This window comes from Bombina bombina, chromosome 2 (assembly GCF_027579735.1).
Source record: "Bombina bombina isolate aBomBom1 chromosome 2, aBomBom1.pri, whole genome shotgun sequence".
NCBI classification, from domain to species: Eukaryota; Metazoa; Chordata; class Amphibia; order Anura; family Bombinatoridae; genus Bombina; species Bombina bombina.
The window spans coordinates 1,216,637,932-1,216,710,020 of NC_069500.1; the positions used below are offsets into that span (position 1 = coordinate 1,216,637,932).

The following is a 72,089-nucleotide window of genomic DNA, read 5'->3' on the forward strand; positions in this document are numbered from 1 at the left end:
AGCATCAAACATATAATACTATCATCTATACACAAGTCAGTCTTGTAGGAAGGGAGGGGTAATCTTATTATAATAAAGGTTGCAAGGGAGGGGTACTCTTATTATAATAAAGGTTGCGTTGTAAAAACTATGTTAAATAAACAGACCTGTTTGGCAGATATGCTATTCTTTGCAGAGTAATTAAAGGAAATAATTATAAGGGGACACTGGACATATCTATGTTATACTTTACTCCATGCCCAGTTGATAGGCAATATTCTTATTTGTAGGGGACTATTTATGTTTACTGTATTAATGTTCTTGTTTACCATATATCATCTAGAGGAGGTTAACTGAAAGCCACCACATACCTGGGGGGTCCCCTATACCTTGTTATTTATTTCAATTAAGAGTCTGCAACCCTTGATTACTTTTATCTATCCATAGCTCATACTAGACTAACATATTGCATATATCTACCCCTTAGATTCCGAATCGTTATTAGTGGAGCACCATACTGACAGGGGATATAATGTGGGGAAGTTGTATGTCCTGCGTATTATACATATGATTATGATAATTCTCCCCAACTTTTTTCAGATCCTATAGCCCAGATCCATATCCAAAGAATATATATAGTTACAAAAATATAAATAATTTTTGTTTTGCTGTAAAACAGTTTCATATTCCCTCATACTTTCTCCCTGTGTGCACCAAGACTTAAGTGTGGCCCTTATAGTCAGTGAGGGTAGTTGTTTTATCTTTATAGTTAACCATAGCTGGTTCACATTCCAAGTTCTCACTGACCCTTAAATCACCAGTTGTGGAATTGTGTATTACAATTAGAGTGAGGTCCAAAAGAGCCCAGCGCTTGTGTTGTTACATTTCACTTGTTTATATAGTAAAATCAAAATAAGGTTCACCATATGAGACCCAAGAGTGGTCTCCTATTGTTCAGGAACACCTTCTGTAGATTTGTATTCTTCTTATAATTATGGGGTCCATAAGTGGCCCCATATTTCATTTAGAAGGTATGCTGTTTGCCGGGCAAGTGATATATTTACTTATTGTGGAAAAAAGAGAAAAATTGGCACTACTTTATTGTGGTGGGGGGAACACTATCTAGATAAAGCGTTTATTATATACGCTTAGGTGTGTTGGTGCTTGAGTATCAAAACAAACTTTATTAACAATTTCAACAATGAGGTTAACCAGGATACTGTTTATAGAACTATTCCCTCAATTGGAGAGTCAATGCATGTAAGAGTGAGAGAAATTAAAAATTAAACTTTATTATGACCTTTAAAATGGGCTACAATAAATTAAAAACAATTTCAGCAAAATAGCCTACCCTTAATAAACGATATAAAGTAAGGGGGAAACAGGAAGGAAATCCTGTATTTTAAAAAAGTCAGCGATAGCCTTTACTTTATTAGTACTGTTTATATATTAGTACCATTATATTATGTGGTTCAACCTCAATATATATATATAGATATGTAGAATAGGACTCTGCAAAGCTCAGTCCTTATTACTGATTCAATATATTATTTGGCCATAACCCGAGTGGGATTACAGAGCACTACTGATTACCGCTAAAGTGCACTAACTGAAATAGGATTCGGGACACGGAAACAACTACTATAATTTAAAGAAATGGTAGCATAAAAATTACAATATAGCGACTCATTGGTACATTAACTTTAAGCCTTATAAAATAGGCACATTGATTTAGTTGATACTTCAACTATACACACGCTCCAGTTCAAACTGTGGAGACATTTAGCCCAATTTTTATTTAACCCCTTAGTGACCAGAGCACTTTTCCATTTTCTGTCCGTTTGGGACCAAGGCTATTTTTACATTTTTGCGGTGTTTGTGTTTAGCTGTAATTTTCTTCTTACTCATTTACTGTACCCACACATATTATATACCGTTTTTCTCGCCATTAAATGGACTTTCTAAAAATACCATTATTTTCATCATATCTTATAATTTACTATAAAAAAAAATGATAAAATATGAGGAAAAATGGAAAAAAACACACTTTTTCTAACTTTGACCCCCAAAATCTGTTACATATCTAAAACCACCAAAAAACACCCATGCTAAATAGTTTCTAAATTTTGTCCTGAGTTTAGAAATACCCAATGTTTACATGTTCTTTGCTTTTTTTGCAAGTTATAGGGCCATAAATACAAGTAGCACTTTGCTATTTCCAAACCATTTTTTTCCAAAATTAGCGCTAGTTACATTAGAACACTGATATCTTTCAGGAATACCTGAATATCCCTTGACATTTATATATTTTTTTTTAGTAGACATCCCAAAGTACTGATCTAGGCCAATTTTGGTATATTTCATACCACCATTTCACCGCCAAATGCGATCAAATACAAAAAATTGTTCACTTTTTCACAAATTTTTTCACAAACTTTAGGTTTCTCACTGAAATTATTTACAAACAACTTGTGCAATTATGGCATAAATGGTTGTAAATTCTTCTCTGGGATCCCCTTTGTTCAGAAATAGCACACATATATGGCTTTGGCATTGCTTTTTGGTAATTAGAAGGCCGCTAAATGCCACTGCGCACCACAAGTGTATCATGCCCAGCAGTTAAGGGGTTAATTAGGGAGCTTTTAGGGAGCTTGTAGGGTTAATTTTAGCTTTAGTGTAGTGTAGTAGACAACCCCAAGTATTGATCTAGGCACATTTTGGTATATTTCATGCCACCATTTCACCGCCAAATGCGATCAAATTAAAAAAAACGTAAAATTTTTCACAATTTTAGGTTTCTCACTGAAATCATTTACAAACAGCTTGTGCAATTATGGCACAAATGGTTGTAAATGCTTGTCTGGGATCCCCTTTGTTCAGAAATAGCAGACATATATGACTTTGGCGTTGCTTTCTGGTAATTAGAAGGCCACTAAATCCTGTTGCGCCTCACACGTGTATTATGGCTAGCAGTGAAAGGGTTAATTAGGGAGTTTGTAGTGAGCTTGCAGGGTTAATTTTAGCTTTAGTGTAGAGATCAGCCTCCCATCTGACACATCCCACCCCCTGATCCCTCCCAAACAGCTCCCTTCCCTCCCCCACCCCACAATTGTCCCCGCCATCTTAAGTACTGGCAGAAAGTCTGCCAGTACTAAAATAAAAGGGTTTTAAAAAAAAAATGAAATTTTTTTTTAGCATATTTACATATGCTACTGTGTAGGATCCCCCCCTTAGCCCCCAACCTCCCTGATCCCCCCCAAAACCGCTCTCTAACCCTCCCCTCTGCCTTATTGGGGGCCATCTTGGGTACTGGCAGCTGTCTGCCAGTACCCAGTTTACAATAAAAAGTGCTTTTTTTTTCTTTGGTTTTTTTTTTCTGTAGTGTAGCTTCCCCCCCCCCCCACCCCCCACAGACAAACCCCCACCACCTTGCTGATTACTTTAATTTTCAATATTTTTTATCTTTTTATTTTCACATTTTCTGCAGTGTAGCGGTTCCCACCCGCTCCCTCCCCGTGCACGCGCCCGCCCCCACCCTCCCGTGCACGCGCGCGCGCCCGTGCGCGCCCCCAGCCACCCCCGCCCACGATCCCACCCCCCTTCACTTCCACAGGGCCATCGATGGCCGCAACCCGCCTCCCGGTCCGGCTCCCACCCACCAACAAAGGGAGCAACCGATCTCCGGTGCAGAGAGGGCCACAGAGTGGCTCTCTCTGCACCGGATTACTTAAAAAGGTTATTGCAGGATGCCTCCATATCGAGGCATCACTGCAATAACCGGAAAGCAGCTGGAAGCGAGCAGGATCGCTTCCAGCTGCTTTCCACACTGAGGACGTGCAGGGTACGTTCTCAGGCATTAACTGCCTTTTTTCTGAGGACGTACCCTGCACGTCCTCAGTCGTTAAGGGGTTAAACACTTAGCAGCACAACAGTACGTGACACAGTTAGATCTAGTCAGTTAACCAATTATTTTTGTACACAGTAGCTACTACTCAGTAGATACTCTGCGATGTTACTATGGTTTGCAAATAAACCGGTTGAGTCTCAAGGCATATTTTGAATAAAACTCTTGGAGCTTTATTATAAACAAGGTTCTTTTTCTCTTCACAAACAAGTAGATACATTCTTCTTTAAAAAACAGTATATTTTCATAAGATCAGCTGGAGCAGTACTGTCTTACGCGTTTCGGCTTGGTGTCAGCCTTACTCATAAGCATATGTTACTATGGTGACCTGCAATTGAGCACAGATATTTGACTTATACAGTCACATTGATAATAATAATACACAAACCTATAGTGTAATATTTGAATGACCACAAGCTCAAAGGGACACTAAACCCAAAAGTTTTCTTTCATGATTTAGATAGAGAATACAATTTTAAACATTCCAATTCACTTCTATTATCTAATTTGCTTCATTCTTTAGATATCCTTTGTTGAAGAAATAGCAATGCATATGGGTGAGCCAATCACACAAGGCATCTATGTGCAGACAAAAGAATACAGAAATACATGGCGCTAAAATCTAAAGGTTAACTATGCCTCTCTCTAACAGTCTCCCCAAGACTGTCACGAAACTAAACAAACTGTAGAAAAATTGAGAGGGCGCTATAAGCTAAGTCAACCACCACACCTAATCATTAATACTTATTAGCAATCTATATAGGAAAAAATTAATGAAAATCAAGAACAATGTAGATATATGTAAAACTTTACTACAAATTTTTAAAAAACAGAATATCAGGGACGTCTCCCTATAACATATTAAAACAGGGACATATTTTAAAAAGAAACATATATTAAAAAAAGAGACTGGAATACCACCCTAAAAAATGCTGAAAAATATAGGCTCAAATAAGTCGTTCACAACAAATTCCTGTGTAGGATAAAAGTCCAAGAAATCCGATCTAGAGTCAATATGTGGTACAATGTATACAATAATGTATCCAGCCAAGTGTTGGATAGAATGTCCCAAACAGTGGTTTAATGGGCTTCACAATATCTGGTTGTAGCTGTATTAGCAATCGCTGTATAAGATAAAAGTCAGATATTGCGTCAGAAAATGCTTTTAAGAACAATTTCCGTTTGTCAATAAGTATGATACAGCACTACATGACAGGAAATATTGCTGCCATCTAGGTCTCTTGCAAACGGATAATATTCATGCAAAACTGCTGTCATCGAGTGCTCCAGAAATGGGCCGGCTCCTAAACATACGTCCATGCTTTTAAACAAAAGATACCAAAAGAATGAAGTAAGATTGATAATAAAAATAAATTAGAAAGTTGTTTAAAATAGCATGCTCTGTCTGAATCATGAAATAAATACGTGGGGTTTCATAATCCCTTTAATAAGTAAAGCCTAAATTGTGAAGAAAGAAAAAAAGATTATATAATGGATTTTTTTATTTAAAGTAAACTAGTATGTCTGTGGAGTAGATGCTCATAATTATGTTTGTAACATATTTTGCCAGATTACAAGTGAAGCACTAATTAAAAGTAAGCTTTTTGCATTCGTCGGGTTAGCACTTATATTATGAGTTGAAAGTAAACTGTTTTTGCTCGCGTGCTAACCCGACAAGTGCAAAATGCCGAAGTTAGTATATTGCGTGCATGTTCATATATTCACTAATAGAAGTCAATGGAGAAAAAAGTGGGGGGGGGGACTAAAACATGAAAATATGAATATTTCACATTCCAAAGTTCTGCACATAGAATAATATGTTCTATTGATTCATAAATACATCTTTCTACATATATCTGATGGTATTTTGGTACAATATATCTCTTTATCTATATATATATATATATACATGATTATATATAGGTATAGTAGAAATATAATATATATATATTATATAATAGTATAATATATACTGTATATATATTTAATTGTGTGTATACATTTGTATTTATGTGTTTATGTGTATATATATATCTGTAAATACATATATACACATATAAATGCATAAATATATATAATTTTATATATATATATATATACATATACATCTTTAGACATGTGTATGTATCTCTATGTTAAAGCCCTTTGCTGCCTTTTTTCTTCTAACACCTGAGATCTCTTATCTTTGGGCCCTTATAACTTTTGTGTGCAATATTTGTTTTGAATATTTTTATTAGATGGTGTTATTATGAGTGTAACTGTACTTTGTAATGTCATTTTGATATGTTTTTTGACACATTTAGTTTTGCAAAACAGTTAACCAGAGTTCTGAGGATGCGGTAATCATTCTAGCTTAACTTCAGCTTCAACTCGTAATACAAGCTATACAATACAAGCTATAAGCCCAATTAGCGCAAACACCTGCAATAAATCCCTTATCGCTTGCACGAACGTTTGCGCAACAAATCATTACCTCATACTGCTAACTGTACTTTATGTGCTGTATTTTCACTGAATGATAAATTTCGATAACATATGTCTGTAGAGAACATAAAGTTGTCACAATGAAGGCTTTTAAATACATTTTGCTGAATAGATCCATATGAGTTATGGTGCCTTAATATTTTACACATCTAAACATTTTTAGATAAACTGTGCGCTGTAATTTTGTACAAACTGATGTTTTTTGCTTTTTGTTGCATATTCTGTCTGTAATGTAAATTAGACATTTTGTGCTCCTCTAAGTCAGGAGTCCATTGTTTGCTCAGTTGTCTGTTTTCATGTCCTCTCAGTCTTCTGTCCTGCATCCTTTGCTGCAGCTCGTCCCTCAGCTTCATGAAAGAAGGATGAAGAGATTCAGATCTGCCGTATGTAATTTAATTTTAATTTTACGCATTTTCACCATGTTGTTTCCCATTTTATATGTGTATTTATATACAGGGGGGAATGTTTGCTTAATAGTAAAGCAACAACAAGCAATCATTTACCTATAAGGAATACAAAGTTTTTTTGTTTTTTTTTTACACAATTCTTAAGACAGACACTATGGTCAGATTAATTTGTATAACTGGGAACTTAAAGGGACATTAAACACTTTGAGATGGTAATATAAAATGATAAATTGTATATAATAAAACAACTCTGCAATATACTTTCATTATTTATTTTGTCCTCTTTGCCTGTAATTCCATTCTGAAATTGTGAGCTTTTCAGTTCCTGTTAGAAATGAAAGTTCAGAACACTGTTAAATCCAGCACAACTATTGGCTGCACACTCTAATGACCTATGTATAACTGTCCCTAATTGGCCACAGTAGAGAAGGTAACACAAGTTACAACATGGCAGCTCCCAGTGTTTTATAGACACTAAAACTTTACACTTATTTTGTCACTTTTTAAACAACTAATGAAACTTTAAAAAATACATCTATATGTTAGTCATGGACTAATCTTTTCTTTGAATGCATCATTCTATCTAGCATGTATTTAGTGTTTAATGTCCCTTTAAACATTTGCAGAGATCCTTGTTTGCAGAAGCCAAATAAAATCAATAAACTGGGTGAATTTGTGCATAACCTTCCTCACCCTCAGGATTTAGCTATGTACCCTGAGTCTTTGAGAATTATGGTCAAATCCAAAAAGGGCTGAAAAAATTGATGAAATGATATGAAAAGACCAATAGGGATAGATTAGTTTATAGACAAAAAGAGAAAGGTTGTCACACAAGATAAAACAAGATAAGAGGGATAGTAAACACCAAAAAGGTTATTGTTTAAAAAGATGGATAATCCCTTTATTTACCATTCCCCAGTTTTGCATAGTCAACACTGTTATAGAAATATATTTTTTATCTCTGTAGTTACCTTGTATCTAAGCCTCTGCAGACTGCCTCCTTATCTCAGATCTTTTGACAGACTTGCATTTCAGGCAATTAGTGCTGACTCTTAAATAACTCCACGTTTGTGAGCAAAATGTTATTTATATGAAACACATTAACTAACGCCCTCTAGCTGTGAAAAACTGTCAAATGCATTCAGATAAGAGGCGGCATTCAAGGGCTTAGAAATTAGCTTATGAGCCTACCTAGGTCTGGCTTTGAACAAAGAATACCAAAAGAACAAAGCAAATTTGATTATAAAAGTAAATTAGAAAGTTGTTTAAAATGACATGCCCTATCTAAATCATGAAAGTTTCATTTGGACTTTTCTGTTGCTTTAAGTAATCAATGGGAAGGAATGCAGAGCATATAAAGTACCATTCCTACAAATATTATGTCATTAATAAGAGCTCTAATAAATCAATCCATAACAATACATCCTAGAAACTGCAGAACTTTGCACACATTTATACCTTAAAGGGACATAATACTTGTATGCTAAATCACTTGAAACTGATGCAGTATAACTGTAAAAAGCTGACAGGAAAATATCACCTGAGCATCTCTATGTAAAAAAGGAAGATATTTTACCTCACAGTTTCCTCAGCTCAGCAGAGTAAGTTCTGTGTAAAAAGTTATACTCAGCTGCAGGTAAAAATAAATTTAAAAATGAAGAAATGAACAGCAGCCAATCAGCATCAGCAGTGCTGAGGTCATGAACTCTTTTACTGTGATCTCATGAGATTTGACTTAACTCTCATGAGATTTCATTGTTACACTGAATAGGAAAATACCATGAGAGTGCACGAGGCTCATCCTTTCAGCTGTCCCGGGACAGACATACTAATATGCTGCTTAGATATCCTTTACAATGGGATGTGGCTACTGAGGAACTTTTGAGGTAAAATATCTTTCTTTTTTACATAGAGATGTTCAGGTGATATTTTCTAGTCAGCTTTTTACAGCGATGCTGCATCACTTTCAAGTGTTTAAACATTTGGGTATTATGGCCCTTTAAAGGGCAGTAAAGTAAAAATTAAACACTAATGATTCAGATAGAACATTTCATTTTAAATAGCTTTCCAATGTACTTGATATTCTTTATTTAAAGCATATGTACATATTCTCAGCAACAAAAATGCTGTGGCTGCACACATTTGTGTCTTGTTATTGGCTTATCAGATAGCTCCCAGCAGTGCATTACTTCTCCTTCAAATGATTCCAAGAGAATAAAGCACATTTAATAACAAAAGTAATTTGGAAAGTTGTATGCTCTATCTGAATCAAGAAAGAATAATTTTTGAGTTTCCTGTCGCTTTAAGACCAGTATGGATAGGAGAAGCCAGGAATAGTCAGGTGGGATATTTTATACAAAAGATGACACGTTGACCTAGGGATAAATATAACTCTTAAAGGGCAGCATCCTAAATTTCGAAACAAATAAAAGTTGTGTGTGCATTTTTTTTTAACTTTGTATAAATTTGTGTATACAGTGCAGACCGTGTGCTCTGTATAAATATGCATATAAAGACACCATGCAGTCACATATAAGTAAGCAGTGGGTTCCTGCATTGCTGACATTAGCTAATTCATTAGAATTGTTTTATTATTGAAGTAATGCTCACATTTAACTACTGTATGGTTAGTTCCTACACAAGGTTTAAACACACAATAGTCCTGCTCAGGAGTTACAATGCACTGCTGCTCCTGAGCGGGAAGTAACCAGTGAGCCAATCAGGATTGGTATAAGCATGTAGCCACCAATGATTGAACATATCCTGTTGGAAATGCACCTGGTATGCAATATTAACTAGGTGATTAAAGGGACATTCCGGTGAAAATTTAAATGCACATAGGTAGATGAATTACATCTTTGGATAGAAACATATTTCCAATATAAATATATTTGCAAAAATGCTTCTATTAAAAGTTATCTCTGTTTCAGTGTTAACATTTTTCTATGCACATGCATTTGAAGCATCACTAGATATTCTAAGTGTACCAGCATTTTAAGTGCTGCAGATGATCAGAGCATCAGTGGGGCTTGTTTCATGTCAGCAATTAACAAATTGAGTCATTATCAGATGGTACAAGCACCTTAGGCTCTCTGAGCAAGTGCTGTATTTAAAATGCTGGTGCACGGTACATACTTAGATACACATTTGATACAGCTAGCCTATAGCTTTTATTAGAAGCATTTTTGCTAATACATGTATATTACACAAATGTTTCTATTCAAATCTGAAATGTATCCATGTGTATTCCAATTTTAGCTGGAATGTCCCTTTAAGCTTTCTGTGGGGTTTAATCTAGTTACCAGCAAGCATTCATGTAATAATACAATACAGGGTTTTATCTTTACATTAGAATATCCTTTTATTGCATAATTAAAGGGACAATAAAGTCATAATTAGACGTTCATGATATAGACAGATCATACAATTTTTAACAACTTTCCAATTTATTTCTATTATTTAATTTGCTTCCTTCTTTTTCTTTTGTTATCCTTTGCTGAAAGGTTTATCTGGGAAAGCTCAGGAGCAGAAAAGAACCTAGGTTCTAGCTGCTGATTGGTGGCTGCATATATATACTGATTGTCATTGACTCACCCATGTGTTCAGTTAGAAACCAGTAGTGCATTGCTGCTCCTTCAACAAATGATACCAAGAGAATGAAGCAAATTTGATAAAAGAAGTAAACTGGAATATATTTAAAATTGTATGTTCGATCTAAATCATGAAAGAAAAATGTTGTGTTTTATGTCCCTTTAAGTGCCTTTAACACATTCATTATACTTGAGTATACATATGTACATTCCCAAAATAGACTGGGTTATAGATGGAGTTAAACTTTTCACATATAGATTTATCTATATCCAGTATATATATATATATATATATATATATATATATATATATATTTATTTCTTTTTTATTATTTTTTTATTATTATTATTATTATTATTATTTTAATTTGGCTAAAATTGTGTATAGTGTTTTAGACTGGCAATCACTGAAGCAAATAGGTTAACAAATTTTCAAGAAATCTAAGCTGTTTTTTAACATGAATCAGTTTGCCACACCTGCAGTATTTTCAGATATGCTTCCCCATAGCTGTAATTTTCCAAAATATTTTTTTATGTTAAAAATAGAAAGATGTTAAAGATGTTCCACCCTTGAAAATGTTAACCTTTTGCAGGTTAAATTGAGGTTGAAATAAGGAGCTATTGAATGGCTAGGGTTGCCAGGTGTCCAGTATTTAACCGTACAGTCAAGTATTTTAGCAGGCTGTCCAGTAAAATCTAAAAAAATTAATTAATTAATGTCCATTATTTTTAAAGTCCCCCTAAGTGTCCGCTAAATGTAAAGGACCTCTTATGCCTCTATTCATTATGGCCAAAAAAGAAGTAACACTGTTTTCTATTATTCCTCATAATAGAAAGAGGGAACAGATAAAACAGTAATTTATCTAATAAAAAGACAGGGACTACAGCACTCTTCAATAAAGTGTATTATGTGCATACAATCATCATAATAAATATTTATGTAGAAGATGCTCACATGATTCAGGAGTTGTGTTTGTTCCACTCCTGAATCATGTGAGCATCTCCTATATCATTATTTATTATGATGATTTCTATGCCAGGGGCATATTATTCCCTAGGCCAACAAGGCCGGTGCCTAGATCAGCAGATTTGGGAGGGGCAGCACATTTGCCCTATCCTCTCTCTAAAAGCCAGCACACAGTATAGTGAGCGATAAAGTGCAGGCTTTTACAGAGAAGACAAGGCATGTGCGCTGATTAAGGTCGCTCTTCACAGACAGTGCTCCTTTAAACCGTTGCTTCATTTAGAGTCGCCGGCATTTTTGCAGTGGAAGCGTTCTTGGTGAGAAACTTGCCCAGGGATAGGCTTACAAGGTGAGGCTGGAGGAGAAGACCTTCTGCTCATTTGCTGCCTCCCCTTGTCAGCTGTGGTGGTTCTGCAAGTGCAGTGCTTATTGCAGGTCTTAGTAACTAACAGACTGGATGCGTCTGTGCACTGTTTAGATCAGCTTGTGATGTCTAATCATAAACTCTCATTGCTAATGTATGTTAGCTAATAATAGCTTTCTCTGCATTCATGAACCCATGCAGTAAATAGTAAACGGACACTAATTACTTGAATGATGGTAATTACTGTATGTTGTTGCATGTGAAGGGCAGTGATTGTTACAAAGTGTATTCTTCTTGCCCTTTCTCCCTTCCTCCCTCAACTCCCTCCCTTCTTTCTCCCAACTCCCTCCCTTGCTCCTTTCTTTCACTCCTTTCTTTACCTCCCTTCTTTCCCTCCCCCCTTTTCTCCTCTCCCTCCCCACTTTTCTCTTCTCTCTCCCTGCCTTCCTTCTATCCTTTCCCTCCCTTTTCTCCCCTTATTTTCCCTTCTCTTCTCTCAGAGAGAAAATGGTATGAGATGCATGAAATTCAACCCACCTGTATGCAAGTGTTTTGCTAGCCTATTTCCTTTAGAATTGTTATGAAAAAAAAAAACATTTTGCACACTGACCCAAAAGAATTTTGAGTGCCTAGGGCAGCACAAAACCTAAATACGCCTCTGTTGAACGCACATAATACACTTTATTGAAAAGAGTGCTGTAGTCCCTGTCTTTTTATCAGATAAATTACTGTTTAAAAAAATCTGTTCTCTCTTTCTATTATGAGGAATAAAAGCTTTGAAGGGTATGCAGCATTACCTCATATAGATTAGAGTATTTGAATCTATATTTGAAGATCCATTTTAGTGCAGTCTGTGGTACCTATATTACTTTAGGCAATTAGCCTAAGACCTCCTTTTGTTATTTCCTTTTCTTTCTAGCTTACTGTTTTCTATTAGGTGTTACAAGCAGCCATGGGAGTGTTTAATCATTGCTTTGTGTGTGCTTCTGGCAGTTAAGGGGGTAAAATCACTACTACATACTTGTTACTGGCAACCAAGGGGATACAATGACTGTTCAGTTGTGAAATACTGTATATAGATGTGGGTTCAAGGGTGGGATGTAAGGGGGACATTGTGAAATATATAGATGTGGGTTCAAGGGTGGGGTGTAAGGGGGACATTGTGAAATATATAGATGTGGGTTCAAAGGTGGGGTGTAAGGGGGACATTGTGTGACCCCATCTACCACCCATGCCCAGTCACCTATAGGTTGTCCGGTGTCTTTATGGAGCACAGATGGCAAAACTAGCAGTGGCACTTGCACGTAGTATACGGGAAGGGGAGGGCTGATAGGGGAGAGTCCAGTTTAAGTTTTGTATTTGCTGTAAACAGTTTTTGTATGCTGAAATTATGCTTTTGTCTATCTTGAACATTGTATGGATAAGTAATCTTTTGTCTCTTGACTCCTAAAAAATAAAATTATCACTATAGTTTATCACTCAGAAGATAAAAATGACTAATAATATAATATAAGAACAAGCCTAATTTCTTACTTCACTGCAATTTCATACTTAAAAGGCATGAAAGTCAATATTAAACTGTGCTAATAGTTTAGGAAAAGAGAACATAAAATATTACGTTCTCTTGGTATGTTTTGTTGAAACGTATCACCTTTACATTATCACATACTGAGGTAGGCTTAGGAGCATGAATGTCCTGAGCACTATATGGTAACAGCTAGACTTGTGCAGCACCAAAAAATTTGGTTTGTCCGAATTTTTCGGAACTAATATTTGGGAAAATATTCTTATAGGCTGCCCTATTCGATATTTGTTTTGTTTTAAACAAAACAAATACTGAATATCTGTAGAACATTTACATTTGTTTTCGTTAAATGAATATAAATGTTCCTAAGCTACAGGTAAAAAAGTTCCCCTGTAGCTTTATGCGGGAGAGCCGCACTAACTTGCTCCTCTTCTTCACAGAGCCCCAGCTGCGCTAATAGGAGACTATGTGCGGCAGCTCCCATTTTGTGAAAACAAAACGAGTATCTTTTTTTTGTTACGAATTTGCACTTGTAACTAAACAAATGCACATCTCTAGTAACATCCCTTGCAACCAATACGTATAGTGCACAAGACGCGTGCATGTTCCTGAGCCTAGATATGAACTAAAGAAAAAAAGTCCAGGATACTAAGAGAAAGAGGTACATTTGGTAACAGAAGTATTTTTTTATATATGTGTTGTATCTGAATAATAGTTTAATTTCGACATCCATGTGCCTGTATTAGGAACTATTATATTAACCACTAGATGGCAGTCTATACATATAACAGGTCTCTTTTGTCATTGCTATTATTTTTATTAAAATTTGTAATGTGGCTAGAGATTCAGCAGTGCTGCTATACAGGGAGAACTTTCACTGAGACTACACAGGACTAGGATTCTAATACTATTCACTTGCAGCTTACAGTGTGCGTGCCCACCTATATAACCAATACATGGAGATCATAGCTGCATATTTAATGAGAAGATCCTCTTTAAACAATAAAGAATGAATAGGCAGGTATGAATTGTAACATAAACACCACCTATCCAACTCATTTAGATGTTTTACCTGCAGATTATTATTATTACTACTACAAGTCAAATGTGTTAAGTGCATAGATAAAGTTCTGCTCAGGAGCTTCAGCCAGTGAGCCAATTGGCAGCAGCAGTCACACAACTCCACTAATCACCAGTTGTGTTTTAGTGGGGCTTTACCTATGTGTTTAACCTCTTTGAGGGGTTAAACAACTAGAGTTCCATGGTCAGTAGGGCAAGAAATGACATGCTATAAAGAACTGTAGCATGTCATTTGTCCACTGCAATATTCCTATAAAATAGTCACTGGATGAGTGTATACTGATATGAAGCAGAGGCGTTATCTTGTATTATGGTTGTAAAACTGTTCATTAAGTGGTCACATGCTGAAAGAAAATTAGGTCTCAATGACAACAAGCAGACATGTTTTACTATTTCAGAAATTCTAAGTAAAATAAAGAAGCGGATTTGACCTTATAAAGAGACATATTGGAATATAGCTCTTTTTAACTGAATTCTATTATTGATAGGTTTGTGTCACTTTAAGCTAATTGTATGGTGGAGATCTTATCCTATATGACTCTTGCCATAATCTTAAATGTATAGTGCACTGTTGTGATAACTCAACCATGTGCTGTTTGTGTTGTTATAAAGTATCAGTTATTTATATCTGAAGTAGATTTTATTTCCACTGATAAAGTAACAGGGAAACCAGTTGCTAGATAGGACCTCTAAACTAATTATGTAAGCACTGCCTTAAAATGACTAGACATTCATGCTTCAGATGGAGCAGGCAATTTTAAACAACTTTCCAGTATACTTCTAAAATCTAATTTGCTTTATTCTCTTGGTATCCATTGTTGAAAAGCATAGCTAGGTACGGGAGCAGTAATGCACTACTGAGAGCTAGCTGATGATTGGTGGCTAAAAGTATATACCTCTCAGTAATGCATTGCTGCTTCTGCGACAAAAGATACCAAGAGAATGAAGTTGATAATGGAAGTAAACTATGAAATAAAAAAATGTGGATTTTTTATCTCCCTTTATAGAGACATAAAACTCAATCTGTTATTCCCCATAAAGGCCTTAATAAATAAAAAAAAAAACTGCAAAAAAGCAGTTATGAGGGGTTAAAGTTGGCGGGTATGGACCCGGTGTTAGAAAAAAAATGGCAGTGAAAAGTGCTTTACATAGCGGGCAATGAGAACGTTTTGTTTCCCTGTAAATATGTCTGTATATGAATATATATTTATGTGTTAATATGCGTATTATATACACATATTAAAGGGACGTGAAACCCAAAAATGTTCTTTCATGATTCGGATAGAGAATACAATTTTAAACAACTTTCCAATTTACATCTATTATTTAATTTGCTTCCTTCTCTTGTTATCCTTTGTTGAAAGGTGTATCTAGGCAAACTCAAGAGCAGCAGATAACCTAGGTTCTAGCTGTTGATTGGTAGCTGAATATATATATATATTGATTGTGATTGGCTCACCCATGAGTTCAATTAGAAACCAATAGTGCATGTCTGCTCCTTCAACAAATGATACCAAGAGAATGAAACAAATTAGATAATAGAAGTAAATTAGAAAGTTGTTTTAAATTGTATCCTCTATCTGAATAGTGAAAGAAAAAATGTGGGTTTCATGTTCCTTTAATACATAAATATATATGTATATATTTATATATATTTATAATAATCTGCTGCCCATCGCTGCAAGATTTACCCCCTTCACTGTGCTAGCTCTCATGCTGTGTCTCATGTGAGCGCAAAGCTTCCGTGCAGTACAGTACTGTAATCAGAAAGATAATATTTGTTGTTTTAAATAAACATAGACACAGGCAGAGAAGACTGTGACTTACAGGCAGGGAAAATAGAAAGTTTAGATAATTTAATTTAAAAAAAATATTAATTAAAAAGTTTAGAATAAGTTTGGATTTTGGAATTCCAGATTTGGAGATTTGTACCTGGATCTGAAGTATTTAGCACACAAGCATCTGAAATACAGATATTAGTGCTAAAATCATACTTTAACTTGTATTATGAGCACAAAAATAACAGCACAATTGGTCGTGCTTGAGTGAAGTTAAAGCACAATAACAGTTATATTTTTGGTCTCCTCTTGTAATCTGGGCTTTGATTTGTATGCAGATATTTCACATTGCAGTGATTAATATTTGATGCATGTATAAAATTATTATTTTCATTTCCCTTTATGGAAGTTTGTGAATAGCATCATAGGATATAGGAGAAACATTTGCTAACTTTGCTACTAATCTTTCATAATTTATTTAAAGTTACAGTAAACTAAAATAATATAATTCTGTGTAGTTAGGAGAACAATATCCTCTAGTGATAGTTAACCTTGGCACTCCTGATGTTTCATAACTACATTTGCCATGATGTTTAACTAGACCGCAGAGTGCCTAAGCATCAAGGGAAATGTAGTTTCAAAACATCTGGGGCACGAAAGTTAGTCATCAATGCTCTAGTCCATCCATAAGAAACAAAAAAGTGCAATTCAATGGAAAATGTCATTTTTCACAGTATATGTAAAGAGTAGGAAAATTTGTCCCAGTTTACTTTGTTGTGCAAATCTGTGAAGAAGGGGGGAATGAGAGAAAAACTGATTTTTTTTCCAAATAAAATAAATTAACGGCAAAAATATTTTCTTATAGGGACAGTCTACTCCAGAATTGTTATTGTTTAAAAAATAGATAATCCCTTTATTACAACTTTTCCCCATTTTTGCGTAACTAATATATTATATTAATATACTTTTTACCTCTGTGATTATCTTGTATTTAAGCCTCTGCAGACTGCCTTCTTATTTCAGTTCTTTTGACTGACTTGAATTTTATCCAATAAGTGCCCTCTCATTATAACTCCACGGCCGTGAGCACAATGTTATCTATGTGAAACACATGAACTAACAACCTCTGGCTGTGAAAAACTGTCAAATGCATTCAGAAAAGAGGCAGACTTCAAGGACTTGGAAATTAGCATATGAGCCTACCTAGGTTTAGCTTTCAACTAAGAATACCAAGAGAGAATAAAGCAAATTTTATGATAAAAGTAAATTGGAAAGATGTTTAAAATGACATGCCCTTTTTGAATCATGAAACTTTAATTTCAACTAGAATGTCCCTTTAAATAAAAAGCCACCTATAATTTCTAACTATATTAACTGTTATCAGTCTTTTTAGATTTATTTTTTAATGCTACAGTTTATGGCATCATCAATCATCTCCCCATATGCAAGTAACTGCAGCGTGGGACAACTGCATTGCAACCCACTGGCATCCAAGGGTTCAAGCTTTGATTTTCAAATTGCTCTTTATCTTATATTTCCTGTAGGCGAGAGAACGTTTTTTTATTCCATCTTCTATCATGATGTTAGCATTTAAATGTCATGGTTCAATATAATGACTTAAACATGTTGCAGCACATGGCTAGCACGTCTCTTTAAGTAATTTATTTTGGGCAGCAGTCAAAGAGATGTGGAAGTCTAAATTAAAATTATTGATTCAGACAGAGTGTACAATTAAAAAAAAAACTTTCAAAACTACTTCTATTTTTTATATTTGCATCATTTTCTTGGTACCCTTTGTTGAAGAGCATAACTAGGTAGGTTCAGGAGCAGCAATGCACATATATGCTTCTTGTCATTAGCTCACCAGCTGTTTACAGCTAAATCCCATTACGCCATTGCTGTGCCTGAGCCTACTCTTCAACAAAGTGAATTTGTTTAAAATGACACACTCTATATGAATCATGAAAGGATAATTTTGACTATATTGTCCCTTTAAAGGACCATTACATTTGACATTTCAACAATGCATAAAATGTTTCATTATTGCAAGAGAAAAATTATTGCAATATACATATTATTTATTTTGCAGCCATTTGCTGTAAAATACATCTAAAAAGTTTGTTTGTTTGACTTTTTCCCAGGGAGGCTTTGGTTAATTTATGTGAGCTTTTGTTTACTTTTTCCCTCGTTCCCTAAGCTTCTATGGTGACACATATGGTCACATGCTTTTAAAAGGTGGAATATCAGTTTTTCATCAACAGTCATTATAGGAAAATCATTCTTTGTAATAGTAACTAAGTTGAATAGGTGCTAAACACCTTAAGGAAATACAAGAGGCCAGGCTACCGCAGTCTGCTCACGTGCAAACAGAGTTTGTTCTATATCTGAATATTAGTTTGTGATTGGTTAGCAGGGGTTCTTTTGTTCTGGGGCACAGGGAAATCAGTGAAAAGAATAAACATAAAACAATACACTAATCTGACAAAATAATGCTGCATTTTTCATTGCAAAATTATTCTTCAATATGAAGGTTCATAATCATGTAGTAATTTGTGTTTAAAGTGCCTTTAAGGTCTGCTAAAGTCAAAAACACATGTTGTTGCTCAAAACTACAATGCCCTGCATGTAAAAATGCCAATGTTAAAAGTGATATTAGAATGAACAACAGCCCCCATTTCCCTTGGTCTGCATGGACCCATTTTGACTTACAGCATTTATATGTACTGTATATGATTTTAATCTTACAATTTAGAGTTATATAAGAGATAATGATATATAATTTGTATAAACAAACAGCTAAGCCTGTATAAATCTATTCTTAAATTAATAAAACAAATAAATGTAGGAACAATGTGATATATACTAACCATACTTTTTTGCTTATTTTTTTAGGAAGGAGGAGCACATGGTTACTTTATGTTCAGGGTATGTAATTAAAATATTGTAACATATTTCTTTAAAATGTGCAAATAAGTCACAATTTCTAAATTCAAATATTGTCATATACATTGGTTGTTTAAGGTGAATTCATTTTAGGATCTTATAACATTGACATGTCAAACCTGAAAACAGAGACAGCAAAAATATGAAATTTGAATCATATAAAACTGTAATTTCCATATCTTGGCCTATATCCCAGACAATACTTACCTAGTGAATGATACCCCTCCCTTGAAGGAGCATGGACAGAAACTTCCACACACCCTTACTCATAAATTGAACACTTGACTAACTATGCCCATTTCTAGATTGCCCACCATAGGATTGAAAGAATAGGGATGGGACCTTGGTAAGTATTGGAAAACAAAGAGGTGTGCTGAGTGTTAGCCCCCAAAAAAGCCAACTCATAAATACTACCTTCCCAAGGAGTAGTAAGAAAGTACAATAGATATCTACAGCTGGAGATAAGTTTAAAGGGATACTAACCCACATTTTTTTTTGTTTCATTATTCAGATAGAGCATACAATTTTAATTAACTTTTCAATTTACTCCTATTATCAATTTTTCTTCGTTCTCTTTGTATCTTTATTTGATAAAGCAAGAATCTTAGCTTAGGGACCAGCCCATTTTTGGTTCAGCACCCTAAATATCGCTTGCTGATTGGTGGCTACATTTAGCCACCAATCAGCAAGTGCTACCCAGGTCTGAACTAAAAATGGGCCAGCTCCTAAGATTTAAATTCCTGCTTTTCAGATAAAGATACAAAGAGAACAAAGAAACATTGTTAATAGGAGTAAATTAGAAAGTTGCTTAAAATTGTATGCTCTATCTGAATCATGAAAGAAAAAAAAATGGGTTTGGTTATACTGTATACCAGTGCATGGTGATATTCTTTTTTAACACACTCTGGAATTAAGAACAACTTTTGAAAGGGACACTGAACCCAAAATATTTCTTTTGTAATTCAGAAAGAGCATGCAATTTTAAGCAACTTTCTAATTTACTCCTATTATCAATTTTTCTTCGTTCTCTTGCTATCTTTATTTGAAAAAGAAGGCATCTAAGCTTTTTTGGGTTCAGAACTCTGGACAGCACTTTTTTATTGGTGGATGAATTTATCCACCAATCAGCAAGGACAACCCAGGTTGTTCACCAAAAATGGGCCGGCATCTAAACTTACATTCTTGCATTTCAAATAAAGATACCAAGAGAATGAAGAAGATTTTATAATAGGAGTAAATTAGAAAGTTGCTTACAATGTCATGCTCAATCTGAATCACAAAAGAAAATTTTTGGTTACAGTGTCCCTTTAAGAAGAACTTTTAAAAAGCTGCAGCATATAATTTAAAGGGAGACATCCCAGGACTTTTTAGAGTTATATTGTGTATATGTATTAATACATTTTATATGTACACTATTATGTTTTATTGTTAATACTTTTGATATTATTTGTTTTTTTTACACAGTTTTTGGTAATAACCTGGTAATAACATACGGCTAGATTACGAGTTTTGCGGTAAGAGCTGCTCGGTACTAATACCAGCGCTCACCTCCCTACAGCACTGGTATTACAGGTTTAAAAAAAAAAACGGCATTAGAAGGCAATATTGCAGCGTAAAGCAAAATTGAGCTCCATACCGCACTCCAATACCAGCACTGCGGTGAGCTGGTTTTACGTGCTTGTGCACGATTTCCCCATAGACATCAATGGGGAGAGCCGGCTGAAAAAAAGCCTGACACCTGCAATAAAGGAGTGTAAAGCTCCGTAACACAGCCCCATTGATTCCTATGGGGAAGCTAAATTTATGTTTACACCTAACACCCTAACATAAACCCTGAGTCTAAACGCCCCTAATCTGCTGCCCCCGACATCGCTGACACCTACATTACACCTATTAACCCCTAATCTGCCGCCCCCAATGTCGCCGCCACCTACCTACACTTATTAACCCCTAAGCTGCCGCCCCCAACGTCGCCGCCACTATACTAACGGTATTAACCACTAAACCTAACCCTAACACCCACTAACTTTAATGTACTTAAAATGAATCTAAATAAAACCTACTATTAATAACGAAATAATTCCTATTTAAAACTAAATACTTACCTGTAAAATAAACCCTAAAATAGCTACAATATAACTAATAGTTACATTGTAGCCATCTTAGGTTTTATTTTTATTTTACAGGCAAGTTTGTATTTATTTTAACTAGGTAGACTAGTTACTAAATAGTTATTAACTATTTACTAGCTACCTAGTTAAAATAAATACAAATTTACCTGTAAAATAAAACCTAACCTGAGTTACACTAACACCTAACCTTACACTACAATTAAATCAATTACATTTATTAAATACAATTAACTAAATTACAAAAAAACAAACACTAAATTACACAAAATAAAAAACAAATGATCAAATATTTAAACTAATTACACCTAATCTAATAGCCCTATCAAAATAAAAAAGCCCCCCAAAATAAAAAAAACCCTAGGTTTTAAAAGGGCCTTTTGCGGGGCATTGCCCCAAAGAAATCAGCTCTTTTACCTGTAAAATAAAATACAAACAACCCCCCCAAAAAAAACAAAAAAAAAACCCCTAAGCTCCCCATTGCCCTGAAAAGGGCATTTGGATGGGCATTGCCCTTAAAAGGGCATTTAGCTCTTTTTCCTTGCCCAAAAACCCTAATCTAAAAATAAAACCCACCCAATAAACCCTTAAAAAAACTAACACTAACCCCTGAAGATCCACTTACAGTTTTTGAAGACCTGACATCCATCCTCAACGAAGCGGCAGAAGTCTTCATTCAAGTGGCAAGAAGTCCTCAACTATGCCGGAGAAGTCTTCATCCAAGTGTCAAGAAGTGGTCCTCCAGACGGCTCCATCTTCAAGACATCCGGCGCGGAGCATCCTCTTCTGACGACGGCGACTGAAGAATGAAGGTTCCTTTAAGTGACGTCATCCAAGATGGTGTCCCTTGAATTCCGATTGGCTGATAGAATTCTATCAGCCAATCGGAATTAAAAGTGAAAAAATCCTATTGGCTGATGCAATCAGCCAATAGGATTGAGTTTCAATCCTATTGGCTTATCCAATCAGCCAATAGGATTGAGCTCGCTTTCTATTGGCTGTTCCAATCAGCCAATCGAGGGTGGCAGATTAGGGGTTAATAAGTATAATGTAGGTGTCGGGGCGGCAGATTAGGGGTTAATAATATTTAACTAGTGTTTGCGATGCAGGAGTGTGGCGGTTTAGGGGTTAATATGTTTATTATAGTGGCGGCGATGTCCGGAGCGGCAGATTGGGGTTAATATTTTTGTTTTAGGGTTTGCGGGGGGGGGGGGCTCGGTTTAGGGGTTAATAGGTAGTTTATGCGTGTTAGTGTACTTTGTAGCACTTTAGTTATGAGTTTTATGTTACAGCGTTGTAGCGTAAAACTCATAACTACTGACTTTCCGTTTATGGTACGGATCTTGACGGTATTGGCTGTATCGCTCACTTTTTAGCCTCCCAGGCAAACTTGTAATACCAGCGCAAAGGAAGTCCCATTGAAAAAGGATTTTTGAAAGCTGCGGTAGTTACATTGCGTTACGACCAAAAAAGTGTGCGGTGCAGCTAAACCTGCAAAACTCGTAATATCAGCGGTAGTGAAAAAGAGCCTTAACGCTGCTTTTTCACTCATACCGCAAAACTCGTAATCTAGCCTAGCCGATAGCATTTTATGTATTCACATTGCTATTTATGAACAGATTAGTCCCTAACTCTCTGTAGCACCCTCCTGCTGTAATTACCTTGGTAAGTATTGTCTAGGATTTAACCAGATATAGAAATTACAGTTTTTAAGATTACAATTTCTAATCATCCTAGCCTTCCAGCTGGAACCTGTCTTATAATCAGGAATCTGGGAGTTGATATGTCTCCTTGCTGTGGCATTAGTGTGTGCAAACAATATCCAGTGCATGTTCCTTAGTCAACCCTCCTGGTCTGATCTACCTGGCTTCTGTTTGTGTACTGCCTCCCCTGGCCTATGCCCTGGCCTCTACCCATCCTGTATGTCGCCTTGGCAATCATCTGCTTGTGTGTTTGTAGAACTGACTGCCTTTAGCTGTGTTTTACAGGTCTCTAATTTTAGATCCTGCTTCCTATCATCCCATTATTAAAGTACAGTAACAATTTTTGATTTTGTGTAAAAAAGTGCTCCCTGAGTGACTAAAAAAAAAACAAATCCTTCATCCTACAAATGCTGCAAATGAAATTCATACAATTAGCAGCATTTTGAAAACCTAGGTTACAAATGTAGCATTTTGACAAATGTTTAGTGTCCCTTTTAACAGTACTAAAACAGTTAACAGCAGCACCCCAAATAAAATACTTACTTAAAGTGATGGTAAATCTGAGCATTTAAAAAACGCTAGGATTTACCATCACTAAAAATAAACTGGACTTTAAGTTATGAGTTTCAATAAAAAAGGGTGCTAAACTCACCATTTCTTTGCCGCGGCTCCTCGCTAAAGCCAGTGCCTCCGGCTGCCCATGGCACAGCACTCTTCTCTCAATGAGGTAATGTTTCCACCTCTAAACCAATAGCGGTGCAAGTCATCTGACAGTGTTCTGCATGCTAGCACGGCTATTGGTTTAGAGGTGGAAACATCACCTTATTGGTAAAGAGGGCTGTGCTATGGGCGTCCGGAAGCACTTAGTTTAGCAAGGAGCCAAGGCACAGAAAGGGTGAGTTTAGCACCCTTTTTTAGAAACTCATCACGTAAAGTCCAGTTTATTTTTAGTGATGGTAAATCATAACATTATTTAAACGCTCAGATTTACCATCACTTTCATTATTCCAAATTCCAAATATAGAAAAACAAAATGACTAAGATATTTGGACAATATGAATAAGATATTAGGAGTTTCTAAAGAAAAAAAATATTTTTTTCTATGATTACTGACTGCGCTTACACAGTCAATAATAATAGAAAGATTTATTTTTTTCTGTCGATGCTTCATGGTTGTATGGGCTAAGGACTGTCTGACTTATCGCAAGCGAATTTTGTGATTGTAACTCAGATATTTGGAGTTTTGCATTAAAAAGTGTTTTATTGAAGTTATTGTTGTTGCCTGTTTGTGTTTGATATATTATGAGGTTATGTGCAGTAACCTAGGGAGTGTGCTCCTGAAGCAAAATGAGTGTCTGATCTTAACTGTTATTATACCTTTAAGGGGACATGAAATCAATTTTTTTTCTTTCATGATTCAGTTAGAGCATGCAATTTTAAACAACTTTCCAATTTACTTCTGTTATCTAATCTGCTTTGTTCTCTTGGCATTCTTTGGTAAAAAACATACCTAGATAGGCTCAGGAGCCGCAATGAACTACTGGGAGCTTGCTGCTGATTGGCAGCTACAGATTGTTATGTGCTGGGGAGGTTCAAATAAAGTTGCAATCACACAAATCAGTAATCAGCTTATAAATATTTCACAACACAATGACTATACAAGATATTGACCAGGTATGGCACTACAGAGATATCTTCTGCCAGAAATACAGACCAGACAAATCCCAGAATTTTAGAAATGATCCTAGGAGCAGTAGCCAAATTAAATGGAAAGTAGCACCTCAAATAAAATACTTACTTAAAGTGATGGCAAATCTGAGCATTTAAAAAAACGCTAGGATTTACCATCACTAAAAATAAACTGGACTTTACTTGATGAGTTTCAATAAAAAAGGGTGCTAAACTCAACCTTTCTTTGCCACGGCTTCTCGCTAAAGCCAGTGCCTCCGGCTGCCCACGGCACAGCACTCCACTCTCGATGAGGTAATATTTCCATCTCTAAACCAATGAACTACTGGGAGCTTGCTGCTAATTGGCAGCTGCAGATTGTTATGTGCTGGGGAGGTGCAAATAAACTTATTGCAATCACACAAAGCAGTAATCAGTTTATAAATATTTCACAACACAATGACTACACAAGATATTGACCAGGTATGGCACTACAGAGATACATTCTGCCAGAAATACCGACCAGACAAATCCCAGAATTTTAGAAATGATCCTTGGAACAGTAGCCAAATTAAATGGAAAGTCAACAAACGGAACTGATGAAGGTCCTTGTGAAAAGAAATATGAAGGTAGGTATCCTCAAAATTATTGTGGACATAAACTACCCCTAGTGAACAGGGAAGGATATTGTATACACTTTGAAGGCAGGAACTCTGAGGGATCTGCTTTTAAATCCAGAATTGGCATGAAAGGTGCCTCTTTCTTTGGAACAAAAACTTTGGCCTTGTTCTAGAAATAGAACTGGAATTATGACTCCCATGAGTTCTAGATCCTGAACACAATACAGAAAAGCTGAGCCTTCACTTTATCTGAAACCCATCCTGTGCCCCTAAGAAACTGTGCTCAGAACCCAAAGATCCTGTAGAGTTTGAAATCAGGCCTATTGAAAAAGGCTTAATCTGCCCCTACCAGAAAATAATTTGGATCGGGCCATACCTACATTGTGAATTAGGCATGAAAAAAGACCTTTTGGACTGTTTAGACTTTTTTCAGGAAGGATTCATTTTGCAGGAATATCTGGAAAATACTTCATTCTGATTATAGGAGGAAGATTGCTGGTTCATTGATTGACGAAAGAAATTAAACAATTGGAAGATGTAGTTTTTTCCCTTTAGACTGCTTATCTTAAGGAAAAAAAGCTCCTTTACCTCCAGAAACAGTAGAAATTATAGTGTCTAAATTAGGTCCAAATAAAATCTTCCTTTAAATGGAAGAGATAGACTACTAAAGGTAGATACCATGTCAGCTGAAAAAGAGAGAAAAAACACAAGGCAGACAGAGCCATGTTTTTGGTATTGAATATTATGATGTCAAAACCAGCATCACATTTAAAGGCATTTGCAGAACAATGTTCTAACATGTTCTAACCTAGACTGAAAATCTACGGAGTTGTCAGAAAACTTCTCAGATAAAAGTCACACCAAAAGTGTTGAAACTGGTGCTATACAAGCAATACTAATTGCTGATATGAAAAAATATCATGCTTGAATAAAGACCCTTCTAAGGATAAACTCAGATTTTGCTGTCCATAGAGACTTTAAAAGAATGTAATATCCTCTAGAGGAATAGTCAACCTTCTAGCAAAAGTAGAAATTGCATCAATTACTTTTGGAATGTATTCCAAATTCCCACACTTTGGGAAAAAAAAGACCAAACCAGGCCATTCCTTAGAATAATTTTAAGTTACAGCATCAGGAACTGAAAAAAAAACCTTTTGGGTATTAACAAACGGGTGGAGAATCAAGGACAACTGATTAGTTTATGTGTATTCTATGACCCCTAGGTACTATATTATACCTCATTAAAAAGACTACTAATATGTTTAACCTTAAACAAAAAGGAGGGAAATTTTGTTTCCTGATCCAAAACACACCCTCACCCTTAGGCCCCTAATTATCAAAGTCTGGCAGACCAGATCCGACAGTGCGGATCAGGTCCACCAGACCTCGCTGAATACGGAGAGCAATACGCTCTCCGTATTCAGCATTGCACCAGCAGCTCACAAGAGCTGCTGGTGCAACGCCGCCCCCTGCAGACTGCAGATTGGCCGCCAGCAGGGAGGTGTAAATCGTACTCGATCAGGTTGATTTCCGGCGATGTCTGTCCGCCTGCTCAGAGCAGGCGGACAGGTTATGAAGCAGCGGTCTTTGTGACCGCTGCTTCATAACTGCTGTTTCTGGCGAGTCTGAAGACTCGCCAGAAACACGGGCCGTCAAGCTCCTTTCGGAGCTTGATAGATAGGCCCCTTAGAAGACAAGTCTGAGGAATTAGAATCTGAGTCTAAAGCAACTGTTTAGTATATCTGATCCTCTGAGAATAATGAAGGACAGATAGGAGCTACTTATATGAGACCCCTTTTATTCTTACTTGTAGGGGGCAAAATCTGTCGAACTCCCTTGAAAAGAACAAACAAGAGGACAGAGGCCTTTAGAAGCAAACACTAGACGGCTGGTTAAAATGCATAAGGAGATCCATATATGAATTACATAGTTAAGAAAGTGGTTAAAATACACTTAAAGGGATAGTATACACCAATTTTCATATAACTGCATGTAATAGACACTACTATAAAGAATAATATGCACAGATACTGATATAAAAAAACAATATAAAACCGTTTAAGAACTTACTTAGAAGCTCCCAGTTTAGCACTGTTAAGGTTAGCTGGACCACCCACTTAAAGTGGTTCTATAGAAAAAACAGCAGACACTCCCCCCTCCCCTTTCCTCTGCATAGGAAAAGACTCTTTAAACAAACAGGAGCAAGCTGTAGTAGGTATACATCAGTATACTTCTAAAACGTTGGGCTTGGTTAGGAGTCTGAAAATCAGCACAATGTTATTTAAAAATAAGCAAAACTATACTTTAAAAAAAAAAAAACCTGTATAGGCTATATAAATAGATCATATACAAAACATTTATGCAAAGAAAAATCTAGTGTATAATATCCCTTTATGATCTATCCACTAAAGGCTCTGCAGATAAATTAATAGGGACATATGCAGACTGCTCCGAAGAAAAAACATAGGAGACAATTATAGACAGTTATTACCACACAAAGCACAGTATTACAATAATACATTAAAGGGATACTAAACCCAATTTGTTTTTCTATCATGATTCATATAGAGCGTGCAATTTTAAGCAACTTTCTAATTTACTCCCATTATCATTTTTTCTTCATTCTCTTGTTATCTTTATTTAAAAAAGCAGGAATATAAGCTTAGCAGCCGTCCCATTTTTGGTTCAGAACCCTGGATAGCATTTGCTGATTGGTAGCTACATGTAGCCACCAATCAGCAAGCACAACCCAGGTGCTGAACTAAAAATGGGCCAGCTCCAAAGCTTACATTCCTGCTTTTCAAATAAATATACCAGGGGAATGAAGAAAAATTGATAATAGGAGTAAATTAGAAAGTTGTTTAAAATTGCATGCTCAATTTGAATTATGAAAGGAAAAAAATTGTGTTTAGTATCCCTTTAATCAGACCACAGAAAATATTTTCTGCTAGAGACTTTAGACCAGGGGTGCCCACACTTTTTTGTGTTGGGATCTACTTTTCAAATGACCAGCTCAACAAGATCTACCCACTAAAAAGCTCCTAAGCTTACATTCCTGCTTTTTTCAAATAAAGACTTGTCTGTGTACAAATATAATAACCCAACCAACTAGCAGTAGGCTTTGTTTGTTGCTAGTTTTTCACTAATTCAAGCAACATAAAACACACATCCCTATTTCGTCTATAGTAGATACACATTGAAAGGTGCTCATAACATAGAGATGGCGTTTGTAAACAGTAAAACAAAGTGAGCTACTAATCCACTGCTAATATAAGGCTCATATATCAAATTCAACTATGGCATTTAATATCAGTTTAGTATTTTAATAGCGATACTACTTATATAGGTACTACGTCACAGGACATGTAGTGTATGTGGTTTATAGAGGTTTATTTTAGCTTTGCATGAGACAAGTACGTGTATATGGGCATATGTATATCTCTGTATGACCTTATATGATCGCCTTGGCTGCAGGCAGCCTATATATATATATGTGTTGCTATACCCTACCATGACTCTTTGCACAAGCTGTTCCAGTAAACGCTTTAATTTTGCTGGTATAAAGTATTAGTTTGGTATTATAACTAAGCTGAACAATATAGGTGAGCCAAAATATATTATTAGGACTAGAGATCAGAACCAAGTATTAGCTTTGGTCAGCAAAACATTCTAAATAGTAACAAAACTGGTACATAACGGGGCGGAGCTAACTGCCAAACCAAGCAGACGATCCTTTCAAGAGCTCTGCACTTTTAAGCCTTAAATAACCGCTTTATTCACAGCCTTTTCAACTGTTATCATCTTTACTGCCTAGGATATCCTAATATAAGACAAGTGATGCCTATTTTCCGGGTCTTCTGACCCCCATAACTCAATTTCAATTATCCCCACGGACCACTTGCCTGCGGCCTTCCATCTGCCGCACCAAGCTTCAGCTCGAGCTTGCACGTCTTCCCCAGGCTCCGGAGGGTCGGGGCTCCGCTTACCTGAGGATAGGTTGCAGCCTGACCGCACTACCTGGTGCTCCTTGGGGGTGATTGAAGTGGCGCGAACGGCCGCCATATTGGATCCCTTGCCAGTTCTGGATTTCGGCTGGATTTCGGCTGTCTTGCAGCTTCACAGTGAAGTACCTGTCTGTTGCAGTTGGGCGCCTGAGAGCTAAACCTTTTCAACACTCCCCGCTGGGATCCATTGTCCCTCACAGCTGACAGGAGACTCGGCTGAGGTCTGGGCCTGGACTATACTGTGGGCCTGCAAATTACTTCTGGGTAAGACTTGCAGTTCCTCTATCACATACAGTCCCCAGAGTCTCAGCATATCGCCCAAAGCTTACATACACTAACTGTTTAGGATCAGAGGGCACTTCTACCAAGCCCCATTGCTGGCTACCTATTACCCTCTGTAATATCCAGACTCATTTGCTGCTCCTGGGCTGGCCTGGGCATCAATATAATATCTGTGTGGGTGCAAGGGTCTTGACTTATTCCTTTTTGAGCCTCTAACAGAGTGATCTCCCACTATACTCCCCTAACAGGGGTTAACAATTGCCAGTGTTTACCTACCGAGCCTTCAGAAGCCATAACTGCAGGTTTTTGGTGCTGCTACACTCATTTGTCCTGCACTGTATGCAATATATGCCCTGCCCTCAGGCTGAGGAATCTCCACTAGGCCACCTTGGGGGAGCGATTTGGGCCTATTCACGTGGCATCTCTGGCCCTTCTGTGTGCTTAGGTATAAATAGACAAATCAGGACTTGAGGTGCTGCAGCTTGTCAGGTAGACCCTATCTGATTATTGCCTGGACAATATAACTTGGAAGCTTAATATTACTTGTTCAGGCTCATTATTAACTACCTATCTAAAACAGAGACTCACAATTTAGCCCTGTATCAAGCTGACTAACCGGCATACTCTCCATTTGCTGTATAGGTACCTGTTAGTGCTAAGTTGCAACATATGTACTAGGTTTTGCCATATTTACACTTTCTATTTGTAAAATGTCATATTGTGATTTTTTATAAGCCCTTTTTACACTAACACCTGTCTCCCCCTCCCATCCCTATTAATCTGCCAAACCTGCAGAAAGGTGCGAGAAAGTAGTTTTGTAAGTGTACCACCTGTGTGACCACCCCTCACCTTTCCGCTCCTGCCCAGCCTGTCTGGGTAGGTCACTTCCCACTTCCCTCTCCCTTCCTTCGGGTCGTATCCCTATGTTCCCTAAGGTGAGGGTTAGGTTCTAGGACATTAGTATGATTGTAATTATACTGTTCATCCTTTGGTGCACATTACCCCAGGCACAGTATTGTTCTTGGTTTCTCTGTCTCGTGCTATCCTGCCTCCACATTGGTCATATAATCTAATTGGCCTTCCTAGGCATTCAGAGAGGTGATCTTCTCCTCCCTAATGTGGTAGGCAGGAAGCCGATATGGCTGGGGCGGTTGACCTACTTTAGCAGTATATGTATGTTGGAGCTTAGCTTCTGTTTTAATTAATGGCTTAGTCTGTACCCTAATGCTTAACTGAATATTACATAGGTAACTAGGGGCCCTTATTTGCTTAATGTGAAAGAGTATATCATTGTTGCTTGACAAGGTGTAACTGTGTTGTTAAGAGCGAAAATGCCACACACTGCCAGGAGGCAATCCAAGAGTCAAAGCAAAGTTAAGAAGACAGTCCTAGATCATTTTTCCCTTCCAACTCCTAGGGAGGCGTCTCAGTCGGCCTCCAGCCACGCTGACCAGGACTCTCAGGATGGCAACTCTCAATCCAGTGTCAACTCCTGTGTGGCCTCCCCTAAATACATCACGGAGACAACTATGCAAAAGATGCTGGCTGCCCAAACTCTTTCAATCACCCATGAGATTCATCGTAGCTCGACTGAGCTGCGTAAAGATATCTCAGAGATAGGAGAGCGGGTGGATGCCTTAGAACACAAACAAGACGACTTAACCACCGACCATACTAACCTCTTGGCATATTCTGAATCATTGGCTGATGAGATCACACAGCTGGAATACAAATTAGCCGATTTGGAAGACAGATCTCGACGCAGCAATATTCGCTTTCGAGGTATCCCGGAGGCTGTATTACCCCCCGACTTACAGGATTTCCTCTCAGAGCTATTTAAGGAACTCCTGGGAACATTTGCTATGACTCCCAACACCCTGGAGCGCTGCCACAGAGCCCTTACACCCAGATCGGTCTCATCCGACAAGCCTAGGGACGTCATTGTATGTTTCCACAGCTACAGTCTCAAGGACCAGATCCTACAGGCGGCTTATCGCAGGCCTTCCTTGTCTGGGAAGTTTAAAGATATCCAGCTGCTACAGGATTTGTCTCAACACACTGTTCAACAAAGGAGATTGTTCTCCCCAATCACTGAGGTCCTAAGACGTGAAAACATAAAATACAGGTGGGGCTTCCCAACCAAAATTCTCATCACAAAGGACAACCAGTCACACACCGTGGCTAACCTTAACCAAGGTTTCATGCTATTGGAGTCCTGGGGCCTGCGCCCGCCTATGGGCAACCCCCAACCATCCTCCCAGGCAAGGCTCAGAGCCTCAGCCCCTGAATGGCAGGTCAAAGAGCAGAGGCCTAAATGGCAAAAACATCTAACTCCTCCACGGGAAAAAGCCCCCTGAGTGGCCACGCCTATAGACTTTGCTATTCATCCAACTTGATCTTCAGAAGCTAGATGAGTATATTTATCTTTTAATATATGTTATTTTAGTTGCTGACAATTCTTTGTTGATCAGAATTTGCTCTATACAATTGTTTCATGGTAACAGAAGTTGAGTTCTTTTTCGATATGATTATTACTTAAATACTGTTAATTCTTTTAGTTAACTGTTCAATAATGTTATTTACATTATTAGGTCATACCGCCCCGGTCTTTTCCTTAGACTTTGGAGCCTCCCCCCCCCCCTACATAGCCCATATGTCGGGCCTATCTTGGTGGACTATTTCCACCACAACAATTTTCCATGTACCAAGTAAGACTTACATAATGTCTCATTTGTACCTAACCTTTTTCTTCCCCTCCCTCCCTACCCCCTTCTTCAGGCTCTTATCTCACTGGTATACTTTATATCATTTTAATGGCTGACAGAGACACCATAAAGTTCCTTACACATAATGTGAGAGGATTAAATTCACCTGGCAAACGAAGTGTATTCCTTAGATCACTCACATATTTGAACCCTGATGTTGTCTTTCTCCAGGAGATGCACTGGAAGGATGGCGACACTCCCACACTCTTTTCTAAACATTACACTACTATGGTCTCTGCTCCCTACACTACTAAAGCCAGAGGAGTTGCTATCCTTATCCATAAGCACCTGGCGTGCGAAATTACTTTTCAAGAAATAGATCCCCAAGCCAGATACATTATTCTAAAATGTAAACTTAATCAACACATGTATACGCTAGTCTCAGTCTACTTTCCTAATTCAGGTCAATGTAAATATCTACGCAAAATTCTAAAGACAGTTGATAAATACAAGCAAGGCAGAGTTATCATAATGGAGACTTTAACCTTGTAGGGGATCCCCTCATAGATAGAAAATCCAATAAACCAAATCCTAAAGACCATAGATTAGATACTTTATCACATAAATTTAGGTCCCTCATGCTCACATTCGGATACTATGACACTTGGCGTGCTTTTCACACTCTAGATAGAGACTATACACATTTTTCTACCCCACATTTAACCTACACTAAATTAGACTACATCTTTAGCCAATCTCAGACCTTAGACCACGTTAAGGACACTAATATTCACACATGCCCATGGTCAGACCACGACCAGTTGTCACTTTCACTACATAACTGTTTTGTCTCATCACACCCCCCAGCGTGGTCTATGCCACATACCATCTTATCTGATATCCCTTTCCGTCAGGAATTGGGGAAGGACTTAAAGGAATTAATCGCTTTAAATGACACTCAGGAAGTTGCTGATGATACTTTGTGGGAGGCTATCAAAGCCTTAATCAGAGACTTACTTATAAGAAAGCAGGCTATTCTCTCTCACAAGCCTTTAGCAAGCTTATTGAATTAGAGAAACTTAACCGACATTCCCCTTCCCTGGCACAGTCTGCTGACATAAAGGACTTAAAAGCCCACACCTACCTTAGAATTAAAACGAACGCAACAACAATTATTAAAAGTGAAACAATTATTTTATTACAAAGGGAATAAGGCAGACACTATGCTAGCAAATAAGATCAGACATAGGTAAAGTATTTCCCGCATACAAATTCTAAAACATAACGGTCAATCCTCCACCTTGCCCAGCCAAATAGGGTCTATGTTTGTCTCTTATTACGAAGCACTATATAACATCCAGACCTCAGAATCCCCTGCTCCTACTCCATTACTCAATATCCAGCAAGTCTTAAAAAAACTCAAACTCCCTACCTTAACAGTTGATCAACGGGGCTCCCTTAAAGCCCCAATATCTTTACACGAAATTAAACGGTTAATCAGCTCTCTCAAGCCGCTTAAAGCTCCCGGCCCAGATGGCTTTCCTGCATTATTCTACAAAACCTACAGAAAGGAGCTTACCCCTATACTCCACCGCTTTTTCCAGTATTCTGGTTCGCAGGGCTCCTTTAAAAAGGAGTTCCTCGAAGCCACTATCATCACTATTCCAAAACCTGGTAAGGACCCCTCTTTATGCCCCAGTTATCGACCTATTTCCCTTTTAAACACCAACATTAAAACATACTCTAAGATTCTAGCAAATCGAATGTCGATTCTGCTACCTGACTTAATTAATGAAGACCAAGTAGGCTTTATTCATAATCGTGAAGGCCCCGACAACACTAGATGCCTACTCAACATAGTAATGGAAGCTACTAGGCTAGAGAAACCCTTCTCGGTGGTCTCTTTAGACGCCGAGAAGGCTTTCGACCGGGTTTGTTGGGAGTATCTGTGGGAGGTTCTAGATGTCTTTAAATTCCCAATGGAAACCCAATCCCACATACGGGCCCTGTATTCGTGCCCCACGGCTAGGGTTAGGGGTATGGGATTCTGCTCTGACTCTTTCTCCTTATCCAATGGCACAAGGCAGGGGTGCCCCTTGTCTCCCTTACTTTTTGCCCTCGCCATTGAACCTCTAGCTGAGCTCACGCGTCGAGACCCCTCTATACTAGGGATCACTCTACATGGAACTACCCACAAAATTGCTCTTTTTGCTGACGACATCACAATATTTACATCTGCCCCTAAAACCACTATCCCAGCCCTTTTATCTTTACTGAAACTATTTGGTGACATGTCATATTATAAGCTCAACCCTACAAAGACTGAGTAATATTCTAGGGGCTTCCTGACAGACTACACCCAGGCCCTAATGCAAACGTATGATTTTAATTGGGAGCATGACAACATTAAACATTTAGGAATTTTCATTTCACCTGACAAAGTGCAACTAATTTGTGACAAGTACATTCCCCTCCTGACTGAACTAAGATCCTTAGTGACTAAATGGGACTATAAGTCTATCTCTTGGCTAGGTAGGATCACAGCCCTCAAGATGTCATTCTTACCAAAACTAACTTACCTTTTCAGGTGTCTGCCTATTAGACTCCCGCGATGTATGCTGCTGCAATTCCAAAGTGGCTTCACCAAATATATCTGGCAAGGGAAACCAGCCAGAGTGGCCCATAAATTACTCCAATATCCAAAATCTTTCGGAGGTATTGCTTCCCCATCTGTCATACGCTATCATGAAGCAGCTATATGCTTACACATATCTCGCATTGGGGAAACAAGAATCTGACGAGAAGATGGAGCGCCCTTGAGCAGGCATCTCTGCCCAATCATATTCACCTACGTGACTTAATTTGGATCCCCCCCATTTTAGACGCAATCTCAATATTGAGAATAGTATAATAAGAGAATGCTTATATTCTTGGGATAAATTGAGACACTACTTGAGGGATAGCCCCTCATCCCTCGCCCATTCATTCCATCACTGGTCTCCTTCTAGGTCTTCCCGACTCGCACCCTAATGCATGGTCTAACTTGGGTCTTTCCCAGGTTTCTGACTTATTGACATCCCACTCTCCAGGTGCCTACCTATCCTTGACCCAAATTGCCGGTTCACAGGTTGCTTCTCCCAAGTTATGCTTTGAAAACACTCGGTTTAAGAGTATATTAAGATCCTGGGGGTCTACCTCATCATCTCCCCGCCCATTGACCATATGGTAAATTATGTGGAAAAAAGGTGGAAAAATCTGAAAACCATTGTCCCATTTCTACCTGCTTATGGAGGGGGCAACCCCAGATGATAAGGCCTCTCATATAAAGACATGGGAATACATCTTACACTTATGCTTTCCTCAGCTCCTTTGGACCAGGGCCTTTGATCTCATGGCAAAAGCCATACACTGCACAACCCTCTTTGAATCATATTACAAATTGCTCTCTCACTGGTACTTCACACCCATGAGACTTTTTAGACTTAACTTAATTCCCACTTCCCAGTGTTGGAGACTTTGTGGACAATCAGGTGATTCCCTACACATATGGTGGGACTGCCCCAAACTCAAACCTCTGTGGAACATCGTGTACACCCTATTAGCCAGATTAAGTATTCATGTCCCGAAGTCCCCAGAAACAGCCCTATTACATGTAGGTTTGCATTCCCTCCCCAAGTACCAGAGCTACATGTGTGTATACCTCTTCTCAGCCACCAGACTTGCGATCACTAGAGCCTGGAAACAGCAGAGTCCCCCGTCCTGGGTTTCTGTCCTGGATATCATGGCTTATATCAATTCCATGGAAAAAAATGTGTTCTTTATCCTAGATAAGATTGACCTTTTTGAGTCGATCTGGGAAGACTGGACCAATTTATTTAGGCCTAATTGGAACCCTAGGGCAGGCCTGTAGACAGATCCTCCAAGCCCATTCAACCCGAATATTATTCATACATAAGAGCCTTTCTTTCTCTCCCTCCCTTCTCCCCCCCCTTTCTCTCCTCTCTCCTTCCATCTCCTTTTGCATTCTCTGACAATATGCTTAACATCCTCCTTATTTTCAGTTCACTTGCGATCCTCACTGTATCAACCTGTACATAGAGAATGCTATCAGAGACAATTTCTGTATTATGTACTATGAATCTTTCATGGGAGCTTATTTGTAGTTTCAATTTCATTCCTAATAAAGCTTTGAAAATAAAAAAAATAAAAAAACTGGTACATAACAACCTCAAATAATACTATTTTTTGGATCTTCATTCCAAATATTATCATCTCTCCATCTAGTAGTATAAACTATAAAACAACGCTTATATCAATATTAAACATCATAATAGGGAATCCTATTACATAGGAAACAAATGTCCACCCTCTGTCAGCTAAGAAAACAGGGTAAAACTCAATTTTGAGGGGTGACTATTTAATGTCCAGTCTGATAGATCAAGCAAAGACCGTAGTATGAAAAGTTCCATGGTGTGTGAGGTTGGGAGTCCCTGTTCAAAAGACCAACAAACAAATGGTGGGGATCAAGAAAGTCTGAACATAAATTCTATTAATAACGCTAAACACAAATATGTCCATAATATATAGGTATGGTAAATAACACAGACCGCAGGGTTAGTAGTATTATAAAAACTGTCCATATAAATATGGTGTTACGAAGGTGTCTATCCGATCCCGGTCTTGTACCAACTGAAACCGGACTTCATCTGTAGTACACTACCTTGCTCCAGACCCATAGAAATGGAACCTGTGGGTTCCCTATCAGGGATTGCCTTTCTTACATGGCCGTAGTGTAGCTCATCTAGTCGGCTGTAATGGGTGAGGTTCGTTTTTACCTCTCCAAAGAGCATCTCTGTGTCCATCTTCTGCCACAAGCGCCAATGAACTACCTTATGTGGTTGTGGAATCCTCAAATTAACCCCTCTATCCTGCAGATGCAGATCCCACCTCCCATTGCAGGTCACAACAGAGGCTTCCTCCTCCATTGTCTTGTCCGCTATTGTGAGCAAGGACAGACCTCTCTTCTTCCTTTCTTCAAACATGGACAAGGTTCCAGGCTTCTCAAAGCCATTGTCCGCATTCTTCCATACGTCCACTATGCATGCCTCGAGACGTGGTAGCACAATAGAAAAAATGTGCTCCAATCTGTCCAGCAGCGCTGCTTGAAAACATTGCATTGTTAGGTAGACCTGTAGCTGAATGGCTTTAGTCGCTATGTCCGGACCCAAAAGAGTAGGATCAGGCAAAAGTTAGTTATAGACTAGCTGTCCTCTCAGAAGATGGCCGCTCCTCATCTCACGCAGTACAAATTGCCATAGAGATTCTAAGTTTTCTTGTCGCTCTCCTTCACCACATGGTATTTTCAAACACTTTGGGCTGGTCGGGATATGTTTTTAGTATTAGGCACCCATTTCTGACTATTTTAAGCAGGTTTGAGAAGTGGAGTAAAGGATTTTTATATTGTGTTATCAGAGCTACAGTACTATGCGACCTCTCAGTATCAGAGCTTGCTCCGCCCCCTTTCCAATTTACTTTTATCATCCAATTTGCTTTGTTCTCTTGGTATTCTTGTTTTAAGCCCTTTAAGGCCACCTCTTATCTGAATGCATTTGACAGTTTTTCACAGCTAGGGGGCGTTAGTTCATGTATGCCATATAGATAATATTGAGCTCACGACCGTGGAGTTACTTATGAGAGGGCACTGATTGGCTAAAATGCTAGTCTGTTAAAAGAACTGAAATAAGGGGACAGTCTGTAGAGACTTAGATACAAAGTAATCAGAGAGGTAAAAAAATATATTAATATAATTGTGTTGGTTATGCAAAACTGGGGAATGGGTAATAAATGAATTATCTATCTTTATAAAAAATAAAAATTCTGGAGTAGGTACATGTGTCAGAAGGTAATGTGTATAGTTCTATGGCCAAAGATCAATAGGTGTATATATGTCTGTAATCCTATATACAGTATATATATATATATATATATATATATATACTGTGTATATATATATATATATATATATATATTAATACACAGTATATATAAGGGCACAATGTGGAGAGCAGTAATTATACACTTGCAATCATAAATAATTCCACAGCAAAACGTAACAGAAATGTACGCTCTCACTCTGCTTTTCTTATGCTCTTAAAGCGATTCACGTGCTCCAGACTCTGCTGGTGAGTATTAATCGCTTTAGCTAGGATCTCAGAGGCTTTCACTCCGTATTTAAATATAGGACTACGATCGATAAAGAGCAGGAATGCAGAGAAGCTAGTACTGTTATAAGTCCCAAGCCGGTAAGGCTTCCTCCAAGTAATTTATAGCTAATAGTCTTATCTGGAGCACTCACGACACACTCAACACAACACAATAGGGAACCGCAGACAAACATGTGAGGCACTAGGGAACTACTCGGAATACTCAACTCTCAGACCTCTTCGTGGGGACATACAAAGCTATGCTGCCTGCGATTGGATATCCAAATCTGGATCACATCCAGTCTCACACCCACTGCCATGAGAAGCCAACTCCGCACCGGTCCCACACTGCGTCTCTCTCACTCCCGGGAAGGTGAAGTCATCAATGCAGCAACTTGGGGCTAATGCAGCCAGCACACGCTGTAGCTGAAAAAAATGTTTCTTTCATGATTCAGATAGAACATACAATGTTAAACAACTTTCCAGTTTACTTCTGTTATAAAGTTTTCTTCGTTTTCATGTTATTCTTTGTTGAAAATCAGGAAAGTAAGTTCAGGAGTGTGCATGTGTCTACAGCACTAGATGGCAGCAGTTTTGAAACAATGTTATATATTAGCAAGAGCACTAGATGGCAGCACGTAAAAGGGTGTTCCGGCAACATGGCTGTAATCATAGCCATATCCCAGTCCCAAAGCACATAACTTTCGAGTGATTAGTTTATAAAGTAACAATGTTACTGTTATAATATAAAAACATTACAAAACAACTTAATAAAAACAACAACAAGAAACACCCTCTATAAAATTGTCCACCCTACATATGCATAAAAGAAAGCTTAAAGAAAAGGAACCTTAAAACAAAAAATGAGACAACCTCATCAGCTCATAGCACTAAACACATTCCATATAAGACACTTCACATAAGCAATTGCATCTTTCTAAACCACGCATGCTGATTAGTGGTTTAGGTGAAACTTCTCAACCATGCCTTGAGAATACACCTGAACCTCCCAGGAACATCCACATTCAGGCCCTTATTCTTAGTGACACAGCATATTCCCCCCCAAAAAACACGTGATTATTTAAGTTACATGAACATTTAAAAAAACAACAACCTTTTTCTAAACATGTTTCCAAACGATATTATTATTAGGCAATTTAACAAAACTATAACACTGGTCATCAGCTAAAAAAGGTGAAATGAGCCTCAATGAATTGCAAACATGATCTCGCCTTAATGATGAGGCACCTCGGCAGCCCAACAAGTATGCGTATATCAAGCATATTGTTTTTTCATGTTCAACCCAGACTCACAACATAAGTTTTTGTTAGCATGACCTTAATGTTATACTGTTGTCTGATGCTGCTCATCTCTCCTATACTTGTGGTAGGCACAAGATTAACTGCTTGTCCCATTAGTACTCAAGGCATCTCTTTCTTTCCCTATATATTCATTTCTTTACAAATAATACTATCTGACACCCAGAAAGGCAATGGTGCACGGAGTTACACTTCTGTTACTTGTTATCGGTATTCAATGTGTTTAATAATTACTATGAATGTGTCAATCATCAGTGGTTTAACCTCTCCATTTCCCTGTGTTTTACAGGGAGTTAAAAAACTGCATGTGTGGGTTTCTGGCATATGAAGGATTAAATTACTGCTTTTCATATAATTTGGTCAATCAGACGTATTAGGTTAAATTACTCCTGCATGTGTGCTTTGGGCAAACAGAGGGTTAAATCATTGTTCTATTTTACTGTAAACCATTGTTACTAGTATATCTCACGTGCACACCCAAAAGCTTTGGACTGGCTCCTAGAGTTTGAACAAATTTGCTGAGCCCTGTACATAGTTTATTTAAGTATGTATCAATATTTTAATATTAAAGTGTATAGCCCAGAGGAATCTGTTTTCACTCTATATATAACTGATATTAACACTACATTTAGAAAATGTCTTGTTTCTTTTCAGCCACGTAATGGAAGAAGATCTTCAGGATACCCATAAAAAGGTATGCATGTCTGCTTTACTTTATTTTTTATAACTTTGTACTTTTTATATATAAGGTATTATGTCAATGTTTCATATCCATACATTGATAAATTTTGCAAGTATTAATCTGCATACTGTGCTACTCTGCTGTGCAGGGGTTCACTCCTCTCTGCTTAGAAGCTTGTATTTTCTCTGACAGCTATGTTGTGTACATTGTACAGTAATGTACGTAAATTGCACATTTCAGGATGATTGACAGCCCCTGCTATCGGCCACCAGTGATCAAGGGTCGGCATTGCACAATCATTCTTGTGCAATAATAAATGCCAACAGCATATGTGAATCAGGTCCGTTCGACATATAGGGGCCTATTTAAGAAGGTACTAGTGGACATGATCCGATATTGTGGATCATGTCCGCTGCATATCGATAAATGCCGACAGCATACGCTGTCTGCATTTATCATTGCACCAGCAGTTCTTGTGAACTGCTGGTGCAATGCCGCCCCCTGCAGATTTGCGGGGGTGTCAATCAACCCGATCGTATTTGATCGGGTTGATTTCCAGCGATGTCTGTACGCTGCCTCATAACAGGCGGACAGGTTATGGAGCAGCAGTCTTGAAGGCTCGCCAGAAACACGGGGCATCAAGCTCCGTTCGGCCCAATAGTAAATAATATTTAATTCGGCCCCATAGTAAATCATAGTAGCACTGTTGATGAGGTTAGGCTGAAACACCCAGTGAAAGGTGGTGGTAAAGCAAGAAGAGCAGACACTCCACCACTCCCTCTGTCCTGTATATGAAAAGACCCATTAGACAAACAGGCGCAAGCTTGAATCTATAGACATCAGTATACATCTAAACGGTTGGGGCTTGGTTAGAAGTCTTAAAATCAGCAGAATGTTATTTAAAAATAAGAAAAACTATACATTGTTACAAAAACACTACCAGATGGGCTCATCTACAAAACAAGTATGCAAAGATAAATCTAGTGTACTATGTCCCTTTAATTTTGAAAGCAACAGAAAGTGCATGTTTGTGAAATACTAGTCAGTGGGATTGGCCCTCACTGGCTGATAGGGCAAAACTTCATCTGTGGACAGTGACAAACCCCAACAGGCATAAAACCAAAGAGTGTTTTATTTTCTCAGCACAGAAATATGACTTTAATTAAAAAGTCAACCCTTTGCTGCTGAACTATTTCACACCCCTGTATTAGAGCCTATTTTATCTGTTTTATACTCATTGCATTTACACAAATATTTTACCTTTTTTCTGTGAGGTACCCATACAAATCATGCCTTGTTTTTTTCAGAAGACTAAGCACTTTTTAAAACAAAATAATTTTAGTTTGTAAAAATGTCATAATATTGAACACTACAGGATGAAAAGCAAAACAAAAAAATAAATTTTCTGTCATTTTCTATGGCATACATGGTAGATAGCAGCACAGGAGTCATTATTTCTTACATATTTCAAACATACATGTTATTGTCCCACAGTTAAAGTGATGTTAAATCCTAGCGTTTCTGAAACGTTAAGATTTAGCATTTGAACAAATAAAGGAGACTTTCAGTCATGAAGTATAAAATACTTCATGCTGAAAACTCCTTTATTTGTTTGCAGCGTTCCCCGCACTGAGCTGCTAAGGCAACCCATGGCAGAACGCTATTTAGCTCAGAGGTGACAATTCCACCTCTTAGCCAATAGCCCTACAGGAAATCCAGCTTCGCACCAACTTTATACTTCATGGGGTCAATTTATGTAGGTGCGAGCGGACATGATCCAATATAGTGCATACGCTGTTGGCATTTATCATTGTACCAGCAGCTCTTGTGAATTGCTGGTGCAATACCGCCCCCTGCAGATTCGCGGCCAATCGGCCGTTAGCAGGGGGTTTCAATAAATCCGATCGTATTTGATCAGGGCTGATTGCTGTTCGCCACCTCAGAGGTGGCGGACGAGTTAAGGAGCAGCGGTCTTAGGACCACTGCTTCTTAACTTCCGCTTCAGGTCCGCCTGTGTGGGAAGCAGCATCTGCTGCTTCATAAATCGACCCAAAAGACTGAAAGTCCCCTTTATTTGTTCCAATGGTAAATCCTAGCGTTTCTTAAATGCCCAGGATAAAAGCAAGACTTTAGATATGGTATCACAGCTTATATACTATTGCCAGTGTTCCAAATAATCTCCTCTGTGCAGTTGAGAAAGCGTGTAATTGAATGCTTGAAATCAGTGCAATTCAATATTCACTAAAATATAACATGGCACTATTAAGTTCCAAAAACACACCCTTTCTTACGTGTTTCGGGCTAATGTTTGCTTCTAGGGGATCAGTATTACTTAGCTGATCATATTTGAATTGTGAGACTTCATTCTTTCAAATAAGGGGTCTTGTCTTATGTCCTATTCAAAATCACCAGAATCTACAAAATAAGACCAATGCTGTAAGGTATTTTTTTATTGTTATGACAAAATCAGCTGACTGCAGGATGGAAACAGAACTACTTATTTAAAAGAGAAAGATTGTTGCTCTCAAATAAGAGATCTCATGTTTGACTATGTATTGTGGGAGCAAATATAGGAGATGTTGGTTGATCAATGGATAGCCACCTGGGCATGTGACCCCCCCCCCCCTTGAAAAGTGTATCACCTCTTATTTCTATAAAGGGGTCACTTGCCTCTTGTAGTGATTATTATGGGGTGCTAAGGGACCCTCTAAAGCCCTCATACAAATAAAGTAGCCGCAACAGGACAACTCTATATAAATACATTATGCTTTATTGAAAGACATTAAAAAATATGCCATGGGGAAAGCTAATCTTAAACATTTTGCCCATCCACATAGAGGTTAAAAATAGAACCCTTTTAAAGTCCTGAGCACAATTAAAGTAACCAACTCATTCTCATGTCTCTCTCATCCTCACCCATTAGTCTCTCATGCTCGTCCTTTTCTCCTACAAATATTTCCCCCCCATTTATCATTTCTACTTCATCATTTTGCTAAGGCCTCTTTTACCTTATATTACCTCCTCTTGTTTCTCCATTTACACCACTTTTATTCTTTATTCCTGTCCTCACTGACCATTTCTCCAACGTGAAATGTTTTCCTTCCCATTATGTAAAAATGAATTCAGCCAGCAGAAGGCACTCCTTCAAAACAATTATCCTGGATTTAGATGAGGCAGGGAACAAATCACCTTTACAGAGAAAATGTCTTATATGCTGAAAATGTCTTGCATGGTATAATGACTATTCAATACATTTTCAGGTGTGGCACCAGATAACTTATATTTAGTAACTATATAAGTCATATGTGTAAATAAATGTAGTTTGCTGAATTTAATGTGCACTTTACTATTTTAGGTTAGCTGAAATCGCCAAGAAGAAATGCTGAGACACAGAAGAAATTGGATATTGTCTTCTTATCCTGTGTATAATTCTTTAAAGTTTAATATAGAATGTAAAGGTTACTATCCTTATTTACTTGGCAAAAGGTTCCAATATAATAAAAGCATAATAAAATGATTATGTTTTCCAGTGTTATATTGTTAATTGTTGTGTGTACTTAAAATAAAACTGCAGATTAAAAATTGTGCTTTCAGATTTGTCACCATGAAAATATTGCTTACATGTTTATTTTGTCTTGTAAATAAATACAATTTGCAGTGTTGTTTTTCAGACATTGGCCCGAGTTCGAACCCATCAGACTTTCTGTGCAAAATCATTGTATATAATTATGTGTGATTTTATTTGCTATTTAACCCATTATAAATCTATTAGATGGAACCATGGCTTGAATTACTAAAACTGCTCAATTTGCATAAAACTAATAAAACATTATAAGATACAAACTTTTCAAAGGTGTTTTATCTTATCTTTCACAGACCTTTACAAAAGCAAAGGATATGCAGCTAACATATTAACTCATTTTGTAATTTACATTTATTTAAATAAACACACACTTCATTGCAACAAAAATGAATATTCCAGGCTATACAAGTTTCAAAGTTTCATTTGATTTATATTTTATGTTTAATAAACCAATGTGTGAGCTGAGTATACTTAAGTAATTACATTTTCTAATGGATTGGAATTGCCTTGAATATCGAAACCACCAAATAGGCACAGCTCTTTAACAGACTAGAACAGACACACATAAGAGTTTAATGTATGTAAATGTATTGAACGTGGAACATATTTGGGTTACACTTCTAAGCCATCGTAAAAACATTAGGGGCTACCTGATTTACGTAAACATGAAATGCTGGTTAACCCCTTCACGCTGTTAGGCATTTCCATGCCGTTAGAACGGCATAGACAGCCTTACTGTTATGGCGTGTTACTTCTCCCCCATTGCTTCCTGCAATACAATACAATATAAGGCACCGGACAAAATTATACAAACAAATACAGGGGGAATTGAGGGCCCTGTTCCATTGGGAACTTACAATATAGATGGGTAGGAGGTAGGGAGAGAGAAACAGGAGGTGGGGACTGCAAAGGTGATAATGATGTTAGTGTGGAGTTAGAAGAGGGCAACTATTAGGCAAGTGGAATTCATGTGTGATAGGCTTCCCTTAACAAAAAGGTCTTAAGGGAGCGTTTAAAGGAGGGGCAGTTAGGGGAAAGTCTGACAGCTTGAGGAAGTGTGTTCCAGAGGGTTGGTGCCTCACAAGAGAAGTCTTGTAGTCTAGCATGGGAGGAGGTGATGGTAGAAGATGCAAGGAGCAGGTCATTGTTGGATCTTAGGGGGCGGGCTGGAGTATATTTGTTGATGAATGAGGACAGGTAGGGGGGGCTGTGTTGGTAAGGGCTTTGTAGGTCAGGATGAGAATGGGGAGGTGGATTAGTCTAGCAGAGGCATTTAGGATGGATTGAAGGGGGGAGAGGCGGGAGAGAGGAAGGCCAGTTAGTAGGTTATTACAGTAGTCAAGTCGGGAAATTACTAGGGATTAGCTGTTTAGTAGTTTCAGCACACAGAAACAGGTGAATTTTGGAGATATTGCGTAGGAGGTTGCGACAGGATGAAGAGAGCAATTGGATGTGGGGTTCTTCATGACCAAATCAGCACTCAAGAGCGGTGATGATCAGTCACTGCAACAATGTAACAACCAATGTGTGGCATCATCGGCTGTTACTACTGTATCAGCTTCCTCTCTTCCCTCACTGCGATCTGAAGGAGAGAGGAAGACAGATCAGTGCTACAGTGTGTCTAGAAAAAATAATATATACATATATAAAATTAACCTTTTAAATGCGGATCGTTACTGTGATTAGCCTGCTTATTACAGTAGTACTGTTTTGTAGTTTTGGGGTGTTATTTGTTTTTTGGGGGGTTATTTGCAGTTTAACTATTTCCTTCAATTTTAAGTTGTTAACCCTTTCCTGCTTCAGGAAATTGGGGGGGGGGGGGTGAAGTGGGAATTTATTGAGTGATTTACTGTTCCTGCTTACTAAAAAAAAAACTATTTACGTCATTATTGCACAAGACTCAAGGAGTGAAACCCTTTCTGACTAAATTGGCTACCCCCAAATTTAACCGCCCCTGAAATATCCCAATTAACAGCAACTCCTGGCATCACAACCAACATTACAGTTTGTGAATATAGTTGCTTGAACAAATTTATATGCCAGCCAGTATCTGTCACAAAATCCACAGTCTCAGTATGTCAGAAAAAAATACCTAGCACCCCATTGACCTATCTAAGATTAAAAAGTTTTGAACACTGACTTTGTTAATAGGCATAGTGGAAAAAACCCAGCATCTGTTCATACTGGAACCAGAAACCCATCCTGGCTACCCCACTTTTCCCAGGGATTATGAAGAGGGTAACATACAAACAGCTACTGAGGTTTCTTCATTTTAACGATAATGACCAGTGCCCCCCCAGAAATTAACCCTTGCATGACAGGCTATATAAAATAAGACCCCTAATAAAGCACCTTTCTGAAACATTTTCAGAAAATACACCCCTATCCAGGACATTTGTATAGATGAATCCCTCATTAAATTTAAGAGGAGATTGCTTTTCAAGCAAAATATTCCATCCAAGCAGTCAAGCTATGGAATACAATTTTATAAACTGTGGGTATACCTGTGCATTTCATTTTTATGAGGGAAAAGACAGCCACCTAGATCCACCTACCCGTCCAGATATAATTGTCACAAATGACAAAATTGTCCCACTACTCTTGTTGAACAAAGGGTACCATTTATGGATGGACAATTATTATACCAGCATAGAGCTGTTTAAAAATGTTTATGTTGAAACCCTGGTCTGTGGCACAGTGCAAAAAAATTGTTTCCCCCAGAAGCCGACATGTGGAAAAAACGTTGGGGCACAACATCAGCTTTACGCCGTAATTAACTACTGGCCCTTCGCTACCATGACAAAAAATGAAGTACATGTTCTCCACAATGCACAATGAAGCTACAGTGCAAGTCTATGGGAAGGGGAAGGATGCACAGATCCAGAAATCAAAGTGAATTGTGGAGTACAGCAAAAATATGGAGGGAGTAGATTTAGCTGACCAGTGCATACATCATTAGGCCCGGACTGAACGTCGGGCATACTGGGCAAATGTTCGGTAGGCCGCACAGTATTTTAGCTCCGCCCACCGCAACCTCATTCAACAAATTTTTTTAAAACTGACTAAAAATATTTTTTTTATATATGTATGTAATAAAAGTTTATTATTATGTACCACTGCCATTCCAATATTATTATAACTCCGCCTCCACGTTCTAATTTTGCCAAAATAAATCCCACCCTGGCTATTGCACTTTTTCCAAAGCAAAGCCTTAGCCAATCATATATTTCCTATTATCGGCTGCTGCCAGCCGCACACTGTCCGATGCAATGACTGACTGAGCACACTGAGTTGAGTGACACGCCCCCAGCATGCGGCTGCACCACACTGATGCCGTGTGCTGGGGGTGTGTCACTCAACTCAGTGTGCTCAGTAAATTATTGCATAGGACAGTGTGCGGCCGGCAGTGCAGAGGCTGTCAGATCTCAATGGAGAGTAAGAGACTCGAGTTGTACTTGGAGCTGGAGGGAAAGTTGCCAGGCCCATCCCGATCTAACTGAACTGTCAACTGAGTGACTAACAGTGACCAGTGAGTTCAGAGCAGACACAGCAGGTGGCTGGCCAGCCCAGGTGAGCCTGAGGTCAGAGGACCTTTTTTTGGCAGTTTGACTCCTTCACTGCACCGTGGCTGTATGGGGATGACACGTGCATGCCATCAGTGGGTCTGATCTACAGAGTTAGTAGTTATGATTTCATCACCTATCTCTTCTTTTCTCATCACTTGTTGCTGTTAACCAGAATTATTAGTGAGGGCCGCTTGCAATGTTGCTAGTGTTTACAGGTGTCATATTAAAGCGGTAATAAATCTGCAGGAAATCAATAATACAAATGTAAATTCTGTATTATTCTATACAACTACATATTCACCTCTTACCAAAAGCTTTATCAACCTGTTGGCTTAAGGGAGACATGTAAAGATTTCCCCAAAAATGTAAAAGGGAATATCTTCATAGATTAGTTATCAGTGTAGATTCAAAAGAACTAACTTATTTAATATATCAATAAGGAGCTTAGGCAACAGTACAGTAATGAAGGTGTAAAATAAGAGCACCTTTAGATGTCTCCCTATCTCCCATATACCTACATTGGACCTCAGATTTCAGAGCTCTGAGCCTGCAGCTATCTGTCAGACCCATATCTAAATTTGCCTTACAGTCTCCCTATCTCCCATATACCTACATTGGACCTCAAATTTCAGGCTGCTGGCAGTGTCAGTGTCATGCACTGGCCTCACTACCCCAGCCTTATGCCTAATTCAGACTTCAGACCCTGGTCCTACAGCCCCTCAATCGGTCCCATACCCACATTAGACATCAGTTCAAAGACTGGCTTACAGCTGCGGTTTCAGTAACATACATACATCAGACCTCAAATCAGATCTTGGCTATGCAGCCTTTATATCAGCCCTATTTTCAAATCAGTCACCTGGTCCTGCTGCCACTCTGTAAGCCCATTACCTACATTAATCTTCAGGTCAGTCCCTTGGGGTGAATTACATCATCATGTCACATACTGTCATCATGTCATTGTCATGAGTCACTCACATCACATGTCACATACTTATATATTCTGATACTGTCATGAGTCACTCTATCACATACTTTTATATTCTGATACTGTCATGAGTCACTCTCATGATGACAGTATCAGAATATATCAGTATTTTGTGACATGTGAGTGACTCATGACACTAGTATCAGAATATATCAGTATTTTGTGACGTGAGTGACTCATGATGACACTAGTATCAGAATATATCAGTATGTGACATGTGAGTGACTCATGACAGTATCAGAATATTCTAGTATTTTGTGACGTGAGTGACTCATGACAGTATCAGAATATATCAGTATTTTGTGAGCTGGGAGATAGTAGCTAAATCCGACAAATATTTAAATAACTCTAAGCTCCTTGCATCTCTAAGTCAGGAAAACTATGTTTAACCTTTCGATTGCATTTGTCAGAGCGAGGCAAGGAACTAAGGGCCACAGACACCGCCGATTGTAACTGCGTGGTAAAGTTTGCAGGAAAAAAATCCCCCCCCAGATGGAGGATTAGATGAGCCGCTGGGAACTGCATGTGGAGCGGGTAGTGCAGAAAGGGTAGTAATCTCTCGGGTCCCAGATTCCTGAGAGGTAAAAGCCCAAAGGGGCTAATAGCACTATGAGTATTAGCAGGCTTGTCTCCCTTCTTAGACTTTAGAACAGTGCTTAGGCAAATGGAATAAAATTGAGAAGGCGGGCAAACCACAGCCTCCTCACAATATAACAGGAATTATTAATCAGTACAGAAGGAGCGGAACCTTCTAATGTAATATCAGAGTCCTCCATAGCTAGGATATATTCACAGAAGGACAGACAAAAAGTAAAGACTTTATTAAAAAAGCAACAAAAGAAACAGCCCCTTTATAATCCCAATGCCTGGGGCACTCACCACATCCTAGACCCAGACAGCTAACAGAGAAAACGCTCTCCTTAGGAGCGATGTTCGCAGCAAGATCGTAGGAAAAACAAAAAGACTGCACCCGGTCATGTAGTGCATAGGACAGGACTTCCCCTGCTATGAAAAAAGGCGCAACACACCAAAATGAAGTGAAACCTGTTAGTTCAAAACCAAAAGCACACAGTCTATGAGCCCAAAAAAACTCTAAAAAAGCAGTAAATAAAAGATACACCGGTGTTAAATGACTCTTCACAGCCACACTATCAGTCTCACATACATACAAATACAGAGCTATATTTTCTAAAAAAAAAAGTGTCATAAAAATAGATCATAAAAGGTATTTATATATGTGTCTTAAAAAATCTTCTTAGTTCCATATTCAAAAGTCTTTTGGTGACAAATGTGTGGTATATAATTTATAAATGGTCAATATCTCCCGACATCTCAAATTATCCCACAGCAGTTCTTAACTCACACTGCCATTGGTTCCTCCAAAAAATACTGGCACTGTTGCCAACCCACAGAAGATGATGAGAAACAGGATCCAATAGATATCCTATTCTAATATTAGATATGTTCTTTAACTTTTTTTCAAAATTTTATGTGTGATCTCTCCCACATAAATAATCCTGCATGGGCACTCAATTAGGTATACTGCAAAGCCCCTGTTACATGTATATTACCCTGATATTTTAAACTTTTGCATGTTCAAGTTTAAAACAATTGCAATCTAAACATACAAAATATGGTACAACCCCTACAATTTGTATCAGTAATTCCTGTCTCCTTACTTTGTTAGGATCAATGCCGATCTAATAAGCTGCAAATCTTTCAAATGACCTGCTCTACCATAGGCTGGTATAGGATGTTGTCCAGTACTGCTCTATTACACTTTCCAATATTTATGTATTATTCTATTAACCTTATCACTCAGCTAATCGAACTCTGTGATACAAACATGTCTAAACACATAATTAAATTATTTTTCCAATTATATCACAGTTCCAGGTCCAAATGGTGTACTCTTCTTGCTAAGTCTCCTAAAGACCACAGCTTCATCTAAAACAATGTGGCAAACACTTATGAATTGACTACTAGATATTGACTTCTTCAATTACAGACGTGCACTATCAACATGGAATAGACTACTGCAATCAGTTTCCTTTTTAAATAATCTATCTTTAATACAGGAGTTATCTTTGATTACAGTGACATCTAAAAATTCAGTACCACATTAGGGGGTTAATCACAATCCTTTAGATAAACGGATCAGATAATATATCTCCAAAAATCCCTATACACTTTAATGGTGATTATCTGTTGAAAATCATTAGATATGCTTTACTAAAGGATTGCGGCTGAACTGTAAATTTGATATCTGCTGTGGCATCCTTCAAATTTATTAACACATTCCAACTGGGTTCTACTGTACACATATATTCCAAAAATAGCATATTGTAATAATAAAAAATACATGTAAAAAATCATTCTTCATACACATTCACAAACATATTTGTGAATGTAGGGTCAATGTTAGAATCAATTGCTCTACCCATTGAAATAAGAAATAATTACCCTATAAAATAGTTTCTAAAAGATTTAATGAATCCTAAAGATCAGATGCTAGTGCTACCAGTATTCTTCCAATGGCTCAAAAGAAAAAAAGTTTGTATAATTGACATTTATAAATTGGAAATATTCATACTGTAAAAAACATACAGCCAGATTCCGAGTTTTGCGTTATGAGTGGCTTGCTAATAACTTGCAAGTTATTTCCACCGCTCACCTTTAATAGCGCTGCTATTACAGGTTTGCAAAAACCCGGCGTTTGCAGGCGATATGGCTGCATTGAGCTCCATACCGCACACAAATACCAGCGCTGCTTTGAGCTGCACGTGCGCAATTTCCCCATAGACATCAATGAAGATAGCCGGTTAAAAAAAAGCCTGATAGCCGGTTAAAAAAAAGTCTAACACCTGCAATGACAGAGCGTAAAGCTTCGTAACGCAGCCCCACTGATGTCTATGGTGAAAGAAAATATATGTTTACACCTAACACCCTAACATAAACCCCGAGTCTAAACACCCCTAATCTGCCGTCCCCGACATCGCCGACACCTATATTAAACTTATTAACCCCTAATTTGCCGCCCCCAATGTCGCCGCCACCTACATAAATTTATTAACCCCTAATCTGCTGCCCCCAACGTCACCGCCACTATACTAAAGTTATTAACCCCTAAATTTCTGGCCTCCCACATCACTAACACTAAATAAATATATTAACCCCTAAGTCTAACCCTAAGTCTAACCCTAACCCTAACGTAACCCTAACCCTAACACCCCTAATTTTAATATAATTAAAATAAATCTAAATAAAACCTACTATTGATAACTAAATAATTCCTATTTAAAACGTAATACTTACCTGTAAAATAAACCCTAAGCAAGCTACAATATAACTAATAGTTACATTGTAGCTATCTAAGGTTTTATTTTTAATTCACAGCTAAGTTTGTATTTATTTTAACTAGGTAGACTAGTTAGTAAATAGTTATTAACTATTTACTAGCTACCTAGTTAAAATAAATACAAATTTACCTGTAAAATAAAACCTAACCTGAGTTACACTAACACCTAACATTACAATAAAATTAAATAAATTAAATTAAAAAAATACATTTATCTAAATTACAAAAAATAATAAACGCTAAATTACATAAAATAAAAAAAAGAAGTTATCAAAAATAAAAAATGAATTACTCCTAATCTAATAGGCCTATCAAAATAAAAAAGCCCCCACAAAATAAAAAAAGCCTAGCCTAAACTAAACTGCCAATAGCCCTTAAAAGGGTCTTTTTCGGGGCATTACCCCAAATAAATCAGCTCTTTTACCTGTAAAAAATAATACAAACAACCCCCAACAGTAAAACCCACCACCCACACAACCAACCCCCAAAATAAAATCCTATCTAAATAAACCTAAGCTCCCCATTGCCCTGAAAAGGGCATTTGGATGGGCATTGCCCTTAAAAGGGCATTTAGCTCTTTTACATTGCCTAAACCCTAAGCTAAAAATAAAACCCACCCAATAAACCCTTAATAAAACCTAACACTAACCCCCGAAGATCCACTTACAGTTTTGGAAGACCGGACATATATACATATATGATATCAATCCTCATCTAGCCAGGAGAAGTCTTCATCCAAGCGGCAAGAAGTCCTCAACGAAGCCAGGAGAAGTCTTCATCCAAGCGGCAAGAAGTCGTGCTCCAGACGGGCAGAAGTCTTCATCCAGACGGCATCGTCTATCTTCATCCTTCCGACGCGGAGCGGCTCCATCTTCAAGACATCGGGTGCAGAGCATCCTCTTCATACGGTCCCAGGTGTACACTGAAGGTTCCATTTAAGGGACGTCATCCAAGACAGTTTGCGAAACAGTTAACCAGAGGACGCAATAACCCGTCAAGCGTTAAATTGAATTGCGCTCAATCGATTGCATTAACTTTCAACTTGTAATACGAGTGATAAACCGATGCACAAATACCCTCAATAAACCCCTTATCGCTCGCGCGCAAATGCTAGCACTTCACTCGTAATATGGCCCTATGTTTAGCATTTAAAGTCTTCATTTCAAAGCTTTAAAAATAATGTATTAGGTGTTACTTATGACAATTTTGAGAGGGGCCTGGAACCTATCTCCCTCACTTCTCATTGACTTACATTATAAACCGGGTTTCAATTTACAACGGTTTTGATTTACAACCATTCCTTCTGGAACCTAACCCCGGCGTAAACTGAGGGCTACCTGTATATATATATATATATATATATATATATATATATATATATATATATATATGTATGTATGAGAGGGGGGTTAAGATAGCGCTCAGCAAAGGGCCCAAGAACTGAAAATATATCCAAACTAAAAATATTATATTAAGCGGCAATCCAAAATAAATGTGAATACAAATAGAACAGTCCAGTATATAGAAGTTGCTAAAGTGCTGTTAGCGCATGTTAAAATAGTGATAGTCCATAGATGTAAGTAAAATCACACAATGGTGACCGGTAGGTATAGCACTTACTAGAAAATACCTCAATCGTATGAGATAAGTTGCCGCATCTAACAGTGGAAGGCCTCCGGTGGTATCTTGTGATTTCAACTGCAAAGAGGATGTACCCTTTTTTTATATATACAGTATGTATGTCTATATATGTGTATTTAGACATATATACACATAAATACATATGTATACATTGGAGCCCTTTGCAGTTAAGTAGATAAAAACATGTAAAAATATATTTATGCAATATTCATATTTAATAAAGTTTAACTATGTATTTATTGTAAATATTTCACATTCCTATGTTCTGCACATAGAATATGTTCTATGTATTTACAAATAGGTATACCTATATATAAATCATGTCCATATATATATTATACATTGGGAAAACGACCGATGATTTGAGGACACGAATGGCCAACCACAGATCGTCTATATGTTTGGCCACTCTAAAGGGAACATCGGACCAACCAATAGCAAGACACTTTGTCCAAAAAGGACATACAGTGATTGATTTAAAATACACTATTATCAACCACGTACCACCTTTATCTAGAGGTGGGGACAGAGGGAAAATTCTTCTGCAAAGAGAAGCTAGGTGTACCCACACATTTGACACCCTGGCCCCAAATGGCCTTAATGTTCATCTAGACTGGCATTGTTTTCTGTAAAGTTACATGGCAACTATGTCTTGATTATCTTTTAGTTCTATGACCCTCCTTATACATGTATTTACACTTAGTATCTGTTTGTCTTTGTTCTCTGCTTATCCTTTTTTATTTACTCTTCTTTCACTTTTTTTTATTTAAGTTTCCTCTTGGTTCTCGTGTTAGTTCTTGTTACTAAGACACATACTTAGGAGTTTTGGCAACAATAGGCTGTATTGGCACACTTTAGGCATTCATGCTGCAGTACCTTTGATTGGCCATATCATGCCTTACCCAGTAATGGAGGCCGTTGTTGCTAGTTTTGGTTGCTATGGCAACCACCCACAGGCTGTAAGCAGATTAAAGCACATATGTCTTATCAGGGACTGATATCACAGTTTTCTGCTCCTCTAACCTATTATGAGCAATGTTATGTATTCATTTTTGCTATGTGATTCTTTTAGTAAGATAGGGCACTTGGTGTTCACTTTTAGTTAATATGGTTGTATGATTAGGTAGTCACATACACTGGGAGGACAGTGTGGGTCTACACCTGTTGATTGCTGATTGTGGGAGTGGCATCACAGGTGTTGACCTGGAACTGTATCACTTAGGTTAGTTTAAAAGGCACGGTGGTAAGTAGGTTGTGTATTGTTATTTTGTATTGTCTGACGAAGGGGGTAACACCCCGAAACGTTACATTAAAGGTAACTTTGGAAATCCTGGCGAGGGCATCCCCATTCTTTACTACTATCAATACCATGGAAGCACCCTGGGTGGATGAAATGTTAAAGGGACACTGAACCCAAATTTTTTCTTTTGTGATTCAGATAGAGCATGAAATTTTAAGCAACTTTCTAATTTACTCCTATCATCAAATTTTCTTTATGCTCTTGGTATCTTTATTTACAATGAAAGAATGCAAGTTTAGATGCCGGCCCATTATTGGTGATCAACCTGGGTTGTCCATGCTGATTGGTGGATATATTCATCCACCAATACAAAAAATGCTGTCTAGAGTACTGAACCAAAAAAAAATCTTAGATGCCTTCTTTTTCAAATAAAGATAGCAGGAGAACTAAGAAAAAATGATAATAGGAGTAAATTAGAAAGTTGCTTAAAATTTCACGCTCGATCTGAATCACAAAAGAAAATTGGGTTCAGTGTCCCTTTAACCGTGAGTGCTGGCCTGTCTGCTGTCTATATACATATATATACATTCTGTGTACTTGTCCAATTACCATCGTAATAAAAATATACCACGTGGTTTTCGTATTAAGAACACACCCACGATAGGTAGGGCCAACCCTGAATTTTGTAGGAAATGGTGCTCAATCTTAAACAAATGCTCATACAACCTCATTTTATTGGTGATTGAGGAATCCAATAGGTTGTTACATCTAATCAGAGTGGAAATTAATGAGGTGAAAGAGATGAGCTACCAGATCCTAACGGAGGATACAGGTGAAGATTGGGTTAACAAATTACAAGGGCAAGTTAACAAATATAGAAATGATTTATTAACTTTTAAGAATAACAAATTGATTACTGTAGAGACTGATTACAGGGAGAGAAGAGTTTACAGATGGCTCTATGGGAAAGAGGACAGTAGACCACAATATAGACGAAGGAGACAATTTAACAATAGAAATATTGCTGACACTGTTAGTAGCAGTGGAGGTGATTCATCTGGGGCAGATAATAATGAAACTAACACAAATGAAAATACTGGTCACCCTTTAGGTGGGGTAAGTACCAGGTCTTCCAAAAAACCTCCACTTCCGGTAAAACAAAACGAGCAAGACCGCACACGAGGAGGGGAGGATTTAAAGAGAAAAACAAGCAAGAAAAAGTAGATATTATCTACAATCTTAGTGATAGAGCTCTTAGTATAGATGAGAAAAGTTTGCTAAAAGAGGGCTTGTCCTTTGTCCCTACACCAGCTGTGGACAAATTTAAAATGAATATTGAAACTTACAAACTTCAAAGACAGCTTAAGATCAAGGATTTCTTTAAAAATAGTGAACAAACCACAGTCAGCAAGTTTAAAAGTCAGAGTAAGTTTGACCCAATTAACTTAAACCCCTCTATCCGTAGTTTCTCACGCATGATTAATGATACGTGCGAACGGGCTAAAGTGGAAAATATTTTTCCTAATCTCACTAAAGGAGAAAAAGTGGCCCTTAATAGTTTAAAGAATGATAACACGATCATTATTCATGCGGCGGATAAGGGAGGCTCCATTGTAGTTCAAAATTATGCTGACTATAGAGCGGAAGCCTATAGACAGCTGACTGATAATCGCATCTATTGTAAACTAAGAGGGAACCCAATAAATACATTCAAGAAGGAATTGGATCTTATATTGAAATGTGGGATAGAATCAGGTATGATTGATGAAAATGAATTTGAATACATGACTACTTCATTTCCGGTTATTCCGGTATTATATCTGTTGCCCAAAGTACACAAGACTCTGATTAAACCTCCTGGCAGACCCATTGTGTCTGCCCGGGATTCTTTGTGTTCTAATGTGGCCATTTTCATAGATCACTACCTGCAGCCAGTTGTAAAGGAAGCATATTCCTTTATACTTGATTCTCCCTCACTCATTCGTAGGTTACTTGCTTGGAATGACCTTGGTCCAGATGACCTACTTGTTACAATGGATGTTGAAAGCCTGTACACCGTCATCCCTCATGATGGTGGTGTACAGGCGGTCAGATCCATGTTAAGTGAATCATTGGCGTATGCGGGACCACCCATTGAGTTCCTATTGGAACTATTGAAGTTTTGTCTAGAAAAAAACTTTTTCAAATTTGAGAAGGAGTTCTTCATGGTCATGCGAATTCGTGCAATTGATAAAATTAAATTGACAGCTTGAATCAGCTTGAGTCAACTATTCGATTTAAGGTTGCCCATAACAGAGTGAGCATACCATTTCTAGATCTAAATGTAGCTGTCTATGCAGATGGTGATTGCTATCAATTTTCTACCTCCCTGTATTCAAAACTAATGGATAGAAACTCATTGTTGCTATCCACAAGCTTTCACCCTGAGCATCAGAAAAAGAGTGTTGTCTCCTCTCAACTCACGCGGGTGGCCCGCAATAACACATTAAGAGAGACGAGAAGAATACAGGAGGATGAAATGATTATGAAATTGGAGCAGCGAGGATACACAAGAAAATTGATAACACAGGTGCAAACCAACTTGGCCCAGGATGATCAAGTATCCTTGTTACAACCACGTGATCCTACTGATAAGGTGGAAAACAATGGTGATATCATTAATTTTGTAACCACGTTCAACCCCGTATCCAAGATACTGTCTGAGTCTGTCAAGAAGAATTGGGACATCATTAGTACTGACAAAACACTACCATTCCTGCATACAACTGCCCCACGGATGGCTTATAAAAGAGCACCCAATCTGAAGGATCTCCTGGTCCATAATGATCCTGTAAAGTGCTACGAAAAAAGCACATGGCTAGACACCAGGAAGAAAGTTGGCTGCTACAGATGTGGGGATTGCACTACGTGCAATAGTATGCTAACAGGGATGTTCTTTCACCACCCACATACTGGGAGAAAGTACAAGATTTTGCACAGATTGTCATGTATGAGTACCTACGTGGTTTACATACTAATCTGCCCATGTTCGCTAGTTTATGTGGGTAAGACCTCCACTACATTTCGCGAGAGGATGGCTAATCATCGCCATGCGATTAGACAAGCGATAGACAAGAAAACATCTGACCAACCAGTTGCCAGACATTTTCTCCAAGCAGGACATACAGTGGCTAGTTTGAGAACTATGCTCATTGATCATGTGCCCCCCTTACGAAGGGGAGGAGATAGGAATACGAGGCTACTACAAGTTGAGACCTCCTGGATCTACCGTCTGGACACAGTGGCTCCTAAGGGACTGAATATACAAATGGACTTTAATGTCTTTCTCTGAATGAGATGTCCATGATTAATCGGTCTAGGTCATCAATATCTAAGAAGATGGACTTGTCCAGATCACATATATCCATAAAGTCTCTGAATGAACTGTGTTCAGTGTATTGCTGTGGCCTTAACAAAGTTTCTCACTATACTCCACTAGACACATAAGATCTATATGAGTTATTGATAATTACAATTTAATACATTTATTTAGTAAAGTTGACATTACTGACATTATGGATTTAGCTAGTAATGGGGTATATAATAACTTAGTAAGTTGCAGAAGGATGCAAAGTATTTGAACAATACGCTAAGATGATGTAGACATAAGGTACTAAGTCTGTTTTTGAGACCTCAGGTAATTGTGATATTTTAATATAGTTTTTAATATGGTTTAGGTAGTTTTCTTCTTTGCACTTAGGTGATTACATTAGTTATACTTGTAATAGTTAGTCCGGTGTTATCGGAATTCCGGCCACCCAGACATGCACAGTAGCAGGAGTAACTATGCGCGGTTGAAGCGCAAACGTCATTACGCTATTGAATATGCTAATTAGCCATGCGGCTAGTGAGCGACTGGACGCATGCGCGTGGTGGGCGGCTTCCGATACACCGGAAGTGACAGGGACGCCTTACAGGTGTATATAGGTGAGTGGTTTTTGGTTAGTTATAGGAACCTTCTTTTGGGATAAATATGTTCTGATTGCCCATTGACAAAGATACCAACCGGTATCGAAACGTTTGGGGGATTTGTTGATTGATGCTGGATACCTAATAAAGGATATTTGACAAGACCGGAGAGTGAAGCGTTTTCTCTGCCTTCTGAGGTTGAATTGATATTGCTATATATATATATATATATATATATATATATATATATATATTGATAGAGTTATAGATATATATTGTACCAAAATACCATCAGATATGTGTAGCAATATGTATTTAAAGGGACAGTAAACTTAAAACATAATGTTATATAATTCTGCACATAGTGCTGATTTATATAACATTATCTTAGCGACAACTTTCAAAATCAAAGGATTTTAGAGATTTTAGCTGCCAAAGTTGCACTTACCTGTTCTCCTCTCCATGATCTTCTGATTAGGTCTTCTTTTTCAAAAGTGCTTTGCGGGCGTGCTGTCTAATCGCGCTAATGAACTGAATGTAGTGCGCTGCCACTCTGGTCTGGGCAAGTTTTTCTATGAAATTCCCGGTAGCGGAGGGGGTTAAAGGGACAATAATTAGGAATGAGGAAAACTTTGGCAATCATTATTCATCATAGAAACAAATGCTGAATATGTCTGCGGGCTGCAGCATTCAGCTATTTCTAGTGCCGGTTTTATTAGTGTAAAATTGTATGGACTTGCAGAGATATTTGTGTGTTGCCTTTTACGCTATTAAATGTGCCGCTGAAAATAGCCGAAAACAGCAGCCCGCAGACATATTTGGCATTTGCTTCTATAACGAATAACAAATGCCCAATGTTTGCTCATGCCTAATAGTTATGTATTTAATCCATGCAAATGGATTAAACATATAGTTAAAACCAGCTTAAAGGGACAGTAAACCTTAAAAATAATGTTATATAATTCTGCACATAGTGCAGAATTATATAACATTATATTAGCCAAACTTTGTAAATCATAATATTGCCTTTTTATTTTGTAAAAATACTGCTGTTTTACAGACCCGCTCTCTGTACTCTGCTGAGCGGGTCTGTTGTTTTTACTGAGCGCATTGGGCCAGCTGTATAGTCACAGCCCGGCCCGACCGTGCCATTAGACACAGTGCAGCTCGCTCCCGCGGGAGCGAGCTGCACTGTGTCTAATGGCACGGTCGGGCCGGGCTGTGACTATACAGCTGGCCCAATGCGCTCAGTAAAAACAACAGACCCGCTCAGCAGAGTACAGAGAGCGGGTCTGTAAAACAGCGGTATTTTTACAAAATAAAAAGGCAATATTATGATTTACAAAGTTTGGCTAATATAATGTTATATAATTCTGCACTATGTGCAGAATTATATAACATTATTTTTAAGGTTTACTGTCCCTTTAAGAGCAGCAATGCACTACTAGGACCTAGCTAAAAACTTCTGGTTATCCAGTGACAAGTGACATATGTGCATAGCCAACAATTACCAGTTAGGTCCTAGCAACAAAGGATACTAAGAGAAAAAAGTAAATTTGGTGACAGAACAAAATTGAAAAGTCTCTTAAATTGACATGCTGTGTTATTTTATGACTTTCATGTCCAATTACATTTTTGGTAATTAAAGGGGTAGGAAAGTAAAAAAAAAATTAAACTTGCATGATTCCGATACAGCATGTAATTTTAAGACACTTTTAAATTCACTTCTATTTTCAAATGTGCTTTGTTCTCTTGGTATCCCTTGCTGAAAAATAATATGCACATATCCTTCACTAGTGGAAGCTGCTGCTAATTGGTGCCTGCACACATTTGTCTCTTGTGATTGGCTAAGGATAACAAGAGAACAAAACAAATTTGATAATGGAAGTAAATTGGAAAGTAAAAATTGTATGTTCTACCCAAATCATGAAAGAAAAATTTTGGGTTTCCTGTCCCTTTAAGCACTGCTTCTTTACCAACGGAGCACACACAAAGCTTTTTGTTTGCAAAATGTGCAGTGTCTCCCAGTAGAGGACTATAGCTTTTTTAGTATTGTTTATCTTATTTATTTAGCTTAGGCCAATTAAGGACATACAGTATATCAATGAGTACTATTCGTCAAGCAAACACTGTGCAGATTATTTAGGATCAGAGCTCAGAATCCTGAAGGACCCACTCCAGTTATTCTTAGGTTTTATAGTTTAAAGGAAAAACAGTAAAATAAATAAGGAGAGTACAATACAGTTTTTTTGGTTTTGTTTTAATTATGGTTAATTAAACAGTTTACAGAGCCTTAAATGTCCCTTTAAAAAGTATTAATTCTTGATAAATGGAAATAAAAAAATTCATATAACTTTGATTAATTTTATAAGTCATATGTTTATGGTTTTATCATTTAAATGATAGTTATTTTTTCTACAAATTTCAAATGATATTTTTTTATGTTTTTATTAACGGGACATGAAACCCAACATTTTTGAAAAGCATAGCTAGGTAGGCTCAGGAGCTGGAAGCAAGCTGCTGATTGGTGACTGCCCATATATGCCCCTTGTCATTGGTGCACAGATGTATTCAGCTAGCTCCCAGTAGTGCATTGCTGCTCTTTCAATAAAGGATATTAAAAAGAATTAAGCAAAATTGATCATAGAAATAAATTGGAAAGTTGTTTAAAATGGTATGCTCTATCTAAACCATGAAAGCATTTTAGGTTTCATGTCCCTTTAAATCAAAAATAATGTTGTTCATTAACTTGTGAAATGACAACACACACAATCAGCCTAGAATACGTTTTTCAACAAGTCCAAGGTGTACAATTGAAAAGTCCAAAAATATTGTGAAAAACTGCCAGACATGTTTTCTATTTGATTGGAATAACCATATCATATTGGGGCCTATCTATCATGCTCAGAATGGAGCTTGAGGGCCCGTGTTCAGCAGTTATGAAGCAGCGGTCTAAAGACCGCTACTCCATAACCCTGTCCGCCTGCTCTGAGCCGGCGGACAGACATCGCCGGGATTAAAACCCGATTGAGTACGATCGGGTTGATTGACACTTTCCCCTGCTGTGGCTGATTGGCCGCGAGTCTGCAGGGGGTGGCGTTGCACCAGCAGCTCTTGTGAGCTGCTGGTGCAATGCTGAATACGGAGAGCGTATTGCTCTCCGCATTCAGCGAGGTCTTGCGGACCTGATCCGCACCGTCGGATCAGGTCCGCAAGACCTTTGATAAATAGGCCTCATTGTCTCCATAAAGTATAGGAGGTATTTACTTGGCCTGAATAGGCTTGAAAACCCCCCAATGATATTTATAGGGTAAACACTTTCCAATATAAATAATTATGAATGAAATTTACTGTCAGCTACTATCTGAGCATTTAAGGGACAACATTAAACTTCCATGATTAAGATAAAGTATGCAGTTTTAAATACATTTCCAAATTTCTTCTACCTAGTTTGCTTCTCTTGGTATCCTTCACTAAAGATAATACCTAGGTAAGCTCAGGAACAGCAATTTACTACTGGAACCTAGCTGGTGATTGGTGGCTGCACATATATGCCTCCTGCAATTGGCTCACCTGATGTGATAAGCTAGTTTCCAGCATTTCTACTCCTTTAACAAAGGCTGTCAAGAGAATTAAAGGGACACTGAACCCAAATTTTTTCTTTCGTGATTCAGATTGAGCATGAAATTTTAAGCAACTTTCCAATTTACTCCTATTAACAAATTTTCTTCATTCTCTTGGTATCGTCCATTTTTGGTGAACAACCTGGGTTGTTCTTGCTGATTGGTGGATAAATTCATCCACCAATAAAAAAGAGCTGTCCAAGAGTCCTGAACCAAAAAAAAAAAAGCTTAGATGCCTTCTTTTTCAAATAAAGATAGCAAGAGAACGAAGAAAATTTGATAATAGGAGTAAATTAGAAAGTTGCTTAAAATTGCATGCTTTATCTGAATCACAAAAGAAAAAAATTGGGTTTAGTGTCCCTTTAAGCAAATTTGATAATAGATGTAAATTGGAAAGTTGTTTAAAATGTGGGGTTTTATGTCCTTTAAAACTTCCTGGCTCTCAGAGTTTGGTCCTGGATGATGCGCAAGGAAGTTCAGGAATACAGAGGAAAGGTCATGGACAGGTGAACTAAGTAAAGTCACATGTATGGGAAACAGGTCAGGAATAGGAAGAAGAAATTATTTAGTTACATGATTGGTGAGGTGAGACTGGAACAGACAACAAGTAAGTAGGCTGGGTCAGGCAGGAACATGATACAGGATCCAAATTATGTAATAATATGTAGTAATCCCTGTTGTAGTAAATTAGTATCTGAAATGCACATAAGATAGATGTTATCAGGAATGCTTGGATGCACAGACTAACAATAAATGCGTTAAAAACACTAAAAGGTCTCATATATAAGGAGACATGAAGCCAGAGAAAAAGACCAATACAGAAAGGCTAAGAAGCATTCTATAATATTCATAACTGTGGCAGACAGGAGCATAGTACATGATGTGACAGATTTGTATTTAGAAATTGCATCGCCTCATATCGCGATTAATTGCAAGCTAAGTACTTTGTCCATTAATCGCCGATATTACAAGTTGAAAGACAAAATAGAGGGTGACTTGAACTGAAGAGTTAGGATTAAAATAAAAAGTTCACAAAACACATGTAAAACATATTAAAATAAAGCATTACATTCATATAAAAATGTTTAATATTGAATAAATGTTTTAAAAGGGTTAAAAAGGATATGGTATATGACAATGTGGTTGTTTAAGGGAGTATATATATATACATATATATATATATATATATATATATATATATATATATATATACTGTGCAAAATGTTTTTAGATTTGTTGTTTTAGTAATGGTATAATGACCATATATAATTATTTCTCAGTCTCTTTATTAGAATACAACCAGAAAATACACAATATTTGTATGCAGTATTAAAAAACAGAAAAAAAAATAATCAGAAAAAAACAGCTTCTATAGGCTAAAGGGGCAAGTATATAGTGTGACCTCCCCTTACAGTTGAGCAATAGCAGGAACCTGGCTCTCGTAAACCTAAATGGAATGGAACCCTAATTAATGTCATAGCTAACACCTGTATTTGACCTACTATATCATGTCAAAATGACTGCTGTGGAAAAGATCTATTACACCAGGTTTGTGCAAGACATGCTTGCGCATTACATACACATGTGGTATGAGTTTAATTAATTGGAAGCTTGCTAATAAGACCAACCTTCAAACACATGATTCCATTCAAAATGCCAAAGATCACAGAATTTGACAGACATAAAATCATACTTTTGCATTAGCAAGGCCACTCTCAAAGGGAAATCAGCAAATAAACTGGATACTCAAGATGTGGTATTCAAACTGTTATAAAGAAATGTAAGGAATCGGAAGAGGTCAAGGACAAAAAAAGTGCTGGAAGGCCAAGAAAGTCTCATAAGTTGACATGCGGTATCTGAACCATGAAAGTTATCTTATGACTTTCATGTTCCTTTAAATTTTTGGTAATTAAAGGGATAGAAAGGTCAAAATTATTAAACTTGCATGATTCCAATAGAGCATGTAATTTTAAGACACTTTTTAAATTCACTTCTATTTTTAAATGTGCTTTGTTCTCTTGGTATTCCTTGTTGAAAAAGAATACACACATATCTTACACTAGTGGGAGCTGTTGCTAATTGGTGCCTGCACACATTTGTCTTTTGTGATTGGCTAACTAGATGTGTTCATCTAGCTGTCAGTAGTGCAATGCTGTTCCTTTAGCAAAGGATAACAAAAGAACAAAGCAAATTTGAATTTGTTTTTGATCCAATCGTCGACAATATGTGAGAATGAGAGATGGAAGAATTAGTGCTTGCAGCCTTCAGTGAAACATGGTGGAAGGTCTGTCCTGGCTTGGGGCTGCATTTCTGCCAGTGGTGTTGGCGATATTGTCCGAATTGATGGGATAATGAATGCTGAAAAGTACAGATGGGATTTACTACATCCTGCCATTCTTTCTGGAAAGCGCCTGATTGGGAATGGTTTTATTTCTCAGCATAACTATCCCAAATCATAACCATACTTCCCAATATTTCAAAATTTGAAAGAGGGACACCCCCACACTGTTGTCAGTCTGCCGCGGCACACCTGAGGATCTCTCACGGCACACTGGTGTGCCATGGCACACTGGTTGAAAAACACTGAGATACAGCATGCAATTTTAAACATCTTTCCAATTTACTTTCATTAACAAAATGTGCACAGTATTTATATTTATATTTACACTTTTTGAGTCACCAGCTCCTACTGAGCATGTGCAAGAATTCACAGAATATATGTTTATGCATTTTTGTTTTTAAAATATTTTTATTGAGGTAATTAAATCAGGCATACAACATGTATACAGTTATGTAGAGAATATTACAATATAGCACAATACATATAACATATTTCATAATTTAGCATAACAAGAACAATATGTTCACACTATATTTTGTGGCTCAGTAAAAGTATACTTAACAGATTGAGTTAACATCATTGATACCTATTGTCTGTACTTTGCAAAACCTTCCAAACATGAGTCAATAGGTCACTCTTGGACCTCAAATGCTTAAAAGTGGGTATAAGTAGAAGGTAATCTTAAACAAGGAGTCCTCTCTTGGGTATCAGCTGGAATACCTCAGGTTTTTATGATTTTCTGGGGGGGGGATTTTTATATGCAAAAGTAATATGGGATGGGGGAAGAGATGGTACTCGCTTACTTTTAGTATACGATGTGAGTATGATATAGATAACTAAGGGCTGATTGTAGGCTTTAAAAATTATCTATTTGTTATACTATGGATCCTGCCATGAAACAATAAAGGTCACTTTTTAAGAAAATTTGGTTGCTGGAACTCATCTTTATTTGCTGGTGTACAGATTACATCTTCACAGATGAAATACAGCCCACCATTAGCTCTCTGAGCAGGCATGGTGTACGAATACTGGTGCAGGGGTCTCACGGGATATGTATGTCACTAAAAATTAGTAATGACGTTCAACAGAAGCATTTTTGCTAATAGATGTATAAAAAATATTGCAAAATGTTTACATTTCATATTGAAATGCACTCATGCAATTGTGACATATCCCTTTAAATCTGTATATAGATCGTGTAGTCAGTGGACGAAACAACACATAACATACATACAGCACAACTGTTTTAAAAACTTTCCAAATCATTTTCCAATCAAAACATAATACGACACGTAAGAAGAATAAACACATGTAACGCATAGTGAGTAAAACTTTAGAAGGCGTTCTGGTACATCTTTCTCTAACCAAGCATGCGCCCTTCAGGCATTTTTTTTTCACCACTCACTCCTGAACAAGGATTCCCCTTTTGACAGCTTCCTGGGTTGGGTTGCGCATGCGCACAAGGCAATCACAAGTGTTTCTGTAGGGGGAGTGTTAGTTATGCTGACAGTACGCACTCAGTGCTAAATAGATAACCCAGATCAAGAACGAGAATATAGGCCCCACCGGAGACACTTCAACAGGTAGGTCTGTGCTGTTAGTGGGAGGTGAAGTGTGTGCGTGTACGGCTGCTTTTGTAACGTGTATGTGGAAGCAATTGTTCTTGTATAACAGAGTGAATAACACACCCCCGTGGTTGTGTACGGTCTGTGAGAGGTTTACGCCTACTTACTTGTGATCATTTATTTACTGTGCTGCTCTGATTAACCAGCCGCACTGACTTGGTGACAGCGCAAAGGAGGAGGGTGCAAATCTGAGACACTTAGCTTATTAAAATTATAACTGTATATGACATGATCGTTCTACTGCATGGCACTTTTTATTTTGGTAAATGCATTAAACTATGTGTTTACATGTTTAGTTATGTGTTGCTTAAGCAGCACCATTTCAACGTAATACATAATCATTGTAAAATAAATACAAATATATTTATTTACCTTACAGTATGTTTTAACTGCATTGCAACAGGTTTCTGTTCTGCCCACGATTTTTTTTCTCCTATTAGGTTAATTCCATATGGCTCTTGTCTTCACATCATGTTATAGTGTGGGTGGTAAACTCAGGGGCCTTACAAATGGTTTAAAACATTTCATTCATCTACAGTGTAACATGGATTGTAATTAGGTGCCAATCATTTCCTTGTGAAAGCGTTCTACAATATGCTATTTTATTTACTTTTAATTTATTTTGAAGCTTACAGAAAATGCCACAAACTTGCAAGTTAATATTCTTTTCTAACTTGTGTTCATTTTCCCCTTATTCTGCCACCTCAGAATTTAAAGGGACAATAAACTCTAAATATGTTTTATTTTATGCTCTTCGCAGCATAACAATAATCCTATTGCTGCATTTACAACTGCTCCAGTGTCCATCCATATCCCTATTTTGACCATCTCCCCATGTAAGTGTACTGACTTTTTTTTTTTTTTTCTTTTTTTAAAAATTATTTTATTAAACCAGTTCACAAGACAGACATGCGATAGGGCGTTACATACATTTCATATCCATAAAACAAATGACATATGATGTTAATACAAAAATAATAGATACATAAACCACAGAGAAATAAATGAATACCACATATCTTCTAAAACTTGATCTCAATTTGCATAAAATACCCTAATTTCCAAAACCAATAAGGGGCAATACCTATCTATATTATCCCTACATCTTTTGGTACTATCATGCCTGTGAACTGAGCACATTTTTCCCTTTTATCCCCCCCCCAAAAACCAAACATATAACCATAAATGATAAATAAATAAATCGCTCCATCCCTCTTTAACACTACTCATTTTAACACAGTCTTCGGATTACTATACTACAAAAGAAGCTGGCATCCAGGAAAGAAGAGGAAACAGCCCAGCTTTAGCTGCCAACATAAATGATTTGTTGTTAAGTAATGGAGATAAAACCTGTTTAGAATCACCAATGTTTTTGAATCACCAATAACTATGATAGTAGTTCGGTCTAATAATTGCCGAGTCCGACAGAAAAAAAAATATAGCTACCATTAATCTTAAAATGATCCGAAAAAAGTTTGTTGTACCAAAAATTTAATTTGGACCATAATTGTGATATTTTTGGACATTTCCAGAATGTATGTAGAATATCTGCTTTATCTAGATGGCATTTAGAACAGTAAAAATCATTGTTTGGAAAGAATTTTGCCAATTTAGAGGGAAAGAAATATACATTGTGAATCAGTTTGACATGTGATTCCTTCCAACCAATAGGAATTGTAAGCTTTTGTATTAACATAAGACTATGTCTAATATTAATAGAGTCTACTGCTGGAAAATGCATTGCCCAAAAAGCTTGAATTTTATTTAAATACAACTGACCCTGTTTAGAAAGCAGAATATCAGACCATAACGAAATAGAACATTTGCCTACAGAAAATTTCCTGATGCATATATTTATCTCAGACCATCGACACAATAGCTCAAATTTCCAATTTTTAGAATTAATAAAATGATGCATCTGAAAATATGCAAACAAATCGTTCCTAGATACTTGGAACGTGTGAATAAGATTATTAAAAGATAATAGATGTTCGGTCGAAGAGAACAGTTGATGCAGAGATATCAACCCCTTTTGAGACCATGATTTAAAAACAGTTTGTTGGATTCCTGGTATAAATTCTGGATTCCCACATATTGGAAGAAGAGAAGAGCATTTAAAGTCTATTCCCAAATTGGAGGAAATCTTCTGCCATGCAGTGATAACATTCTTAAACGTTATTCGATTTGTTAGAGTACTGGGAAGATTCCCTATTGAACAGTGCAGAATCGCCTTGAGAGAAAATGGTGAGATTATTTCTGTTTCGAGTTCATTAGAGGTGAATTTATTAAGATTCATTAGCCAGTCCATAGCGGTCCTGGCTAAAATTACAACATTGTACAGTTTAATATCTGGAAACGCCAGCCCAGCATTTTATTTTATTTTTTTGAGTGAGTTTTACTATTGAAATGCAAGCTTTTTGCTTTTTCCATAAAAATTGTGAGCAAATTGAATAAAATTTAGTTATTTGCTGTTTAAAATTAAAAAGTGGTAAATTCTGTAACAAATACAAAATTTGTGGAAACATGATTGTTTTTATCAAGGTGATTCTGGCTGACAAAGGAATGGGAAGATCCATCCAGTTTTTAAGATCTAGGATAGATTTACTAAAGACCTGGGGAAAATTAATCTCATACCAAAATTTCGGATTTTTATGAAGTTGTATCCCCAGATATTTTATATAATCTGTTGTTTTAAAAGGATGATGTACATAGCTATCTGATTTCTTGTAAGTGTACTGACTTGACTTATCAGTCGCCCAGCACTGAAGAGGTTGTTTTTTTTCAGACTAGCAAACCGACCTTTTCAGCAAGTCATTAGCTGTACTGTCTGCTAACAAGGCATAACAACATGCTCATACCACCTGCTTTCTTGATCCTGTAAAAGCAGGGGTGGTCAACTTTCAGCCCAAGGGCTAGATGCGACCCTTGGCACAAGTTTCTGCTGCCCTTGGCACAAGTTTCTGCTGCCCTTTAGGGAAAGCAGAGCTAACAATATATGCCATAGATTTGTGTGTTTTGGGGTGACTCTGGAGGGAAAACTGCAGACAGATAGTACCCTTCTAAATCTGTTACAGGTATACCTCACTTTACAGCGCTTCACTTTACAGTACTTCGCTAATACAGCGCTTTATGGAGCTGAAGTTCAACCTCCAAGGATTTTGAAACAGTGCTGTAATCATTGTGAGATTGCGAGAAAAGTGACTGGCACCATTTTGTTATGCGCAGTTCACTCTGTTTACAGCATCACATTGCAATCTGTGTCTCAGTCTTGTAGTCTGGCAAATTTTACTCCAGTAGTGGTCCCTATTTTACAGGTACAGTTTTTATTGAATACTGTGCTGTGCTAGTGTTAAACTAAACCTAGAGCTATTGCACCCCTAATATATGTTTGTTTAAACATGTTTTCAAGTTTTAAATACACTGGCAAATGAAAAGAAAGCTAAAACTGCATTTTTACTTTAAGGCGGTTTTCACTTTACAGCGATGTTCCGGTCCTTAACCCGCTGTATGAGTGGGGTATACCTGTATTTTATTTTATAATGTTTAATAGCCATAAATTATATTGATCTGCAGCCCTGTGTATTAGGAAGTTGGCTATCACTGCTGTAAAGGACCAGGAAACCAGGCTGTGGAAGGGTTGTGTTACTGAGCATAAGATCAGTTTGCAGGGCTTGAAAAAAACAACACGTCAGTGCTGTGTTTGGTCAGTGGATCAAGTACTTACACTTAAAGGGATGTAAAATAGTACTTCTAGCAACAACAATTATTATTACTTTAAAGTAAACATAAAAAGAAACAAATTGTATTAAAAAAAAGCAAACTAGTTATTTGTTTTCTTGAAAAATGAATGCTTAGAAATTCTCAGTCTAGTCCCTGCCCACACCTAAACAAGGAAGCAGACATTGCAAAACTTAAGTTTTAGGTCACATGATTTTTGCAGGAGAAGTCCTATATTGATCATGGGCAATAAACTGACTGGATCTATTTTATGGTGTCTCCTAGCTTCAAAAGGAATTATACCTTTGCCTTCCTGTTGAGGCAAAATAAGGATATGGAGAGACATTCGAGGGGCTGCAAAGGCAGCAATAGGCTTATTTTTATGTATTTAGCAGCATAACATAAACATAAATTGAAAGTTTTGTCTCCTTAATGGCTAAACATCTAAATTGTTGTTCTTGAAATTAATGTCTCTGAGCAATAAGCAACCACAATTGGTGCTTATTATTTTATTTTTAACAAGAACAGAATGTATAAAAAAAAGTTTGTTTAAAAAGAGTAGGGAATATTTTGTTTTAATTACTAGGTCTACTTAATTAATTTCTTTTCTTTGTGCAACATCTGACTACTTTAGGAATCATGCCACCCTCTTAAAGGAACACTAAACCCAAATTTTTTCTTTAATGATTCAAATAGAGCATGCAATTTTAAGCAACTTTCTAATTTTACTCCTATTATTATACATTTTTCATTCTCTTGGTATCTTTATTTGAGAAAGTAAGAATGTAAGCTTAGGAGACGGCCCATTTTTGGTTCAGCACCTAAGTAGCGCTTGCTGATTGGTGTCTAAATGTAGCCACCAATCAGCAAGTGTTACCCAGGGTGCTGAACCAAACATGGTCTGGCTCCTAAGCTTACATTTCAGCCTTTTCAAATAAGGATACCAAGAGAACAAAGAAAAACTGATAATAGGCGTAAATTAGAAGGGTGCTTTAAAATTACATGCTCTATCTGAATCATGAAAATATAATTTTGACTAGACTATCCCTTTTTTTAAGGGGTTTCCTATCGCAGCATTACCGGAAAGCATCTAAACTGTGCTAGTACTGCATGCTACACTTTTAGAGGCTTGCAGATATAGCACAGTGTTGCCGACATCGTAAGCGTGATAGAGCTTGTTTAACGACAGCTGTCATAGAGGGTACATCGGTGGTTTACGGACTTAAAAGGACATTAAAATATTTTTTTAAATAGGTATAGTACATATCAACCTGACCTACATACAAAATAAACGTTTAAACTCATTTAACAATGTGTACTCTTATCTAATCAATTGGCAAGTAGTATGTAGTTGTTTCAGGAAGTTTGCAGCATTTTCCAGCATACTTCAGTTACAGAATTTAATTTCCAACCTTTGTAATGAATGTGGCAGAAGCACATTTTTACAACTAAAGCAAGCCAAATTAAAGGGACAGTAAACACCTTGTAATTGCAAGACATTTCTGTTGTGTTGCTATTTTAATACAAATCAGCCAAGTCTTAACGTTTTTAAAACAAATTAACATTATTTTCCAATAGCCAAAGTCCACCCATCATTTGCCTTTTTTGGAGAAGCTAATCTGGGCTTTAGGCTGCAGACAACTAGACTAGTAGTCACTGTCATAAATTGAGTATAAAGTAAATTGTTTTGCAGTTATCAGCCAAAGCCAATTGGGACAGATATGAAGCAGACTTTGCCTTGATAAGTTATCCTGGTGCACTCCAAGTTCTGAGAATTAGAAATTGATGAATTTTCATGGCTAAATTACATGAAAAGTGGGTAAAATAAATAATGAAAATAAATTGCAAAGTTGTTTCATTATTCATAACTAAACATTTTAGATATATAAAACAATAATAATCTCAAGGTTTTTACTGTCACTTTAGTAATTTGTGTATATCACAATGTAGTTTTATTTTAATTAATGTATGCAGAATTCAGTTTTGACTTTAATGCCCCTTAAAAGTGATACATTAACTTCAGTGTCCTTAGTACAATTGCAGTACCAGGAAGCATTTGAAATAAGCTTATTTAATTTATGCATACTTTAAATAAATTTGCCTTGTTACTTGCAGAATCCAAGCCA

General features: G+C 37.4%; 1 protein-coding gene and 1 long non-coding RNA gene across 4 annotated transcripts in view; both read left to right on the forward strand.

Annotated features, from left to right (window-relative positions):
* The first annotated feature begins 6,692 nt into the window (after window positions 1-6,692).
* On the forward strand, window positions 6,693-43,850 carry LOC128648220 (uncharacterized). The gene is made up of 4 exons (XR_008400542.1): window positions 6,693-6,750; window positions 18,968-19,000; window positions 40,306-40,345; window positions 43,689-43,850. It is a non-coding gene; the product is annotated as an uncharacterized LOC128648220 (long non-coding RNA).
* A 22,221-nt stretch (window positions 43,851-66,071) lies between these two features.
* CLOCK (clock circadian regulator) overlaps window positions 66,072-72,089 on the forward strand; it is a 482,886-nt gene continuing 476,868 nt past the window's right edge. For all 3 annotated transcript variants that reach the window (XM_053703956.1, XM_053703957.1, XM_053703958.1), the window contains exon 1: window positions 66,072-66,204. The gene's annotated coding sequence lies outside the window, so the exon portion shown is untranslated. The remainder of the gene's footprint in view (window positions 66,205-72,089) is intronic.